We start from the raw sequence: 72,089 nt of genomic DNA on the forward strand, positions 1-72,089 counted from the left end.
ATTAATTGCCTTTCTTGTTCTGTTCCATCTATTATATGTTGATAATAGATAGGACAGAGCACTAAAAACCTCAAACAAAGCACTAAAAACTTAAGCTGTTTGCTGTGTAGTCTGAGAATGAGCTGTTTGATTTGCACCCTCTTCCTCTTCACTGTCCTCCATAAAAACCAGCTATCCAGGTCCATGTTGTTCTAGAAAGTTTGTATGTTGCTGCCTCAATTAACATCTCTGCTATACATTTAAAACATGGCTATATCTAAAATAATTTATCTTTTTGATTTTTGTTATCTTGTACATTTTTGTTAACAATACAAAGAGCAATGTGTATTTTCCAATAATATAGTTTGTAATGGCTTTTTTGTCATAGATTTTAATCATATATTTTTTGGATTTGTTATTTATCTTTATAATGAAGTTGTCTGTATTAAGTAGATTGTGTTTAACACACACAAGAGTGATTTATTAGTTCAACACATAGTTATAGAAATTCTACTTTATCTAAAAAAAACCCTGCACTTTATACACACACACACACACACACACATACATGTAAATAAAAATACCAAAAAAAAACATCAAATGTGTTTTTAGTCAGAGTATTATTTTATAAAGAAACAAATATTTGTAATTCAGATAAGAATGAAGTTAGTGTTTTAAAATCTTAAGGAAAACAAATATATTGAAATATAGCACATGAATTTTTAATTCATTCAACTTCAATTACAAATACAATCTTACTTTTATTTAAAGCAATCTATACATTTAAAAGATGGGGGTTATATGCCTATTTTGTCATTTAAAAATATTGTTATGCAAAATTGTTATGCAAAAAGACAAGGACTTAGAGACAAGGACTTGTAGGAAAAATCACAGCCAGCCACACACACACACATAAACACAGACAACAGCCCTCCCCTCCCCACACAGACTCACACACCCACACACACACACACACAGAGAGAGAGAGAGAGAGAGAGAGAGAGAGAGAGAGAATCGCAGGGGAAATAAATCCATTCAAACTACAATATCTGACTTTCTGTTGCTCAGAGCGAATGACTTTAAATTGGAAAGTTGATCGGCTTGACGAGAACAATATACGTGGTAAGTTTTGTAACTGTAGGTAAATTGAGCAAAGTTATAACACACTTTATGTGTCCTTTTTTAGTCATAAAATTCATTTCCTCGCCACGGCCAGACCGTTCGAGATATCAAAAATCCGTCCGGAATTGAGCATCCTCAATGTCTTGACTTCATGCACACCGAGTTTGGTTGTGATTGGTAAACACATGCATTGTGATTTGATGTATTTCTCCTAGGACAATTATTCAAACAACCCATAATTCATAATTCATAAATAACTTCCATTTGAACTGTCATAAAACTTAGAGCACGAAAGTTGTTTGGCCTGATGTGATCTATAATTGTACCGAGTTTCATATTAATTCATGCAAGTGTGTTTGATTTATGGACAAATGTTCGAATCCCAGTCCAGGGGGCGCTGTCGAGCCGCCCTGCCACGCCCGGTTACCAGCTTCAGCCCGGCCCTGATGGCCATGGGTTCTGACCAGTGTGCAAAGTTTCAAGAGTTTTCGAGGATGTTAAGGCCCCCGAAAATGCCAGAGAAGTCGCACACAGCAAATAAAGGGTTAAAATTAACCTGACAGGCGCCCCTCCTCTCACTCACACAGAGGGACACTGAGACACTGGCAAAATTCTGAGATTTTCTCTACATTCAAACAAACATATCTGACTTTCTGTGGGTCCTAGCTAATGAGTGTCAATTAGAAAGTTGTCCGGCTCGAGGAGTACAATATACATACCGATTTTTGTAACTGTAGATAAAACTAACAACCCCACTTTTGTCAAAAGGTGGCGCTACTGAGCCCTCACCACGCCGGTTTCTGAAACTTTGCACATGTCTACTGGCTAATAAATGTGATGTGTCTGTCGAGTTTCATGCGATTTGAAGCATGCTAAGGGTCTCAAAAGCATCCTATAAGAATGGTAAAGTTTGATGCGTTGCCACGGCAACAGTTTAAAAGATATCAAGAATCCATTCACAGGTCTACATCTATCGTATGTTTACATTATTCAGATGAAGTTTGAAGCAAATCGGGTAAAAATAAAAGGGTGATTTCAAAGCATTTTGAAAGTGACACACTTCCTGCTGCCAGTTGGTGGCACTATAACTTTGACTCACAATAGTCACATCCATGTGATCGTCCTCTTACAGCGAACAGACTGCTGAAGTTTCATCAAGATCAGTTAATGTATGCTGAAGTTATAACACACTTCCTGTTTCACGTTTCTCGCCATAGTTTCGTTTCCTCGCCACGGACAAACCGTTCGAGATATCAAAAATCCCCTCGCAAACTTTCATCCTCAATGTCTTGACTTCACGCTGACTGAGTTTCGTCGAACTTGGATCAAAGCTCTAGGAGGAGTATTTAACATTCCATTGCGAGCTTTTTACAAACAAACCTCAATAGCCGACTTCCTGTTGGGCTGGGGTAAAAAGTAAGAGTGTGAGGTATAGATGAAACGATGAGAGCAACATGTGTACCGAGTTTCATATTATTACATACAAGCGTGTTTGAGTTATGGACCAAGTGTTCGGACCCCGTTCCAGGGGGCGCTGACGAGCCGCCCTGCCACGCCCAGGTACCAGCTTCAGCCCGGCTCTGATGGCCGCGGGTTCTGACCCGTGTGCAAAGTTTCAAGAGTTTTCGAGCATGTTAAGGGCCCCAAAAGTGCCCGAATAGTCGTTAGAAAAATAAAAGAAAAAAAAAAAATAATCGGAAGGAAAACAATAGGGCCTTCGCCCTTTCAGGGCTTGGGCCCTAATAATCGTTAGGAAAACAATAGGGCCTTCGCCCTTTCAGGGCTTGGGCCCTAATAATAATAGAGAAGAAAAATAATCGCAAGGAAAACAATAGGGCCTTCGCCCTTTCAGGGCTTGGGCCCTAATAATCCTTAGGAAAACAATAGGGCCTTCGCCCTTTCAGGGCTTGGGCCCTAATAATCCTAAGGAAAACAATAGGGCCTTCACCCTTTCAGGGCTTGGGCCCTAAAAATCTATGCTGCATCCTCTTTTTGGTTTTGGTATTTTATGCTAAAGCTCTGATCACTACAGTTTTTCTCAATCGATTTGGTACATTTCTCCAAACTCAGGTCACTGCTCTCAAAACATTTAACACAGTGATCTGTACACTTCATAATGGTCCTAAACAGATAGTAAATTCTCCTTCATTTCATACAAATTACAAATCAAAAGCATAATTTTCTCAAAACACTGTGCACAAAATTCCCTAATGTTATCACAGCAGTTCATACACCCAACCGAATCTTTAATATATCAGGAAAAACTTTTGCAACTTTTTCATTGGTCTTCACAAAGATCACAAACATTTTTGTACCATTTTCAAAACTCAACAAACAAAACTCTATGAATTGTAAAATAGTCAGTTGCACACCTTATGTCCTCAATTAACCCCGAATTGAAATCTGACGAGTTAATAATCCCCTCAACACAGAAAAAGCCAATTTCCCAATTGTTCACACAGCTGTCTTAATTATAACAACTACAAAAGGGGAAGAGAAGAAGAACAAACATGAATGAGGAGAAAATACAATAAAAAGAAGGGAATGAGCAGTGGAAAAGGAAGAGGTGTAAGAGTGAGAGGTGGTGGACAAGGTAGAGGGAAAAGAAGAGGAAGAGGAGATGGAGAAGGAGCTGAGGATGTAGGAGAAAGAAAAAGAAGAGCTGAGGATGTCGGAGAAAGAGAAAGAAGGGCTGAGGATGTAGGAAGAGGAGAAGAGGGAGAAATGTGATCGGCCATCATGCTACAGTCAATGTCCCTGGACAACGAGGAGGCAACATCACTCTTTGTGCCACAATTTCTACAACTGGTGTTATGGCACACAATGCTCTCTTTTGACTATTCAACACAGCAAGGCTCCTACATTTTTAAAATCTCCTCAATGAAATCCTCTTTCCGCAGGGTGATCAGGAGCAAATGGTGTGGTGTGAATCAAATTGAGGAAATCTTACCAACAAGAATACAACTAAGTCTTCTTCAAGGGATGGAAGAGGCCTGTGGAGATATTGGGGCACAAACGTGTCTAGGATGGCTACTGCATTCAAGGCATTTTTTCCTGCGATGCATGACTCGCAGGAAAAAAAAACATTTGCTGTGATGTTGATGAAATTCTCTGGCCAAATGTAATTGAGAGGCATGATAAATAAATTGATTCAATGAATGCATTTTTTTAAACCTATGTATTTATTTGCATAATTTATTTTATTTATTTATTTATTTATTTTGTGGGGTGACAACTCATTGTAATACACATGGACTCATCATTAAAGAACTTAATGAAAAACATGTATTTCCATTTATTTCTTTGTGTATCTTCAGCTGAATTTGTTATCAAATCAACAGAGAACACACTTTTAGTTTTGATGTTAATATTGATTTTTAATAAATGCATTACTAGAATAGAATGCTGTGTTTCATTGTGCAGCGAATACTTAGCTGTTTCGCCAACATAAGAGTGTGTTTAGTTTGCTGTGCTAACTGTTTTGAGAGCAGTTGCCTGAGTTTGGAGAAATGTACCAAATCGATTGAGAAAAACTGTAATTGTAAAACTGTGTGACGGGTGTTTGCCCATGTGACGAGTCAGTGTGAATATTTGAATGGTAGTGTGTTCCTCATGAAAACAAGAGATTTTCTGCATGAAAACTGTGCCAAATGCAGAGAACTTGTGTGTAGTGTTTTGAAAAAAGTGTGTTTTAGAACTGCAATTTGAGTGTAAAGCAGGAATTGTGCTTGTAGTTCAGTAGAATTGGCTCAGGGGGTTGGTGAATGAGTTACATGTTGTGGTCATTGTGTCTCAAGTACCAGAAAATGTGTGTAAACAATCGAGAAAAACTGTAAGAAAAAAATAAGCTGAATCACCTACTAAAATATACATTTCACAACACATTTCTAGCTCCGCCCACTTTGAGTCGACCAATCCAGTGTGAGATCATTTCCTGTCTGAAGAGCTAGTGTAATAAAGAGAGAGAGAGAGAGAGAGAGAGAGAGAGAGAGAGAGAGAGAGAGAGAGAGTGAGAGAGAGAGTGTGTGTGTTCCATCCAGTGTTTGATTTCACTTTCACTTTTCAGAGCTGACTCACCCGGGCGTGAAACACACGGACAAACACACACAAATATACACCGAATTTAAAAACAACACTTGATTCAAACACACAAAAACATACAGCAAATTTAAAAACAACTCTTGAACCAAACACACATACACACACCAGCATGGCTTTCCATTACCCTGAAGCACGGAGGGATGAGAGTCAGGTCAGTGCTGATTTACACATGTTCTCCTTTAATCATTCATTCTCTTCCTCCTTCAGACTGACCGAACACATGAGGCATGAGTGTGTGTGTGTGGTTCAGATTGTGTGAGCCCATACGCGATGATTAGTGTGTGTTTGGTTCAACTACTTGGAAACCTAAAGTGTCTCTTTTCTCGGCTACTTTGATTGACAGGTGGAGGATTATCATGGAGTGAAGATTCGGGACCCGTACCACTGGCTGGAGGACCCCGACTCTGAGGAGACTAAGGTGACACACACACACACACACACACACCAGCACACTGACACACACACACACACACACACACACACTTACTAAACTTTCACAACCTGCAAAATGTGTGCAAAATAACAGCCCTTCAATGATAAATCTCATATACATATATATATATATATATATATATAGCTTACAGTAGACACCTTTTGAAGTGGATCAAAAAAGTTTTGAAGTCTTTTAAGAGTTTTAAATGTTAACTACTGACTCCGGGCAGTCTATGGCACTGGTTCTGTTAGACCTCAGTTATGCCTTTGATCTAATCAACCACGATATTCTTATTTCACGTCTTGAAACATGTGTTGGACTTCGTGGCACAGTATTACAGTGGTTTCGGGTCATATCTTTCTGACAGGAGGTACGTTGTCAACATTGGACACCATTCATCTTCTGAAGTACCTTTAAATTCTGGTGTTCCCCAGAGTTCAATTCTTGGTCCTGTTTTGTTTTCCCTTTATATGCTTCCACTAGGGTCTATTTTCAACAAGTATGGGGTCTCTTTTCATTTGTACGCAGATGACACCCAAATTTATATCCCTATGAAGTGGGATGACAAGCAGGCCTTAAAGCCCATCTTGGACTGTTTGGAAGAACTAAAACACTGGCTTGCAACTAACTTCATGAGTCTTAATTAGAGTAAAACTGAACTTATTGTGTTTGGTTCAAATGAGCACTATGTACATGACCTTGAACTTGCATCTTTATCACCGTATACTACCACATGTGTCAGAAACTTTTCTGGCTCGATAATAATCTGAAATTTGATAAGCAGATAAATACTGTGGTTAAGTCGTGTTTTTACCATCTTCGTCTCCTGTCAAAGCCGGTGAGGCCATTTCTTTCTCTAAAGAAATTTGAAATAGTCATGTAACATCTCGACTGGACTACTGTAATTCTGTGTATATCGGCGCCCCTCAGGCTTGTGTTTCAAGTCTACAATTAGTTCAGAATGCAGCGGCTCGGCTTCTCTACGGGAAACGTAAATATGATTCTGTCACGCCCGTATTGATCTCACTACATTGGCTGCCGATCAATACAGAATTGATTTTAAAATTCGATTGTTTGTTTTTAAATCCATTCGAAATGGGACACCACAGTATTTAAACAGATTTGCTACACCCCTATGTTCAGTCAAGGTCACTTACTGTAGATCCATAAACTCTGGACTATTGCAAGTCCTCAGGACAAGATAAAAAAAATCGAGGTGATCGTGCCTTTTCTGTCATCGGCCCCAAATTATGGACCACTCTTCCGGTTCATATTAGAACTGCCACAACTTTATCTATTTTTAAGTCCTCCCTCAAGACGTATTTATTTTCTTTGGCGTTTTAATTTATACTTTGATTTGCTGTTTCAGGATTTTATTTTACATGTCTTACATCTATTTTACAGCTTGTGTTTGTTTTTTTATTACATCTATTTTACAGCTTGTGTTTGTTTTATCTTCTTTTGTACAGCACTTTGGTCAACCTCGGTTGTTTTTAAATGTGCTGTATAAATAAACCTTCTATTCTATTCTATTCTAAAGTTCATCAGAGTCAAGAACAGGTATTGCTCAAAATTCTTGTATAACTTTGATAAAGGGTTTCTATCCACTAATATAACATAATATAATAATATACTGTCTTCAGTTTCACACTTACATTCTGACTTGGAGCAAATAATCTCTCACACAATGTAACACTGTCCATCAATAAAAGGATGAAAGAAATACTGATGAGGTCCTGATATTAAGGCAATCTTGCTAGTGCGTGCTTGGCAATCAAGTGGTGTTTCAGACTGGACGTGCTGCGATGATGATAGCTCAGTTCACAATGACAGAACACACAGATCGCTTTGGTCTTGTCAATTAAACCATTTGGCAACTTTTTAGTAAAGTAAACTTTCCATTTAGAATCTTATTGGCATCCATTTCAGCGTCTCGCTCTTTCTCGTCTTTCACTCAAAACGTAACGTTTACCAACTATTTGGCCGACTCGCACACCCAACAAGAGTGTGCGGCGTTGCTTTTTTTTTTCTGGTCAACTAGATTCACTTGCGCTTTGGTCGTCAAAGCAACAAAACGTCCTCACGCAAGCCATTGAAATGAATGGGCATCAGAGTAACTGTGCCGATTGTCTGAAGCCCATATAGAATCACGCAACCCATTGGCTGATGGCGTGGGCGCCGCCTTGACGCTCTTACATCGTCATGTTATATTAGCGTGCGCATCATCTGCTCCTCAGATTTTTCTGCCGTAAAAGGAAGCTTGTCGGCAGCGTGAGGAGTTTGTCAATGAACGCAGCGTCTCGTTCCCTATTCAGAGAACATGGGTTACACCAGTAACAGGAGACATTCTCTTTCATTGGTTTACTCAAAGCTGCGTAGCTAAGACACAGTGGGAACGAAATACCAAACTCGCCAAGCTAAGCGCTGTGCAACTAGTACAACAACCAGATAACTCACATGACTGGTTCAAGCAGACAAAACATGGTGGGAACCTGTAACCATGGTGATATTAGATTAACCTGACTGGTAGTAATCTCTATTAATCTCCAGGATTATTACATTGATACAATATTGTTTTATTTGATGTTATATAGGCTAAATGTGAATTTTTATTTCATATTGGTTTATTCATTATTACCATATGTTACTTGTATGAATATTTAAAGATTTAAGTTAAATTGTGCTCTGATTTAATTTTGGCTCTGTAAATAAAAGGGTATTATTTTTTGACAAAGTGCATGTGGTTTCGTTTTCTTAAGTACTGTTTCAAGAACCGTTTAAAAAAAATAGAAAGTAGGAACTGGTCTCAGATAAAACCCAACCGATACCCAACCCTATAGTCTTCACGGCACTGACGGCAGTTAGTTTAATCATTATTTACTAGTTTCACCGGCTTTTTAACATTACACATTATAACAGCGGGGGTTCATGAGCTGAAGCAATGATTCATCAAATCATAAAAATGCCAAATTAAAATAAATAAGTTATTTGAAATAATGTGACAGTAAACGTCTCAGGTTACGCATGTACAACGCATTCTCACCCCAAGGCGTCACCTTTGACCATGCTTTAATATTTGACGTTTTAGGCGTCCTTTAGCGTCACTCACATGACGCGATCCTACGGCGTCATCTTACTGGCGCTAAAGGGCGCCTAAAGCGTCAGATATTGAAGCATGTCCAAATGCTTCCCAAGGCGTCAGTTAAGTGACGCCTTGGGGGTGAGAATGGGCTGGCATGTAACCCTGGTTCCCTGAGAGAGAACGAGACACTGCGTATAACGCTTCGGGAACGCCCCTGCGTGACTGCGTCATAAGGCACTCGTGAAATCAGTCCAATGGCGTAACGAGACGTCCTATGGCGGGTGACGTCATTGACCAGGAACCTATAAAGCACCCCTGAACCGGCAAACACTAGCTTCTGATAGGTCAAACACGTCGGTCACAGTGATGCCGGGAGAATGGCAAAACAATGCAGGGAACCAGGGTTACATACGTAACCTGAGACGTTCCCTTTCAAGGGAACTCAACGCTGCGTATAGCACTTTGGGAACTGAATACCCACGTCGCCATAGTCCAAGTCCCTGTATAAGTGAAATCGTAACACACATTATACAAGAAACACCTCGAGAACCCGGAGTGGAGGCTAGTGATGCGTGGGTCGACTCGTGGGTTGGGTTGGGGCGGGTAAAGAAATTGTCACTTTATTTGCGGGGCAGGTTGGGGCGGGTCATTAATTAATTTTTTTTTTTTATCCATGTATCCCTCTTGGCGCCACGGTTGAGTTTACTCGACAAGATGCGTCACTGAATAAAACGGGCATGGCAGACATGTCATACTTCATCCCCGACTCAAAAAACATAATGTTTCTATACAAAAGGTTCGAGTTACAGCGCATTGAATCAGTGCAATCAAAAGCGGAGTTAGTGTGAGAGTGAGTCATTTTATCAGAGCCTCTCCGCGATCGCAGCGACAGTATTGTGGTGGAGATTTTGTCTATTATCACTGGGTATGTTAGACGAGGTCGACGTATTCATAGTAGCTACAGTTAGGGGCCAATGTGAAGGCAGGTTGGGGAGTCACAATGGGCTATATGCACGCATAAGTTCCGAATTTGACGCAAGGACGCATATAGCCCATACTACGCATACTTGGTGCGCACGAGGCAGATCTGGCCGCGCTCGCGCTGCTCGTATCATCACTTATGATCTGTGCTTTGCCGTAACGAGTGATCTTTGAACTAAACAGGTCTTGTCTACTTGTGTTTGGGTATCATATGAATTATATCTGCCCCATACATGGAATCAGAGTGCCTGTGTAGTAAATGGAAAATCTCCACAGCAAAAGGCCAACCACATGCATACGGTTTGTTCTATCATTTATTAGTAATGATTGTTTATTACTTACTATATTCCTGAGCATTCAGTATTGTGCAGTATAGCATACAGAAGGTGATGGACAGAAATGCTGCATTTTATCATTTAAACGTGACTTTTCATGAAAATTAAATAATCCAAGATTGCTGCCACCATATGACGTGATAATATGCAAATTAGATGGGGAAATTGAATCCCTACATAAACTTTGGGTCATCCTTATATTTCTCTAATTTACAGAAAGTATCTATCTTGTTTTACTTTTAAGATATAGTCTTTTGAAATTAAGATGTCAAAATCGAACGTTTTAGGAAAAAAAACTCTGGCGCCTATTTCCAGCCTATACACATTTGGGAATATCTATTTTCATATTTTATAAGGTTATTTGATAAGGTTACAATACGATTACCGTAGCAACGTAACTTGAGTGAGGTGAGGTTCCCAAACCTTTGGTGCCACGTGACACGTCACGAAAGCGACGCGCCAAGCAGCTCCCGCCGCCAGCCGGGACAACAACAACAACAACAACGGAGAAATATAAGTGAAGATGGAAGACGAGGTGCGGGAGACTCGTCGGGACTCGGGAATATACATGATCAAAAGAAAAAAAGGTCAGGCAGCTAAATCTAATGTTTGGGAGCGGTTCTCATAAGTAGTTGCAGCAGGAGACAACAGTAGTCTCGGCTACCTCAAGTGCAACTCGTGTGAAAAATATACAGTAGCGCCACAAAACGGCCACTTCCAGCATGTCAAGACATATTTGTGGGGGGTCTAAGAAATAAAAAATGGTTTAGCATTAGATGAATATAAATGCTGCTAAATGTTGAAAATGTTTATTAATATGACCTGATTTATGGTTAATATTCATAATCGTCTGTTATTGTTGCCAGGTTACAGGGCGATGTTTCCAAGCATTTTTAGGCTGAAATAAAGGCTGTTTTCATTTGCATTACAATGCCTAGTAGCTAGCTACTATGTCTATTTAACGGTCGCGGGTGCGGTGCGGGGCGGGGCGGGTTGTAAAAATAGAGACAGTGGTGCGGTGCGGTGCGGGCTGGGGCGGGCAAAATAATTTCATAAAAGCGGGACCCGCGGGTTGGAAAAAAAAGCCGACCCGCGCATGACTAGTGGAGGCCACATCCAGGTTATAAAATCTTACGAAGGTGTGCGGAGAGGACCATCCTGCCGCATCACAAACCTCCTGAAGCGAGACCCCAGACAATAGGGCCATAGATGCACCCATACTCCTAGTCAAGTGGGCTCGGACCTTTAGTGGTGACGGGTGACCGGCCGACTCATACGTAAGTGAAATAGCCTCAACTATTCACTTACTCAAAGTCTGCTTGGATGCGGGCTTCCCCTTACTCGGGGACCCAAAACACACAAACAGTTGATCAGGTTTTCGCCACAGGGCAGCTCTGTGGACATATGCATCCAAAGCCCTAACTGGGCAAAGCAGATTTAACTTCTCTTGGTCCTGGTTCTGGAATGGAGGCAGAGAATAGGCCTGCAGCATTATGGGACCCAGGGGCAGACTGGGACCAAAAAGTGGACTTTCTGGTCCACAGCAGCCCACCGTGCGGTGGCCGAGAGAGCTCAACGTGCTGCAACTTAAACCAAATAAGTGACGAACCCGGCTGGGACGTGCGCTTCCCCATGCCTTACTCCCTTCGAAGGGCAGATGGAAGAGCCCTTAAAGTGGGACTTTGGAGTGAGCAGGGCACCAGTGTGCCATTATGTAGCCGTGAGGAAGGCAGCACGTTGTCCATCAGCTGAATTGCTGTTCTTATGACAGAAATATAATGCCGTTAACATAACGGTTGCAAATACATTTTTATTTTTATATTTACTTTACAAAAAAAGCTTTTAAAATATGTGTGACGCCCCTGACAGGACTTCTTCGCCGAGGCCTTCCTAGAGACAATAACAGTCCTCAGATCTGCTCTACCTCGGGAAGACCTCGGCTGAGGACGCCGTCCCAACCCCCAGTCTCTCTGTGGGGGGGCACCAACAGCCACGCTCATCTTATGCGAGGAGGATATACTCGGCTGGGGCTGCTCCCGCCCAGCAGCCCCAGAGGCATGGACTTTGCGAGGAAGAAATCTTTGGAAAGCAGCTGCCTGCTTCTTTGCTTCCTGAAATCTCTCGACGACCGAATTTACTGAATCGCCGAAAAGACCAGTAGGAGAGACAGGAGCATGTAGCAAAAATTTATTATCTTTTTCCTTGATGTCAGATAAGTTTAACCAAAGATGCCTCTCCGTGGCCGCTTCTCTGGTGGCCCGAAGAGACAGATCAGCTGCCTTCCTGATCTATCATCTCTCTTCCCACTTGCTCACATTCGTCAAATAAATCAGCCTGGTATGCTTGGAGGACCGCCATAGTATGTAAACTGGCGGCCGCCTGACCTGCTGCCGAGTATGCCCTACCCAATAACGTAGTAGTTCTAACAGGTTTAGTGGGCAGCTGCGGGGCTTTCAGTGATGATGCAGACTCGGGGGAGAGATAGCCCGCGAGTGTCTCTTCCACCTGAGGCATCGCCGCACAACCATGTTTCTTTAACCCTACTATGTTTGAATACTCAGTTGTTGCTGGGTTAAACACTCTAAATGATGCTGGTCTAATCCATGACTTCGATACCTCGGTATGAACGTCGGGAAAGAACGGTAAGCCCCGCTTTGGAGGTTGTAACCTCCAAAAGCTCCTCTTGTGTGTGTGTAACTGTGTGTGGTGTAAACTCTTCATCCCCCAAGCTCACAACATCCACTTCCTCAGAACTGGAGCGTTGCCGCGCTTGTGCTTCAGCGCGAGCACAAAAAACCACAGTGCTTGCTACTGACTCGTGTTGTGGCAAAAACAGTTTAACTAACAAACAGCATCATAGTAAGAGACATTAGAATCAAAGAATAAACATCAAAAGATGTTTATTCTTTTAAAGGAGGCTTGTTCACAAAAAATACCGCGACAGCTACCTCGCGATAGGAACACAGACCTAAATGACATATAGAACAGACAGCTTTTATACACCTCTCCCATCCGGGAGAATGCGAGCCGAAGCACCCTCCTCAAAGAGTGCTCGGCGGGACCGGAGAGTTCTCATTGCCAGCTTCTCACAATGCTCACAGCCAGCCCCCTCGAGGGCTGACTGGGCATGGTCCAATCCCAAACACATCACACACAGCTCGTGTGTATCCCCACCCGTGATAAAACGAGGACAGGGAGTAACACACTTTTTAAACTGTTCCATTTTTCTTACATAGAGAGACAAACACACACCAAATGACAGAAACGATTTCACATAGAGCGCTTGTGAAGACACAGAAGCTAGTGTTTGCCGGTTCAGGGGTGCTTTATAGGTTCCTGCTATAGGACGTCTCGTTACGCCATTGGACTGATTTCATGAGTGCTTCCATAGACTGTAAAAAAAAGATGGACGACGCCCCTTCGCTCTTTTCCATCAGAGTGAACTGAAGCCGCCAGTGTCTCGATATGACGCTGACATCTTGGACTTGAGTCTGCGCACTTGCGTGTTTCGGGACTAGTCATGCGCAGTCGTGAGCAGGAAGTAAAGCCGCGAAATCAAGGCCGCGCCCTCATTCTCGCTGAATCAAACGCAAGCACACGCCCTCACTTTCATTAAGTGTCTGTCTGCTTCGTTCTTCTCCAATGATGTCTGCTGATTGCAGAACCTCGTTAAAATAAGGTAAATACAACTACTAACCACATAATCACCATTATAAAAAAAAGTCTGCTGGTGCTTCAGTGACTACCTCGCACAGAGAACCAGTCAATCACAGCTGTCAATCATGATGTCAGAGCACCGTTATTTTATCATCACATAACTAACTAAAAACAAACTTATTTTAAAAACGAACACTTGAAATTACATCAACGTGATAGAAACTACAGTAAATGACAGAAACTATCTTTGGAAAAAGGATATGTGAAGTGTAATTTAATTGTTTAGTTGGTCTCGCGTCCCATTGAATAACATGAGGAGGTGGGGGTTATGAGCTATACTAGGTCCGGTCACAGGGGGGCGATCGAGACGTTTTGGCTTCACTTTTGAGGGCTTGTGCGGCACACTTGAGTACTTCATGACGCAATCACGCAAGGGCGTTCCCGAAGCGCTATACGCAGCGTTGAGTTCCCTTGAAAGGGAACTGACATTACACACCCAAAGGTTTTGTTACGTTTTTGACATATATCTTAGGGGAAGTTCAAGAAAATATTTAGGACTAACAAGAAAGTTCCTTGAAAAATTGCATTACTCCTCTGATATTAACCAGTGCTATTTTAGTATCACTGAGATACTATTATTGTTTTTATCAATATTTTGAATTAGTTCTTTTTTTTACCAGTTTCATTCAACTTCATTTAAAGTTTTTAGTAATTATGTTATTATGTGTATTTTTTTTTTTTTTTAACTATGTATTCATACTTTTTGGATTTTTATTTCCATTTTAGTTTTAGTCCATCAATTAAAAAAAAGCAAATCTAGCCTTGGAAAATAGCTGAAATAAAATAAGTTTGAGTTTATTTCCGTTAATGTTCAGGATTGTTTAAGTAACAGCTGTTTTTAATGCTTTTGCTGTTATGTAACGATAATACTCCTTATATTAACATGCAGACTGACAGTTTAGCTTTCATGAACCGTAACAACTTTTTCTTTCGTGTCGGATCCGGTAACGACCCGTTCCATAAGTTACGTGTTTATTTTCATGCTCACCAGTGTAATTTTCTGCTTCCCACCCGCGGCCCACATCACCGGAACAAAGAAATCTGCAGAACAATTTTCATATAAACAAGATGTGTGTGTGTGTTCATGTTTATATTACATTGTGTGGACCAAATGTCACCTACATTGTGGGGACCAGCCAGCGGTCCCCATGAGGAAAACAGCATATAAATCATACTAAGTAATGTTTTTTGAAAATGTAAAAATGCAGAATGTTTCCTGTGATGGGTAGGTTTAGGGATACGGGCAGGGTAAGGGGATATATTATACAGTTTGTACAGTATAAAAACCATTACGTCTATGGAGAGTCCCCACAAAGATGTGTGAGCCTGTTTGTACGACCTTCCCTGCAGATGTTTGTGGAGGCGCAGAATAAGCTGACGATGCCGTTCCTGAACTCGTGTGCTGTCAAAGAATGCTTTCATCAGCGGCTCACCGAACTCTACAACTACCCCAAATACAGTTGTCCTTACAAGAGAGGCCAGAGGTCAGAGACACACACACTCTACAGTTCTGAACCAGCTTACATGAATCTCTACTTTACACACTCTACTGACTATAAGCAACTCTACAACTATGTGAGTGTGAGTGAGTGAGAGTGTGTGTGGGTGTTTGTGTGTGAGCATGCTGGTGAATACCAATATAACATATTCTGTATTATATTTATACGTTGTTCAATGCATCAATGCATTGTTAAAAATAGCAAAAAATAAAATGTGAACTTGTGCAATGCATATCTGTATGTGATATGAAATACACGTTCAATATTGTATTGCAGATATTTCTATTCTTATAACGAGGGTTTGCAGAACCAGAATGTCCTGTACGTGCAGAACTCTTTAGACAGTCCAGCAACGGTGTTCTTCGACCCAAACACACTCTCAGACGACGGGACTGTGGCTCTCAAAAGTGAGTCTTGAACACACACACACACACACACACACTCAGACGACGGTACTGTGGCTGTCAAGAGTGAATTGTGAATGCACACACACACACAAACATACACACACACACAGACACTCTTCTGCACAGCCACTGCTTCTTCAGTCTTTGCTTGCGTGTCCCGACAGGTTTCATTCCTGTTTAAACACACACACAATCCACGCTCAAACAACAATAAACATACATGCATACGGGGGTTAATAAAGTACATAAAAACACAATTATACTCAAGAAAATATAAGCATTTTTAAATTATGCAAATAAAAAAAGATTATTAAATAATTGAGTTTATAAAAAAATACTAATTAAAATGAAAGAATATTGAAACATTACATAAATAATAGTGAAATTTGGTTTCTATGAATATACTCATGTTCAACAGTTTGGGGTCGGCTGAGAAACCCTGCATTTATTTGATCATAAATACAGTAAAACAGTGAAGTATTACTCCAGTGTAAATCAACTGTTTTCTATGTTAATATACAGTAAAGTGTAATTTATTCCTGTGATCAAAGCTGAATTTATCATCATTACTCCAGTCTTCAGTGTCACATGTTCCTTCACAATTATGAGGATCTGATGATCATAAACATTTATGATTATTATCAGTGTTGAACACAGTTCAGATTTCAGTGGAAACTGTCATACATTTTAGTTTTCAGGATTCCTTGATGAATAGAAACTTCAAAAGTTTTTTTTTCTCTGACATTATAAATGTCTTTACTGTAAGTATAGACCTTATGCACCAGAGAAACGTGGGCGCCGTCATCTTTAGAATATTGTCTTTGAACTTCCGGTTTCGCGGTCACTCTGTATATTTCTATGGCATCGCTGTCGAGGAGTAATTAGTTGGTGAAGTGGATTTACTTATTGTAGAGTTAACAAAAGTTATCATGAGCATTGTAATGTTTATCATAAGCATTGTAAAGCAGATGTCTTAAAGGAGAACTCCGGCGAACAATGAACCTTTGGTCTAATAAAACATCGGTACATAGTCAACCGTTCTCTGAGATTTGTTTTCATGATAATCGAATGTAAAGAGTTTTATCTCTAAAAACTGTTTAGCGTATAATGCTAGTAATGGGGGCATTGACTAAGTAAAAAGAAATCGCTACCCAGATAGCAAACTGACATTGAATCAACGTGGAAATATGACATCGAAACAACGTTGATCTGACATTGTTTTGCTCATCGAATTAACGTTGAACCAACGTCAGACGCGTCATTCTTTCAAAACTAACGGAAAATCAACTTGAAATCAACGCGTTGTTTCAACGTTATGAAAGCAAACCAATTTTCAATTTTCATTTAGCTTTGAAAAATGCCGCGTCTGACGTTGGTTCAACGTTAATTCGATGAGCAAAATCAACGTTGTTTCAATGTCATGAGAGACATCGTTTCCACGTTGATTCAATGTCACTTTGCTGTCTGGGTAGTTTATACCACTAACAAGGCTCAAAATAGCCCCACACTAACACAGGAACATAATGAGGCTCCATACATGCAAAACGAAGCATTGATAACTTTGTAAGTGTACAGACCGTTTAATAAGAAGATACTTTATGAAGACAGTTCACTTCGTGTATACAGACAGGAGCCATCTTAGGAAATAGTCTCGATAAGTCAAACCATGAACGTCGTGCTGAGTGATCTGAACTGTATGAAGTTCATCAAACTTCTGAACTGTATGAACGGCGTTCAGGGATCGACTTATCGAGGTTCATTGTTCGCCGGAGTTCTCCTTTAACAAATGTCGACCGGGAATTTTTTTTACGAGCAGTTCATTCATACCTATGTAAGATTGCTGTCAAAATACAGACCGGAAGCTAAAAGACAATGGCCCTCATTTATCATTGTTGCGTAGAAACGGGCCTATATTTTGGTGTAATATTATGCTTACGCTCCTCTCACCGCCTGATTTATGAAGCTGTGCGTACCTTTGAAATCCAGGTGTACGCAATGCTTACCCTTGATAAATCCCGCGGCCGAAAACAATCGTCATTAGAATAACACGCCCCCAAATATTCAAGTCTCCGCTCCCCCCACGCCCTCATTTTACGCCATGGACATACGGAAGACGGCAAAGAAGAGAAACTTCTCCGACGTGGAGCCGAAATGACCTATCACAATGCATTATTTTACAGCACGTCTTTTGAAATTAGCATTCAATTTCGAATCACGTCACAAATTGTAGTGATGATGATGGTGATGAGTACCATTCATTCACATTAATAATTGCATGACAATTTGTAATAGTATTCTTCTTATTATTATGATTTGTATTAATGATGCTTATTGTTATTTAGAAGAAGGATGTCGTTATTATTATTTGTATCATTATTATCATTTAAAAGAAGAAGAACGTATTTTTTATTATTTTGTCAGTCTGGATTATTTTTTGGTCATTGAAAGCCTTTCATTAGGCTACTGAACCCAGTCCGTGCGCACCTGCCGGGGATAATCCTGAAACGTCAGGGTAAAGCGGGCTCACAACTGAAATATGCTTACAAATCAAATGCTTTGGTAAAGTCACACAAATTAAGTCCACACACATTAACACATTGAAGTCCGCGTTATGCAAAAATAAACACTGAAGTTTATAATAACTATGTTGTTTTTTTGTTTGTTTGTTTTACAGTGTGTCATAATATATCTTTTAGTTTGTCAGTGCGTTTTGTGGTGTTAGGAATTTTTCTGCGCATTTCCTCACTAACTCAAAACGTGCGTACACCACCTCCTGAGCTGGTGTAGGATTTGAGCGTGCCGTACGCCCACGTCCATATTGATAAATCTCAAACTCACCGTGGTTTTGAGTGTACGCAAGGTGTACGCTGGAAATTTGGTGTACGCACTTTTGATAAATGAGGGCCAATAAGCGCAGCACTGAAAAGGGGCGGGGCTACATAAGGTATATAAGTTTCTTTAAAACAAAAAGAATAAATAAAAAACACTGACCCCAAAGTATGTAAATACATACTTCATACATAAACATTAATAAATGAATGGACTATGCATTATGCAAAACACAATTATACTAATTAAAATAAAATAAAATACTGACTATTCTATAGACATTCCTGGTGTTTTTCTGAGATGCACTGAATTATGCAAATCACAGACTGACTGTATATCTCTTCATTTATGCATGTCCTTCCTTTCTATTTCAATACGGTAGTTATCTGGCCATCTAATCCTGTGCACAAACACATTAAAGCAGGTTATTTGCATAAATGGGAAAAGCGACTGCTTTCCCTTGCGGGTATTTCCTGCAGTCTCAGTTGTAGAAGTGTGTTTTTGAGGAACCGGTTCTGAGGCCTGAGGGATCTTAAACACAACGCTGGAATGTTTGCACTGCTTTAAGGCACATTCATTCACGGATGTACACATTTATTTATACATGTTATACAGGTTTATTTTATAGCAACGTAGCTTTAATCAAACCATTAAAACTTACAGTTTTGCTCTTAAATGTGACCACAAAACCAGTCACATGGGTAATTTTTTTTTTACATTGATATTTATACATAATCTTAAAGCTGAATTAAGCTTTCCATTGATGAATGGTCTGTTAGGATACAAAAATATTTGGAAACTTTGAGAAAATCTCCTTTAAATTTGTGCATTCACGATTGTGCGGCATCCACATGTATTATATTATATATTTACTTATATATTTATATATTTACAGTAGGAAATTTACATTATATCTTCATGGAACATGATCTTTACTTAATATCCTAATTTTTTGTTTTTGGCATAAAATAATTGACCCTACAATGTATTGTTGGCTGTTGTCACAGATACACCCGTGGAACTCAAGACTGGTTTTGTGATCCAGGGTCACATATAATCTGGATTTGATCTGAGCTTGTTGAACAACTTTGCTTTTAAATGTTGTTTTTTTTCTCTACTCCTTGTCTCTTTATTTTATTTCTATTGATCTATTTAATTGTATTGTAAAGAATTTTGGAACTATGGTTGTTAAAATTCTGCTCTATAAATAAGACTTGACTTGATGAGACTTGAGGCTTGACGAGATTTGAGACTATTGACTTGACGAGACTTAAGACTTGATTCTTAAAACTTTTGACTTGACGAGACTTAAGACTTGACTTGAGACTTTTGACTTGACGAGACTTCAGACTTGATGAGACTTAAGACTTAATGAGACTTGAGACTTTTGACTTAACGAGTTACGAGACTTAAGACTTGACGAGACTTGTGACTTTTGACTTGACTTGACTTAAATGATCAAATCTGGATTTGATCTGAGCTTGTTGCTCATTGCATGTGTTCTCTCGGGTTTTGTGTTTGCAGTGGGTCGCCTGTCCGAGGAATGTGAGTATTTTGCATACGGTCTGAGCAGCGCCGGCTCAGACTGGGTGACGATCCGGTTCATGAGAGCCGATGACCAGGTCGATCTGCCCGATGTTCTGGAGAGAGTGAAGTTCAGTTGCCTGGCCTGGACACACGACGCCAAGGGAATCTTCTACAACTGCTACCCTCGACAGGACGGCAAAGCTGACGGTACGAAACAATGATCAGGCAATATATACAACAAGCTTAAAGAGCAACATGCAGGTTGGACACCCCTACATAGCATAGTGTATGTTAAAAAAAAAACTAGATTTTCTGAACTGGAGTAAAAAAAATAACAATTAACAATATTTTGAGAAAAAAGTGATAAAATAACTTTCGCGTCTATGAAGCACTAACCGGAAGTGACAATAGGCGAGGGAGTCTGTTCAAGTTCAAGCTCAGGTTACAATGGATGCGATTGAAGAAACCGAGTTCTCCGATGTTGACGAACATGCCTATGATGGCCCACAGGCCTATAATTATGAGCCTCCTATTTGAGATAGAAGTCAGGGGGAGATCGGGGGAGGAACAATGGGCAGAGGAGAGAAGTAACATTAGAGTTGTGGTGTCAAGAAAACCAGTGGCAAATAGGGCAAGTGACTTGGTGAGTTAATGTAAGTTGTTAGCACCGTGGCTAACGCTGATTCAACTACTGTATGGCTAGTACCTAGTAGTAGTACCTAGTTGTAGTTTTGTAATAAATCTGCTTTAACAAACATACGTTCAACTTTGTTTTTGATTAAACATCCATTTAGATTGTCTTAATTTAAACCAGCAACATTTTGTCTTCTCATATTCTACGCTGACAGTGATTATGCAGTCCATCCAAGCTGGTTAGCACTATCTACATTGGCTAATAACCATGCCATAACAACAAATAAACAATGACAATACCTAAGCTACAATAACAACAGTCTAATGGCGCTTTTCCACTGCATGGCACGACTCGGTCGGTACGGTTCGGCTCGCTTCACGTTTCCACTGCGTGGTATGACTCGGCTTGGCAAGGCTCGGCTCGCTTTTCAACTGCAGTTAGTGATACTATTTAAAGGGAGTGAAATGTGCACAGGGATGGCCAGTATTTCCGATACATGTATTTAAAATACGTATTTGAAATGCAAAATACTATTTTGTATTTTAAAGCTTTTGGAAAAAATCAAATGCAATTTGTATTTAAATACATTTAAGATTAGTATTTCTGTATTTTCAAAATACTTTGAACCAGAATCCTAGAAGATCAGAGGAAAGATTTGGACAACTTGAACCAGTATCCACTTATTAGACATCCGTTTGTGAGGTTCAACACAATCATTCCCTCTTCAGGTCCTGTAGAGCACTTGTTTTCCTTTGCGGGTTTAATCAATAGGCCACACAGACGACGCCAAACTTTTTGAAAAGCTGGTGGTGATAAAGAGTATAGAATAGATGGATGTCTGGAGTACACTATCAGTTATTTAAAATATTGACTTTGTGTTATTAAGTTCTTGTTACTGAGTGTGAGGTAATGATGGTGATAACGATAATAAAAGATTTTTGAAATTAGTTTTTTGTAGTTTTGTATTTCCCAGGGCTGGGGAAGGGAAGAGGTATATAAAATGAAAACAAAAGTTTCTAAGTAGTTGCACACATCTAAATAATTTATTGGCATTCAGAATAGGTCCACATAGATTTCAGTCTAATAGTGTTATGAACTGCTCCGAGACACAGAGTTGAAGAGTCAAATGCAGAATCAGCAGACAGGACAATGGAGAATACACAGTGGGAATCCAAGAAACAGGCAGAGGTCAGGGCAGGCAGCAATAATCAGAGTCCAAGAACAATCCAAAGTCAAAAACAGACAACAAACACGGGAAACCGCTCAGAAATGCAGACACACAGTACAACAAGACTTTGCAATGAGTGAATGATAACACAAGATATTTATAGTGTTAAAGGAACAAGACAATGAGAACCAGGTGAATGAGATGAGTGCTGATGAGTCCAGGCAGTGAGTTCTGGGAAATGTAATTGTGAGGGAAACATGAACATCTGGTGTGGAGTGCCCTCTGGTGACTCTCAGGGGACTCCACCTGGTGACCGTTACATAGCCCCACCCCAAAGAACGGCTTCCAGATGCCCAAAAAACAGTCCAGGAGGGAGGTGGAGCGGAGGCAGATCCGGGGGAGGGATGGTGGGCCAGGTCTGTGGAGCGGAAAAGTCAAGTCAAGTCAAGTCACATTTATTTATATAGCGCTTTTCACAATACAGATTGTATCAAAGCAGCTTCACAGTGATAACATGTAAGTAGCACAACACAGATCAACAACATTGCTAAACACTAAATAAATAACCCCAACTGAGCAAGCTCAAAGCAAGCCAAAAGCAAGGCGACAGTGGCAAGGAACCAAACTCCATCAGATTGGATGGAGAAAAAACCTTGGGAGAACCCAGGCTCAGTCGGGGGCCAGTTCTCCTCTGGCTTACATTCATATTGTTTAAATATAAATATTAAATATAAATATTGTTTATGAATCAAACGGCGCCATAACATATCGCAGGCGTTGAGTCGTCTCATCACAGGCGTTGAGTCGTCTCATCACAGGCGTTGGGGCATCCGAAATCCCCGTGAGAGGCTGGACACAAAACTGGACCTGACGAACGCCATTTTTCTCGGGACAAGCGTCCCGAGATAACAGCAGAAAGGCAGATGGGAAATAATTAGCATAGCTGATGTTCATAATGATTTCCGTTATAACTCACAAACTCTCCGTAACCTGAACTCTCCGCAACCCAACCATACGCGCCGACCCGTTTGTCTAAAAGGCTGTCGAGCCCCACTGGTGCGTTAAGCAGTTTCAGTGGCAAACGGTTCCGTATGGCATAACAGAGGAATAAAAGGTAAGCATTATGTGAATGCTTGACTAAAGAGAAGCGTCTTTAATCTAGTTTTGAACTGTGTCAGCGAGTCAGAGGCTCGGACCGTATCAGGAAGGCCATTCCAGAGTTTTGGAGCTAAATGCGAGAACGCCCTCCCTCCTTTACTGGACTTCGATATCCTAGGAATGACCAGAAGCCTTGAATTTAGTGATCTTAAGGAACGCGGTGGATTGTAGGGCGAAAGAAGGTCCGTTAAGTACATAGGTGCTAAACCATTTAGGGCTTTATAGGTCAGTAGCAGTACTTTGTAGTTGATGCGGAACTTAATAGGTAACCAGTGTAGAGATGATAAAATCGGTGTTATATGATCATATTTTCTTGACCTAGTAAGAACTCTAGCAGCTGCATTTTGTACTAACTGTAGCTTGTTTATTGAGGATGCAGGACAACCAGCTAATAAAGCATTACAGTAATCTAGTCTCGAGGTCATGAATGCGTGAACTAATTTTTCTGCATCAGAAATAGATAGCATGTTACGTAGCTTAGCAATGTTTCTAAGGTGGAAAAAGGCTGTTCTTGTAACATATGAAATATGATCTTCGAAAGACAAGTTGCGGTCTAGTATAACACCCAGGTCTTTTACTGTTGTGGATAAAGTAACAGGACATCCGTCTATATTAAAGTTGTATTGTGAGAGGTTTTGTGAGTAGTTTTTTGGACCAATAAGTAATACCTCCGTTTTATCTGAATTTAATAGCAGGAAATTACGCGTCATCCAGCATTTTATATCTTTGAGACACTCTGTCATTTTAGATGAGTTAGTGTTTTCATCTGGTCGTGATGAAATATATAATTGAGTGTCGTCAGCGTAACAGTGGAAATTAATTCCATGTTTTCTTATAATATTACCAAGTGGCAGCATATATATTGAGAATAGCAGAGGGCCTAAAACTGATCCTTGCGGTACTCCATAGTCTACTGACGTTATCTTTGATTTTTTCCCATTTAAACAGACAAAATGAGAACGGTCCGATAAGTACGATCTAAACCAGCTTAATGCCTGTCCCTGAACACCGGTGAAGTTTTGTAGTCGATCCAAGAGTATTTTATGATCTATAGTGTCGAACGCAGCGCTAAGATCAAGTAGGACTAGTATTGAGATACAGCCTTGGTCAGAAGCTAAAAGTAAATCATTTGTAATTTTAACTAGCGCAGTTTCTGTACTATGATGCGGTCTGAATCCTGACTGGAATTTTTCATAGATATCATTTTCTTGCAAAAAAGAGCACAATTGAGCGGACACTACTTTTTCAAGTATTTTGGACATAAATGGAAGATTTGAAATGGGTCTGTAATTTGCCAAGTTATTTGGATCTAATTGCGGTTTCTTAATGAGCGGTTTTATTACAGCCAGCTTGTATATTTTTGGGACATGACCTAAAGATAAAGACGAGTTAATAATATTGAGGAGAGGCTCTTCCACTACAGGTAATAGTTCTTTCAGTAGTTTAGTGGGTATTGGATCTAATAAACAAGTTGTTGGTTTAGATGCAATGATAAGTTTATTTAGCTCCTCCTGTCCTATCGTTGTAAAGCGGTTTAGTTGTTCTAGAGGGTCCATAATTGAAGCTGAATCATAAGACACCATAGCGGATTGTACATTTATAATTTTGTTTCGGATGCTTTCTATTTTCGCGTTGAAGTAATTCATAAAATCATTACTACTAAACTGTAAAGGTATATTTTGCTCTGGTGATGTCTGTTTATTTGTTAGTCTAGCCACGGTGTTAAATAAAAACCTTGGATTATTTTGGTTATTTTCGATTAGTTTGCGGAGATGCTCAGCCCTGGCTGTTTTTAGTGTCTTTTTATAACGTGACATACTGTCTTTCCACGCGATTCTAAAGACCTCTAAATTAGTTTGTTTCCATTTACGCTCTAAGTTGCGAGTTTCTCTCTTGATAGCATGCGTAGCACTGTTGTACCATGGTGCTTTAATTTTCTCTCGAACCTTTTTTAATCTAATTGGCGCAACAATATCTAATGTACTAGTAAGAATGGTGCTTAAACTGCTAGTCATTTCCTCTAATTCATCTGTTTGTTTGGGTTCACTGAGCAGCTTAGATAGATCAGGTAAGCTATTTGAGAATCCATCTATAGTGGTTGGAAGAATTGTTCTGCCTGGTCTATAACGTGGCGCAACATGACATATTTCAGCAGTACGTATTATACAAGTCACCATGTAATGATCAGTGACATCATCGCTTTGCGGTATAATATCTATATCAGTTGGACCGGTTCCATATGATATAATTAAATCTAGTGTATGATTTAGACGATGAGTGGGACCACTGACGTTTTGTTTGACCACAAAGGAGTTTAATAAATCTGTAAACGCAGCCCCTAAAGCATCATTTGTATTATCTACGTGTATGTTAAAATCTCCAGCAATTATTGCTTTATCGACATTTACCAATAGATCCGAGAGAAAGTCTGCGAACTCTTTTAGGAATTCAGCATATGGCCCTGGAGGTCTATATACAGTAGCCAGGGCTAGAGATAATATAGATTTCCTTCTTACATCTAAGAGCGTAACATTTAGCACAAGTACTTCAAATGAATTAAACCTGTGACCTGTTTTCTGAGTAATATTAAAAATATCTTTATAGATTGTTGCAACACCGCCGCCACGACCGATCAGACGAGGCTCATGTTTATAACAGTATCCTGGCGGAGTAGATTCGTTTAGACCGAAATACTCATTTGGTTTAAGCCAGGTTTCAGTAAGGCATAGAACATCGAAGTTATTGTCTGTGACCATTTCATTTACGATAACCGCCTTAGGTGTGAGCGATCTAATGTTTAGGAGACCTAGCTTTAGAAATTGTTTTTGTTGACTGATATTTAGATTTTCTGGTTTAATTACAATAAGATTTTTGCTAGATCCTACACTAGATTTATTGTTTGGCTTCACTAAACGAGGAATAGACACAGTTTCTATATAATGTTCCACACTATGCATATTAGTTAAGTTTGGACCGCAAAGGCTGCAATTTGGACTTTGATTCATTAGTCATCTGGTGCGTAATGTCTTGGAAATGTTGTCCGACAGCACAGCCGCTCCGATTCGGCTGGGATGGAGACCATCTGTGCTGTACAGCCTCGGTCTTTCCCAAAACAGATGCCAGTTATTTACAAAGTGCAGCCTCTGTTCATTACACAATGACATTAACCATTCATTTAATGCAAAAAGTCTACTGAACCTTTCCTGTCCTTGTCTGTACGTGGGAAGCGGTCCAGACACGATGATCGCTGCTTTAGGCGCTGTGCTGCGTACCGTCTCGATCAGGCTCCTATAGTCCTTCTTCAGAACCTCCGTCTGCCGCAGCCTAATGTCGTTCGCTCCCGCGTGCAGCACAACAGCTCCGACGCGCTCGTCCCCGTTCAGGATCTCGGGAACCTGTGCAGCAACATCAAGAACACGAGCACCAGGAAAGCAGTGAGTGCGCACTTTACCTTTATCCGAATTAGCGCGGACATGGCGGACTATGGATGTGCCGATGATCACGGCGTCATCGCGTTCCGGCTCGCGAAGAGGGGAGAAGCGGTTCCGGGTGGAGATCTCGAAGACCGGGAGGGGCGGAGAGGCAGCTCTGGTCCTGGCTCGTGTCTTCCGCTGTGTGATCCATGGTCCATGTTGTTTCGGTGCCGGAGTGAATGAAGCCTTAGATGATCGCATCTTCCTCGGCAGAGTAACGTACGGCGTAGATGAACTCGGAGTCAAAGAGTGATTTGATTTGTTAGCGTCGGCGCGTGAAGCGTTGAGCGCCGATCCAGCAGCTCGGCTTGCTTCACCAGCAGACCGCGGATCTGTTTCTCGACGTATTCCAGCTCCTGCTTCACCGTGAAGAGCTCGAATGTGTCTTCATCTGCACTCAAAGGTAATGTTAGACACGCATCTGATATGTTCGCCATTATAACGGATGATCAGTAAATTAGTAGTGATACTACAACTATCACTACTAATTTAGGATTGAAATGTCGGAAATAACCAGGATTCAGTGAAACGGGTGTAAAATGAGACGATCAATAGGCGAGAGGGCACGCGTGGAATGCTAGCGGGCTAAAGGCTAGTAGCCAGGATTTAGGGAGGTTGGATATAAGTAGCGAAAAAAAAAAAAAAAAAAAAAAAAAAAAAAAAAAGGACCTGCAGACTGCGGCAGAATGGTTGGCCAGGGCGGAAACTACCCCTCAGGGGAGCAGGGTGCAGCAGGCTGTGCGGTTGAACGGGGTGGAGCAGGCTGTGCGGGCGACCAGGGTGCAGCAGGCTGAGCGGTCGAACAAGGCGGAGCAGGATGAGCGGGCGGCCACAGCGGTGAAGACCCCTCGGGCCTCCAAGGGGGTGAAGACCCCTCGGGCGGCCACGGCGGTGAAGACCCCTCGGGCGGCCACGGCGGTGAAGACCGCTCGGGCGGCCACGGCGGTCACGGCGGTGAAGACCAGGATCAGACACCGACTCGGGACCAGACACCGGCTCAGGAACAGACACTAGAACAGAAATGGTCACAAGGATAGACACAAACACAGAAACAAACACTGGCTCAGGAGCAGACACTGGATCGGCCATCTTGTACGGAGACACTGGATCGGCCATCTTGTACGGAGACACTGGATTGGCCATCTTGTACGGAGACACTGGCTCGGCCATCATGTCCGGAGACACTGGCTCGGAGGCGGCCATCTTGTCTGGAAACACTGGCTCGGAGGCAGCCATCTTGTCTTTAGACACTGGCTCGGAGGCGATGACGTGAACAGTCTCTGGATTGGCAGAAGTAACGTGAAAAGTCTCTGAATCAGCCATCTTGTCCATAGCCACTGGCTCGGAAGTGGCCATCTTGTCTTTAGACACTGGCTCAGAGGCAACCATCTTGTCCTTAGACACTGGCTTGGAGGCAGTGACGTGAACAGTCTCTGGATTGGCAGAAGTAACGTGAACAGTCTCTGAATCGGCCATCTTGTCCGTAGACACTGTCTCAGAGGCGGCCATCTTTTCTCTAGTCACTGGCTCGGAGGCGGTAATGTGAACAGTCTCTGAATCGGTCATCTTGTCCATAGACACTGGCTCGGCAGAAGTGACGTGAAGCGTCGCTGGCTCGGCAGGGCTGACGTGAAGCGTCTCTGGCTCGGCAGGGCTGACGTGGAGCTCAGGCTCTGGATCAGGAGACTTGACAGGAACGGTTTCCGGAAAGGCCCCCTCAGTAGTAGAGGGTTCGGGAAATTCTGCTAAGATGTAACGAGAGTCCGGGGAATCAGTTTAGGTGTAGCAGAACTCTGCTTCAACGGGTGTTATAAATTCATGGGAACCCTCATCCACAGGGCCCACAGAAAAGGATGATCCGCTTATCCTCAGGGCGAATTCAATATATTGACGTAAAGTCCATTGAGGGGTGTTGTCAGGCATGAGATAACTTAACATGTCTTTAAGTCCATATTGGAAAGCATCCTTTAAGACTGCATCATCCAAGTCTACGCCATGGCAGAGCTCACAAAATTCCTCAACATATTCCTCTATAGAATGATTACCTTGGCTGAGGCGGAAGAGACTGATAAGTGGGTCCATGGTGGATCTCGGTTCTTTAACGGCTGCTGGATCTGAAGCAGCGAAGTCTTCTGTTATGAACTGCTCTGAGACATAGAGTTGAAGATCCAAATGCAGCTTTAATTGAGTTGTACAGGCTGGGTCAAGAATCAGCAGACAGGACAATGGAGAATACACACAGTGGGAATCCAAGAAACAGGCAGAGGTCATGACAGGGCAGGCAGCAATAATCAGAGTCCAAGAACTAGTGATGTGACGTTTGAACCGAGGCCTCGGAGCTTGTGTCGAGAAAAAATGGGCATGCCAGATGAAGCCGCGATTCGAGGCTTGTGTTGTTACCGTGAAAATCACGTGACTGATGACAAACGAGGCCTCGGTTTGTGTAAAAACGTCATCGGTTCGGTCTGCGGTTCGGCTCGCGCCACCCTGTGGCTGTTTCATGAGCAGAATAAGCAGTTGTAGTATCGTCAGAGTCAGAGAAATCTCATTATCGTTATTGTGTCATATATGTGCTAGGGCTGTATATTACTACACTAGTCTATATCAGGTTAGAATAGTTATTGGGGGATTCTCCAACTAGGAGCACTTTTGGCACTGTAAGTTTTTGGAAAATTCACTTTCTTAAAACACACTTAAAACAATCTTCCTAGCTTAATTAATTTGTCTTCTAACACAATATAATAGTGGGCAGTTTTAGAATTCCATGGAATATTATTATTTTTAACAGTTTTTCTGAAGAGCGATTTCAAAGATGTCATTTCCACCACTTTTCAATTTATGTATTTTATTACAATATAATATTGTAAAACTGATTATATAAGATTATGTATCAGTCAACAACATCAGTGGCTTCCTAATCATGTTACAAAATAAATCTTAATACTTCATGAATTTAATACATTTCCATTTAAAGTTGTTAAATGCCACGAGTTGCCACGAGTTGGGATTTTTTTGCCTACAGCATTTCATTTTTGCTCAGGTCTATGATTATTTTTTAAAGTCACTCACACATTTATTGTAAGTAATGAACTATTAATACTTGATTTAAAATACATTTAGATCCACATAATTTGTTATTCTTATGTTTTTACTTAAAAACTGTGTAGTGGTGGAAAGTGGTGGAAATGACGGTTAATGATGGAAAGATTGTTTCTGTTAATTTTTACATAATTTGCCAGTCCAAAATATTTTTAACCTTGTATTTTATTATTTAACAGGTATAAATTGAAATAATAATTAATATTTGTCATTATCAATTATAGTAACTATATTATAGTCTTGTTATATTAATTAGACAAGATTATTTGGATTGCTTTGGATTTTTGGTTCTGGACTGGACTGAACTGCTTTTTGATTTGGATTGCCCTTTTGGATTTGTTTTTTTTTTTTTTTTTTTTTATGACATCTTCCTTTTTCATGGTAATGGAGCCAACAAGAAAGAGGAAATCCAACCCTGTCTGGGCTAAGCATCAGCATCTTCATTTTTACCCGCTGACACACTGACGTCCTCTGTTCCTTGTGAAATGATATTTTTCCAAGGGTGGAGAGGTTTTGTCCAAGAAGAGGAATTGTCTAAACCCCAACACAGTTAAAATAATTCATTTTCTCAAAAAAAAAAAAAAAAAAAAAAACTGTAACCCTTTCCTTCATCCACTCCAAACTGCAGTGTTTACTGCAGTTTGCTTACTTTATTACACTCCCCCGAGTCACTCCACCATAAGCACTGCACTCAACACCTGTCACTTTTTTTGTTCATACTGTCACTCCATTTAAAAAAAAAATAATAATAATTGTGTGTGTGACACTTACAGTCTATGGTGTGACAGTTGTCTCTGTACAAAATGCAGACAGAGAAAGATACACGTTTTATTTAATATCCAGGCAATGGACAAAAGTTTGCACAGATCTCTTTATTATTGCAAATGAAAGGTTACAGAGACATTAACAGTGAGAAGAAGATAAATAAAACAAAGCGGGAGGGGGGCGGGTCATGGGTTCAGAATGATTTAATTTGTCTGCTATTTCTTTGCACGGTAGCTAGGTGTCACTAGTGAGCAATGATGAATGAAGCTTCGAGTAATGAACCTTTGGGTGAAGCAATGGGCTGCGAGGTCTCAGTGTTTCAGGAAGCCTCATTTTGCCATCACTACCAAGAACAATCCAAAGTCAAAAACAGACCCCAAACACGGGAAACCGCTCAGAAATGCAGACACACAGTACAACAAGACTTCTCAATGAGTGAATGAGAAAACAAGGTATTTATTCTGTGAACTGAACAAGACAATGAGAACCAGGTGAATGAGATGAGTGCTGATGAGTCCGGGCAGTGAGTTTTGGGAAATGTAGTTGTGAGTGAAACATGAACATCTGGTGTGGAGTGCCCTCTGGTGACTCTCAGGGGCACTCCACCTGGTGACCATTACAAATAGGCATGCCTGCACTAAATCACCAATTTCACATGTATTTTCTGTATTTCCAAAATACAAAATAGAGTATTTGTATTTAAATACATTTTTCCACACAGTATTTTGTATTTGTATTTAAATACATTTTTCCACACAGTATTTTGTATTTGTATTTAAATACATTTCCATGTATTTATGCCCATCCCTTATGTGCGCCACAAACGACAGAGTGTGTGGTAACCTATGGTGGTAACAGACGCGGCAGTGAAGTCTGCTCTCTTCACCTGCACAAAATGCACCCAAGACTGAAAAGCCTTGTTTTTCCTAGAAGGAAAATGATGGACACCATATCCTGACAGGGTGGAATTCGTGCAACCAGTACAAACACAAAAATTTACCATTATGGCTTCTCTAAAACTCTCTGTCTCTCACTACTGCTCTAAATACATCAACACCCAACAATGAGAATGCGGACCGCAAGCTCTTTTATTTGTTAAGTTTTCTTTAAAAAGCCTAACCAGAAAGTTTGAAGAAGTTTTAAAAGCATGAAGTTTGAATGTTTTCAATATGAATGACAGTTTTGGTTAAGTAAAACAGACAGACAGACAGACAGACAGACAGACAGACAGACAGACAGACAGACAGACAGATAGATAGATAGATAGATAGATAGATAGATAGATAGATAGATAGATAGATAGATAGATAGATAGATAGATAGATAGATAGATAGATAGATAGATTGTTAACTATTGAAACCTTAGTGTTACCATTCAATATAAATGCAGTATGCAATTGTATGCATTAATGTTCTGATTTAGGTCTTAATTTATAGGGTTCAATAATATTATTGAACTAATTTAATGGTTTTTTTTTTCTTCTGTGTTGTCAAGATTGATCAAGAAACAGGGAGCCTAGGGTTGTCAGGTCAGAAAGAGGATGACACTCAAAAAAAAAGAAACTTCACAGGTGAAAAGTAATAGACTGGCTTTTAAAAAAAGCTTGAATCATGCAGCGTTGTTCTTGTAACATGTGTACATGATGTTTACCATATAATAAGGTAACACTTTACAATTAGATTAAAATTTTTTGTAGACAAACGTTAAGTTTTCTTTAAAAAGCCTAACCAGAAAGTTTGAAGAAGTTTTAAAAGCATGAAGTTTGAATGTTTTCAATATGAAAGACAGTTTTGGTTACTGTAAGTAAAACAGATAGATAGATAGATAGATAGATAGATAGATAGATAGATAGATAGATAGATAGATAGATAGATAGATAGATAGATAGATAGATAGATAGATAGATAGATAGATAGATAGATAGATAGATAGATCGACCGATCGATCGATCGATAGATCGATAGCTCGAGACACTTTCGGCAGTTTCAAGTAGCTTAAAATGCTGAGACATATATTAATGTTAACTCTGTATAAATAATCTGCTGCTTTTGAAAAAAAAAGCCTAAAATGAGAAGCATAAATGTGAATGAACACTTAACTGTTTATTGTATCGTATTGTTCTACTAGTTTAAGATTTCCTTACATGTGTCATTTCAGTTCAATACATATCTGCAAATGTGTGGTTTGAGTGACTTTTATTTCCTTCCTGAAATGTGGACTAGAACAATGTAGAGTGTGAATGTGAAAGTATCCATGTGTGCCATTCACATACAAAACAATGTACACAAAAAATATTTTTTAAAATATGTAAACAATATAGTAAAATATACAATACCATGTGCAATATAGATTACAGAACATCTGTATTCCTTTTTTTCTTTCTGTTTTATCGCTTTACACATGAACAGCATATTAAGCCAATTAAGCAATAACTGGTCTACAAAGGTCTGAAAAAAAAAAAAAGTATAATGCTTGACATTCTGTCCCCCTCACTTTTGAAATGATTGCTACGCCCCTGATCCCTGTTTATCTGCTATAGTTTATAAAATGGTAATAAAATATGATAAGAACTCACTGGTGTTGTCACTCGTTTACATTCATGAGCTATAGTGTCCTGCACACACTAGAAGAATATATAAAAATTATACTGTCTGAATAATTTTTGGTTTGACTCTATACACTGCAAAGATATGAATGTCTTCCTCATTGTTTCTGTCTTGTTTTCCAGCACAAATATCTGAACATTCTTAAATCAGGATACATTTACTGGAGAAGCAACATGACTGAAGATATTAAGTCTTGTTTTCTGAAAGAAGATCATGAAAATGAAGTGAGTTAAAACAAAACAAGATCAAATATCTGTCAGTGGAGTCAGAATAATAATCTTAATTCGAAGGGGAACAAAAGATTGTTACCTTGTCAGCAGAGATTTTTTCTTGTTTTAAGCAAAATCTCACTTCCTTTTTGGTATCAAATTGTATTATCTTGTGTCATTTTGCTTTTTTCTTGATTTAAGAATGTTCAGGTATTTGTACTGCAAAACAAGACATAAACACTGGTCTGGTTCCAGTGTGGTACAGTATATGCATCACCCAGCTTTCACAATCCAGACACTTTGTTTTCCAATATGCAATTAAAATCAGCCCTTCATGTTGACTGTGATTTTGTCTTATGTCCATCCTATAGGCACTGAAACCACAACAAACCTAAACCAGAAACTGTACTACCACGTCATCGGCACGAGCCAATCAGAAGACATCCTGGTGGCAGAATTTCCTGAGAACCCAAAATGGCACAGTAGCCTTACCGTAAGTGGACCACTAATTACACAAAACCCCCTATTCAGGAAGATGTTTCACGTAACACAGCATTTGAAGAAATTAACTCTAAATGACCTGTTCTGTTGTTTGGTGTGGATCTCTTTTCTCCTGTTGCTGCTGTTAAGGTCTCTGATGATGGTCAGTTTGCAGTGCTGTCCATCACTGAAGGCTGTGAGCCGGTCAACCGTCTGTGGTACTGTGACCTCAACAAGCTTCCCAACGGGATCACAGGTCAGAATACTTTTAAAGAATGACTTTTTTACAGCTTTTATAAGAAGCTGATGTTAGACGGCTACTTGTCTATCACTCTCTATTCCTCAGTACAAACAAATTTAATAACATGTTCTTGTTAATACTCTGGAAAAAATACAATTTACTATTAATAAAACTGTAAACATTTTGTCAACACTGGGATCACAGGTCAGAATACTGGCATCACAGGTCAGAATACTGGGGTCACAGGTTAGAATACTGGGATTACAGGTCAGAGTACTGGAATCATAGGTCAGAATCCTGGGATCACAGGTAAGAATACTGGGATGGGATCATTGGTCAGAATACTGGGGTCATAGGTCAGAATACTGGGATCACAGGTCAGAATACTGGGGTCACAGGTCAGAAAACTGGGGTCACAGGTCAGAATACTGGGAGCCGGCGGTGCCAGTGTGGGTGATTACTGGGAGCAGAGAAAAGCTCTTTTCATGCAATTGAAAAAAATTCCTTCATTTATGACTCAATGCTTTCTTGCCATGTATGCATGTACTGTGTGTAATGTATTTATGCATGTACAGTGGGGCCAAAAAGTATTTAGTCAGCCTCTGATTGTGCATGTTCTCCTACATAGAATAATGAGAGAGGTCTGTAATTTTCATCATATGTACACTTCAACTATGAGAGACAAAATGAGAAAAAAAAAATCAAGGAAATCACATTGTAGGATTTTTAAAGAATTCATTTGTAAATTAGGGTGAATAATAAGTATTTGGTCACCCACAAACCAGCAAGATTTCTGGCTCTCACAGACCTGTAACAACTTCTTTAAGAAGCTCTTCTGTCCTCTACTCGTTACCTTTTGGGCACCTGTTTGAACCCGTTATCTGTATAAAAGACACCTGTCCACAGCCTCAAACAGTCACACTCCAAACTCAACCATGGCCAAGACCAAGAGCTGTCGAAGGACACCAGGAAGAAAATTGTAGACCTGCGCCAGGCTGGGAAGAGTGAATCTACAATAGGCAAGCAACTTGGTGTGAAAAAAATCAACTGTGGGAGCAACTGTAGGCTCAGCAGCACCTGTACTTCCTGCGCAAACTCAGACGGGCAAGTGCTCCACCATCCATCATGAGCACTTTCTAGAGGCACCATTGAGAGCATTCTTTCCAGCTGCATTACTGTGTGGGGTGGGAGCTGCTCTGAATATAACAGAAAAGCTCTTCAGCGCATAATAAACACAGCCGGAAAGATCATTGGTGCACCACTCCCATCCCTGAAAGACATATATAATTCCCGTCTCATCTGCAAAGCGGCCTCAATTGCGAGCGATGAAAGTCATCCAGCTCACAATTTGTTCAACCTCCTGCCATCTGGGAAAAGGTACAGAAGCCTCCACTCCCGCACTATAACAGCTTCTTCCACCAGGCTGTCAGGATGCTGAACTCTCTCCCCTCAGCCACCAGGCCGTCAAGAAGATGACAACAAGTGAAAAATTGACAATAAAGCTGACTGATGACTACTAATGACTAACTGTAAGAAAATAGAAGACATACAAGACCACTGATAATCTCCCTTGATCTGGGGCTCCACGCAAGATATTATCCCGTGGGGTCAAAATGATCATGAGAACGGTGAGCAAAAATCCCAGAACTACACAGAGGGACCTGCAGAGTGTTACGCTGAAGGCTGAAGCAGATGCAGAAGCAAAATCCAAGTGCAGCATAATTTAAAGAAACTCAAACGGTAACAAACTCAGATAAAGTAACAAACTCCGACAAAAACCCGGGAACAGCCAACATCAAGAACTCACAAAGACTGAAATAAGACACAGGGCTTAAATACACAGACAGACAAGCTAAACAAGATAACAAGGGGGCGTGGTAAATAAGAAACACCTGGGATGACTAATCAGCATAACAGGGAACTGCTAAACATAGGCTGAGATAGTGGAACACAGACATGAATCGTGACTTAGCCCTCCCCCAAAGAGCGGCTTCCAGATGCTCCAAAAAAAAAACAAAAACAAAGAAAAAGAACAAAACTGTCCAGGTGGGAGGTGAAGCGGAGGCGGATCTGGGGGCGGGATGGAGGGCCAGGTCTGTGGAGCAGAAGAGGAACAGAAGACCACGGTGGAGCAGGGTACCAGGGCGGATCAGGCTGTGCAGGAGACCAGGGCAGAGCAGACCCCTCGGGCAGCCAGGGCGGTGATGCCCTCTCAGGACCAGACACCGGCTCGGGACCAGACACCGGTTTAGGAACAAACACCAGCTCGGATGCGGCCATCTTGTCCGTAGACACTGGCTCGGAGGCGGCTTTCTTGTCCTTATACACTAGCTTGGAGGCGATGACGTGAAAAGTCTCTGGATTGGCAGAAGTAATGTGAACTGGCTCGAAAGTGGCCATCTTGTCCTTAGACACTGGCTTGGAGGCGGCCATCTTGTCCTTAGACACTGGCTCGGAGGCGGCCATCTTGTCCTTAGACTCTGGCTCGGCAGAAGTGACGTGAAGCGTCTCTGGCTCGGCAGAAGTGACGTGACGTGTCTCAGAAGTGACTTGAAGCGTCTCTGGCTCGGCAGAAGTGACGTGAACAATCTCTGGTTTGGCTGGACTGACGTGATGTGCAGGCTCGGCATAAAGCTCAGGCATGTCGTGGTGAAGCTCTGGCTGGACGTGGCTGACGTGAAACTCTGGCTGGACGTGGCTGACGTGAAGCTCTGGCTTAGGTGATATGGTGGGCTCAACAGAAGGGCCAGGTCAATATACTGCACTAAAGTTCCATGAGGATTATGCATGGGCATGAATGAACTGCGGTTCAAATAGTCCTTCCCTGAAAAAAGATCATAAGGCATACCTCTTCTATGCAGGTCATGTGAGCCAGCTCCAAAAAGTCAACAACATAATTCTCAATGGATTGATCTCCTTGACGGAGACACATAAGCTTGACTGCTGGATTCATGATGGTGATCGCTGCTGGATCTTTGTGTGGTGAGTTCTTCTGTTACGCCTAAGCAGATGCAGAAGCAAAATCCAAGTGCAGCATAATTTATTAAAGAAACTCAAACGGTAACAAACTCAGATAAAGTAACAAACTCAGACAAAACCTCAGAACCGGGAACAGCCAACATACAACGTCAAGAACTCACAAAGACTGAAATAAGACACAGGGCTTAAATACACAGACAGACAAGCTAAACAAGATAACAAGGGGACGTGGTAAAAAAGAAACACCTGGGATGACTAATCAACATAACAGGGAACTGCTAAACATAAGCCGTTTCTCAATATGCGTACTTGTCTGTACTTGTGTTCTTGTGGACTTGTGAAACGTCATCAGTCGCTGCCCAAGTACTGTTCCAATTCAAAGTTCACATCTAGCCAAGTCCACTTCAAATCCCCGGATGTGTTCTTGATCCGCCCCGTTTACCGAGGATGCATCGAGAGGTGACTTGTGTGGAGTTGAGATAGCCAGGTAACCCAGAATGCACCTCGCACCAACCAGCAAGCTTCAATAGGAGAGAAGAAAATCCACGAAATATCAAAATACTACTGTTATTGAGTCATGAAATGTAATTTTGAGAGTGTTTCAGGCGAGAATGTGGTTGTTTAAATCTCAAATCTGTAGTTTATTTATAAAGATAGCGCCTATCTGGAAAATGCATCTGACGTTTTTGGAGTTCTGCCATCCAAGCGTTCAGCGGACACTCAGCGAGATCAACCCCGACTGGAACAGCTAATCCTCGACTAGTGCTTCTGACGTTTGCCGCCGGCTCTGATCTCTCTAGTCTAGTGGATAAACCTTGACGTATAATAATTTGTCTTGTGTATAAGTCTATCTTTGGTCTCATTAAACTATGGTTTGTTCCATGGCAAAAAAAAAAAAAAATAGTTTTTGAGGTTTCATAACTTTATGGCTATCTAACTTTAACAACATTTTTTTATATTATCTTCACTATATGAACAATAAAATAAAATTATAACCCTGTTTCTGTTTGATAAATGTCAATAAAAATCAATGTTTCATATTTTTAAAATGAAAACAAAAAGATCATGTTCATTTTGTTATAAATATATGCATATTTTTATATTTTTATTTTTTTTTTTGTCAGAGTGGTGTTATATAACATATTTCGTTTTATTGTTGACGAAAAGATGCAAAGTTGTAGCAAATTTCGTTTTATTGTTGCCTAAAATATAGGCTATATAAAGAGATGACCGGAGTAGCCAGAGCGTGCTCAGTGACGCGATCAAGAACGATTTGTTCCATTTGCAGAAGAACCGGACTTGCGTCCTCGCATCCTCGGGAGTTCGTTCTCCTGAGTCGAACTTGGCAAGTCTGAACTACCAAGGACGCAAGTCCGAAGTCTGCGTACTTGGTATTGAGAAACGGCTATAGGCTGAGATAGTGGAACACAGACATGAATCGTGACACAGAGAGCTAGGACCAAAGTAACAAAGGCTACCATAAGTAACACACTACACCGAGAGGGACTCAAAACTTGCAGTGCCAGGCGTGTCCCCATGGTTAAGCCAGTACATGTCCAGGCCTGTCTGAAGTTTTCCAGAGAGCCTATGGATGATCCAGAAGAGGATTGGGAGAATATCATGTGGTCAAAATAGAACTTTTTGGTAAACACTCAACTCTTCGTGTTTGAAGGAAGAAAAATGCAGAGTTGCATCCCAAGAACACCATACCTACTGTGAAGCATGGGGATCATGCTTTGGGGCTGTTTTTCTGCAAAGGGGACAGGAAAACTGATCCGTGTTGAGAGAAGAATGAATGGGGCCATGTATCGTGAGATTTTAAGCCAAAACCTCCTTCCATCAGTGAGAGCCTTGAAGATAAAACGTGGCTGGATCGGTAACACTTTAGAATACGGTTCCTTCGTTAATGAATAACTACACAAGAACTAATGAGTAACACAATATTAACAATCTAGTAACTATTATTAACTAACAAGAAACTCTGATTAACGAACTAGTAAGTAATAGCGCACAGACGAAAGTGGTAGTTCACTATTAAGTAATCAATAACTTCTATTTTTTTTAATACTTCCCAGAGAACTACTGAAAAAGTTTATTAACAATCTAGTAACTACTATTACCTAAAATAAACTCTTATTAACGAATTAGTAAGTAATAGCTCACAGATGAAAGTGTTACTAGATACTTCTGTGGGAATTACTAATTATTTGGACTTGTATTATAAAGTGAAGATCATTGGAACTAACTAGTAATTACTCAAGTGTTACTAAAGACATTTTCTAAAAGTTACTAAAGTTCACCAAAAAATCTCAGACATTTGCACAAATCATGACTAGATCATGTAGTAACACTTGAGTCATTACTAGTTAATTCCATTGATCTTCACTTTATAATACGGATCCAAATAATTAGTAATTCCCACAGAAGTATCTAGTAACACTTTCATCTGTGAGCTATTACTTACTAATTATTTGGATCTGTGTTATAAAGTGAAGATCATTGGAACTAACTAGTAATTACTCAAGTGTTACTAAAGACATTTTCTAAAAGTTACTAAAGTTCACCAAAAATCTCAAACATTTGCACAAATCATGACTAGATCATGTAGTAACACTTGAGTAATTACTAGTTAGTTCCAATGATCTTCACTTTATAATACGGATCCAAATAATTAGTAATTCCAACAGAAGTATCTAGTAACACTTTCATCTGTGAGCTATTACTAACTAATTCGTTAATAAGAGTTTCTATTAGTTAATATTAGTTACTAGATTATTAATAAACTTTTTCAGTAGTTTTCTGGGAAGTATTAAAAAATAGTAGTTATTGATTACTTAATAGTGAACTACCACTTTTGTCTGTGCGCTATTACTTACTAGTTCGTTAATCAGAGTTTCTTGGTAGTTAATAATAGTTACTATATTGTTAATATTGTGTTACTCATTAGTTCTTGTGTAGTTATCCATTAACAAATTCATTAACCGTATTCTAAAGTGTTACCGCTGGATCTTCAAGCATGAAAATGATCCCAAACACACCGCCCAGGCAACGAAGGAGTGGTTCCGTAAAAAGCATTTCAAGGTCCTGAAGTGGCCTAGCCAGTCTCCAGACCTCAACCCCATAGAAAATTTGTGGAGGGAGTTGAAAGTTCGTGTGTCCCAGCGACAGCCCCGAAACATCACTGCTCTAGAGGAGATCTACATGGAGGAATGGGCCAAAATACCTTCTACAGAGTGTGCAAACCTGGTGAAGACTTACAAGAAACCTTTGGCCTTGTCATTGCCAACAAAGGTTATGTTACAAAGTATTGAGTTGAACTTTTGTTATTGACCAAATACTTATTTTCCACCATAATTTACAAATAAATTCTTTAAAAATCCTACAATGTGATTTCCTGGATTTTTTTTTCTCATTTTGTCTCTCATAGTTGAAGTGTACCTATGATGAAAATTACAGACCTCTCTCATCATTCTAAGTAGGAGATCTTGCACAATCATTGGCTAACTAAATACTTTTTGGCCCCACCTTTTTGTAAAGTGTTACCAAACATTCACAGTGGTGTGTGATACATGTATGATGTGGAAAATCTTTTCCTCTTCTTTTCTTTTTGGCGAGGCCAGTTGTATTGTATGTATGCATGTGTGCGTTTATGTTGGTATTTATGCATGTATGTATGTTTGTATGCATGTACTGTATGTTATGTACTGTATGTATGTTTGTATGTATGCATGTACGTATGCATGCGTGTTCGTATGTATGTATGTATGTATGTATGTATGTATGTTATGTACTCTATGTAATGTATATATGCATGTATGTATGTATGTATGCATGTATGTTATGTACTGTATGTATGTACTATATGTAATGTATTTATGCATGCATGCATGTATGTATTTATTTATTTATTTATGCATGTACTGTATGTATGTATGTTTGTATGTATGTGTGTACCGGTATGCATGTATGTGTATACACACACTCACACCAATATACAGTATATTTATAAGATATATATTACGCTGTTATTGAAGGTTTGCTACCGTGGGTGAAGTTAGTGGACACGTTTGAAGCACAGTACACGTACATCACCAACGAGGGCACTGTCTTCACTCTACGCACCAACCTGGAGGCTCCTCGTTACCGTCTCATTACCATAGACCTGCAGAAACCAGAGCAGAAGCACTGGAACACACTCATTCCCCAGCACGAGAAGGACGTCCTGGGTAAGAGAAAAATCCAGAAAAAAAAAAGAATAAAGGTAGTGTCATGATCAGTGTTGGGTGTAACTAATTACTAAGTAATTAGTTACTGTAATTTAATTACTTTTCCCTTGAAAATGTAAAGTAAGGGATTACTCTTCATTTATCTGTAATTTAATTACAGTTACTTCTGATGTAATTGAGGTAAATACTGTGTTTAGATCAATCCGATCTCACAGCGATTCGTATGCATTTTGTGAGGTGTCTAAATTGTACGACCGCACTCGTACAAATTCGTATGAATTATTGTAAAATATGTATGAAAAAAAGTGTGACATGTCATGAGATCAGACAAAACAATAGTGGGTTTAACATCAAAAATGTATTGTCTGATGTTAAAAAGTATGTTTTTTATAATGTAACTTTCTCCACCTTGGTCAGTTTAAGGATAATTCATGCAATTTTATAGTATTTATTTGAAAGAATTAAAACAGATTCATGTCTATCCTTGTATCATTCAGCTGGTTGAGATTGATATGGGATTTTGAAAGTAATTAGTAATTAAAAGTAATTAAATACTTTTTAGAGAGAGTAATTAGTACAGTAATCTAATTACACTGTTGAAGAGGTAATTAGTAACTAGTAATTAATTACTTTTTTAGAGTAACTTTATGGCTCTTTCAGACTGCACGATTTTCAAAGTAGTCAGGTCGCTGCTCTTTTCACACAGCATGACTATCTTGGCCAGCATTCAGTCGCTGCTGTGTTCACACTGGACGATGGATCGGCGACAGAAGGTTTCACACTGCATGACTTTAGAAAAATCGCCGACAGACTCTGTCTAGCACGCTGCACGCAAACTACATTTCACAACAAACACGCGTGAGATTTGAAAAGGAAACAATGCGCGACACCACACGTGCAAGACCGGAGTTCTCACGTGAGACTTTTTTTTCGACCCGGTTGTGGTACAGCTGGTGAAACAGACACGAGTGCTCCTGCCAAATTTCTACTAATTTTTCTTCCATTTATTGTGTCCAAATAGACCGAGAAGAAGCTTTTTTTGTTGAAACAATGCCATATCATGTTGATATGTGATCTATAACTCCTCCCCGAACTCCCTGCTGCTCTGTATCTTGCTCTCTCACTGGCTGCCGGTGATCGCCGGTGTAGTTTTCAGTCAAAACACTTTTCACACAGCAGGATTTTGAATCGCCGACAGGTCCAGATATTTAGCATGCCAAATATCTCACGGGCGTCGGCGACTCGTCGGTGATTCTCTCAGTTCGCGTCTTTGTTCATTCACACTGCGTGATTGTCACTCGCGTGAACGAGCGCCGATTTGCCTGTGATTTCGGGCATTTGTCGGCGATTTCTCAAAACCTGTCGGCGAGCCAAAATCGTGGCTAAAATCATGCAGTCTGAACTCGGCACCCAACTCTGGTCATGATCCTGGTTCCTTCTCTCTTTCTGTTCTCTGTCTCCATCTGCTGGACACACACACATCCACACACTCTGACTCTCATCCATCATTGCGCTCTCATCTGTTTCAGCTGTTCCTCGTTCTTTCATCTCCTCACCTGCTCTCCATCTCTGATCATTAGTCTCTCTATTTCTAGCTTTCTCTTTCATCCCTTCTCTGTCAGATTATTGCTATCGTCTTGCCGTACTTGTGTTTCATCCACTGATCAAGAGTCCAGTCGTGTCTTGTCCTGTCTAGCACTGCTTATTATTTTGGGTGTTATGTTACCTGATTTGTCCTGTGTCCAGTGCTGAGCCACGGGTTACCGCTCAGGGTGCAACGTCTCACCTGTCTTCCTGCTCTAACTCCCGAGGCTTTGGGACCTTCCGCTCTGGCTTCACTCTGCTTCTCAAGAATTTAAGGAGAACTTTTCTCTGTTAAAAGGGCCTAAGCGGCTTTGCTCTATTGAACTTTTCGTTGATATACGGCCGTTGCGGCTTTGCCTAATTTGTCATTAAAGACTAAGTTACCCACCAGACGCTTTCTGAGGTTTCTTCTCCAGTATCCCGTGACAGGTAGTCGAAATATGAGGTTGATGTTAGACAGCTGCAAACATTCAGTAACACTTTACAATATGGTTCATTGGTTAACACTAACAATGAGCAATACATTTGTTACAGTATTTAATAATCTTATATATTAATGTTAGTAACGTACAACCCAGAAGCGCTGCGCTGTTACACTACGAGAACTCACAGTTGAATAAAGTCGTTATTATTTTATTTTTTTGCACACAAAAATATCTTCATTTGTGTTCCGAAGATGAACGAAAGTCTTACGGGGTTGAACAACATGAGGGAGAGTAATTACTGACAGAGTTTACATTTTGGGGTAAACTATGGAAAAAATACAATTCACAAATTTATTAAACAGTAAACATTGTTTTTAAGAATTATTCTGGCCAACATAAATTTGAATTAATAAATTGTATTGAATTAAGACAAACACACACACACACACACACACTTCCACTTCACCCACACTATCATTAACTCATTTCCAATAAAATCAAAAGATCTGCAGAACTACAGTGTACAGTGTAACAGTTTGTGTATCGGGTGCGCAGGGTTTGTGGAGTGTGTGAACCAGCGCTTCCTGCTGGTGAATTATGTGCATGACGTGAAGGACATCCTACAGCTGTATGAACTTCAGTCGGGGAAACTGATCCGAGACCTGCCGTTAGAAGTGGGAACTGTAACCGGTCTGAGCTGCAAGAAAAAACACGCTGACTTCTTCTACAAGTTCACCTCATTCACTACACCGGGTGAGTGCAGTAAAACAATCAAAATATATACAAAATATACAAAGTATGAAGAAACTACTACAGCAGTAAAAACTAGGGATGCACGATATATCTGCTGATATATGGTCCTTTTTAATGTTATCGTTATCGGTTATCGGCCCGACATTATAAATAATCTATTTTTCCTTCAGCTGAGATGCCTCCGATGCGCACTGTTCAACATGATGGGTTTTAATTGCTGGAAATATGATTGGAATCACTTCAAAAAGGAAAATTACTGTTAAGTGTAATATGTGCAGTTCAAGTTTGTCATATAGGCTATACATTTTAATAATAAAAACATTGTCATTGTGTGTTTGGCACATGAATTTTAATGGTGAGTTTTTTTTTTTTTAGTATTTAGATTTATTTTGTAGGCTTTCAAATATAAAGAATTATCGGTATCTGCCAAAATGTTTAAATCAGTGTATTCCTATAGTAAAAACAGAAGTAAGTCCACATGCATTTCCGGTGTGAGAAAAGTGTTTTTATTGTATATATGTAATCACTCAGGTATAATCTACCACTGTGACCTGAGTCGGGCCGACCCCGAGCCCACAGTCTTCCGGCAGGTAGAGGTGAAGGGAATCCAGGCCAGCGATTACCACACCACTCAGGTCTGTCCCCAAACTAACACACCACTCAGGTCTGTCCCCGAATAACACACCACTCAGGCCTGACCCCGAATAACACTGTTACTGTTTACACCGAACAACACACCACTCAGGGTCTGACCTCGAATAACACACTCAGGTCTGACCCCCAATAACACACCACTCAGGTCGGACCCCGAATAACACACCACTCAGGTCTGACCCCCAATAACACACCACTCAGGTCTGACCCAAATAACACACCACTCAGGTCTGACCCGAATAACACACTACTCAGGTCTGACCCAAATAACACACCACTCAGGTCTGTCCTCGAATAACACAGCACTCAGGTCTGACCCGAATAACACACTACTCAGGTCTGACACCGAATAACACACTACTCAGGTCTGACCCGAATAACACACTACTCAGGTCTGACACCGAATAACACACTACTCAGGTCTGACCCGAATAACACACTACTCAGGTCTGACCCGAATAACACACCACTCAGGTCTGTCCTCGAATAACACAGCACTCAGGTCTGACCCGAATAACACACTACTCAGGTCTGACACCGAATAACACACTACTCAGGTCTGACCCGAATAACACACTACTCAGGTCTGACCCAAATAACACACCACTCAGGTCTGTCCTCGAATAACAGCACTCAGGTCTGACCCGAATAACACACTACTCAGGTCTGACACCGAATAACACACTACTCAGGTCTGACCCGAATAACACACTACTCAGGTCTGACACCGAATAACACACTACTCAGGTCTGACCCGAATAACACACTACTCAGGTCTGACACCGAATAACTCACCACTCAGGTCTGACCCGAATAACACACTACTCAGGTCTGACCCAAATAACACACCACTCAGGTCTGTCCTCGAATAACACAGCACTCAGGTCTGACCCGAATAACACACTACTCAGGTCTGACACCGAATAACACACTACTCAGGTCTGACCCGAATAACACACTACTCAGGTCTGACACCGAATAACACACTACTCAGGTCTGACCCGAATAACACACTACTCAGGTCTGACCCCGAATAACACACCACTCAGGTCTGACCTCGAATAACACACCACTCAGGTCGGACCCCTAATAACACACCTCTCAGGTCTGTCCCCGAATAACACACCACTCAGGTCGGACCCCGAATAACACACCACTCAGGTCTGACCCCGAATAACACACCACTCAGGTCTGTCCCCGAATAACACACCACTCAGGTCGGACCCCGAATAACACACCACTCAGGTCTGACCCCGAATAACACACCACTCAGGTCGGACCCCTAATAACACACCTCTCAGGTCTGTCCCCGAATAACACACTACTCAGGTCTGACCCCGAATAACACACCACTCAGGTCGGACCCCTAATAACACACCACTCAGGTCTAACCCAAATAACACACCACTCAGGTCTGACCCGAATAACACACCACTCAGGTCTGACCCCGAATAACACACCTCTCAGGTCTGTCCCCGAATAACACACCACTCAGGTCGGACCCTTAATAACACACCTCTCAGGTCTGACCCTGAATAACACACCACTCAGTTCGGACCCCTAATAACACACCACTCAGGTCTGACCCCGAATAACACACCACTCAGGTCTGACCCAAATAACACACCACTCAGGTCGGACCCCTAATAACACACCTCTCAGGTCTGACCCTGAATAACACACCACTCAGGTCTGACCCAGAATAACACACCACTCAGGTCGGACCCCGAATAACACACCACTCAGGTCGGACCCCTAATAACACACCTCTCAGGTCTGACCCCGAATAACACACCACTCAGGTCGGACCCTTAATAACACACCTCTCAGGTCTGACCCTGAATAACACACCACTCAGGTCTAACCCAAATATCACACCACTCAGGTCTGACCCGAATAACACACCACTCAGGTCTGACCCCGAATAACACACTACTCAGGTCTGACCCCGAATAACACACCTCTCAGGTCTGACCCTGAATAACACACCACTCAGTTCGGACCCCTAATAACACACCTCTCAGGTCTGTCCCCGAATAACACACCACTCAGGTCTGACCCAGAATAACACACCACTCAGGTCGGACCCCGAATAACACACCACTCAGGTCGGACCCCTAATAACACACCTCTCAGGTCTGACCCCGAATAACACACCACTCAGGTCGGACCCTTAATAACACACCTCTCAGGTCTGACCCTGAATAACACACCACTCAGTTAGGACCCCTAATAACACACCTCTCAGGTCTGTCCCCGAATAACACACCACTCAGGTCTGACCCCGAATAACACACCACTCAGGTCTGACCCAAATAACACACCACTCAGGTCGGACCCCTAATAGTCTCGCGTAGCCAGACCTTCAGACTGACGGCTGAAGGTCTGGAATTCATAGCAGCTTTCTTTGGCCAAGGCCCGCCCATAAGGCCGTTTGACCGACATGTCAAACAACCAATTACAATTCGTTTCATTCAGCGTCACGTTTCGGGGCGTGGAAATGTCCCCATAACAACAGACCGGTGTGCAACAAGTCAGTCAGCAGTCACCGGAGGCGCTCGTTAACAACGCTCCGCGTTATTAAATTCACCCACGAACTCGCGCTCATCTCCATCTTATGCCCGCTTTGTCACACGGCCAGTTCAACCTCGTATAAATCAGGTTTTGTGTGTAAATCACGTGCCCGCTCACGAGCGATTATTCTTAACAGACACACTGTCCCCGGCGCTGCTTGTGCGTCACAGTTATGTTCATAAAGCGCTCCCCGTTCGCGGTAACCGGCTCGTCTCATTCAAAACAGCCAGCTGTAGCGTTAGCTGTCAGCGAGCCGCCGCACATTGAATACTCGCGTGAGTCAGGCAGCGAATTTAAGTTACGTCCCTGCCCCAGCGCGCTCACGCCTCACCTCCGGCGCCGCGCACTCGCTACATTCCCTTTAGCCTTTAGTTTAGCACATCTAGTGGATGCATAACGCAAACCCAGTCAAACGTTTGACTCTGCAGTATCTTATGTGCCTTATAATCCAGTGTGCGCCGTATATATGAATACTGAATCGGCCAGCTGCGATGTCAGCGTCTGTTGTTTCATGTTTGCCCACAAACTTAACTTGATCTTCCATTATAGATGGAGGGGACATACAACTATGTTTAGCTGATCTTGATTAATGCTCATTGTCACTCATATAAACACAACAGGTTTTCTTCCGCAATCACACGTCTGCACTTTGTTTCCCGGCGGACCGAAAATAAACGCGACACTGACGCCCCCCGGAAATCCGATAAAATTCAACCAATCAGATGACGACTTCGACATTCCTGAAGTGTTTCCAGTTAAGTGTACCATATGCATCAGACGTTTAGCCAACGTTCCGTGGGCGTGACGTCTGAGGCTGAGACTAGACCTAATAACACACCTCTCAGGTCTGACCCCGAATAACACACCACTCATGTCTGTCCCCGACTAACATGATTTTCATTTGAACCTTTCTGGATCCGCCATCAAATTGATGAGTTTAATTATATCGAGTGCTGTCAGAAAAGGCTATAAATCTCCTCCAGCATCCTCACACTCACAGCCGACCTGCCGAGACTCTTCTTTGTGTGTACAGATGTGTGTGTGTAAAGATGTGTGTGTGTGTACAGATGCTCGACATGCAGACATGCTCGAGTCTGCCACGGAAATCCACCAGTACCGAAAGAAAATGTATCATGGCATATCATGTATTTGTGTGTGTGTATTCTCTAATTATTCGGAACGTTTGAGAGGTAGTGTAATAATACACAGCTGATTGTGTGTGTGTGTGTGTGTGTGTTTCAGGTGTTTTACCCCAGTAAAGATGGCACACAGATCCCGATGTTCCTGGTCCACGCGTCTGGCATCGAGAGAGACGGATCTCATCCGGTGTTCCTGTACGGATACGGAGGATTCGAGAACTCTATCCAGCCGCACTACAAGTCAGTGTGAAGATCTCTGTGTGTGTGTGACTAAAGTAGACTAATATACAAAAATAGCACAATATTTGTGTATGTGTGTGCAGTTCTGCATACCTGGTGTTTATAAGACACCTGGGTGGGATCCTGGCTGTAGCGAACATCCGAGGAGGAGGAGAGTACGGCCAGACCTGGCACAAAGGTATCAGCATCTAGTAAACATGTAATAATAAAAAATAAATATATTTATAAATTAAAAATAAACATTATTAAATAAATAAATACAAATAAACATATATAAATAATAAATTAAATACATAAATTTTTTTTATGAATATGAACGAATAATAAATCATATATAAATAATTAATTAACAAATAAAAGTGAAATTACAGCTGTAATTAGTTCAACACTAGGTTCTTGAGTTGCTCAGAGATGTGAAACTCTCCGGTTTCTGACGACTGCATGAAAGTGAAACTTAATACCAGCTTTGAGAGTTTGTGGAGTGTTTTTTTTGAGTCACTTATCGGACAATCTGTTCCTCTAGAGGACTGAGATACAAAATGACTGTTGAAACCAAAATGTCAGAACTATGAACTATTCATGCTCGATGTTTTTAACATTACAATAACAACTAATTATTTTAAAAAAGAATAGAAGTAGTGAACTGCATCTTAACATACAATAATTATAGCATCTTAAAAGTTTAGACACTCGATTGTTTTCAAATGACCATTTATTTAATAAAAAAAACATATTCATCTTTTAACTAAAACATTTAAATGTGGTAATATTAAAGACTTATTACTTTTTATGTACATCAAGATTTTATTGACTGTAATTATTTTTGTTTGTATATTTTTCAAATCCACTACAATCAAACTTATTTTCCTCCTCAGTATATTTGTCTTGTTATCAAGATATAATCTAATTACAACCTATATTGCCATATTTAAAGAAAAAAGTTGTGCTTAAAACAAGAATAAATATCTGTCAGTGGAGTCAGAATAATCATCTAGTTTGTAGTTAGTTAATATCTTCAGTCATGTAGTTTCTTCTCCAATGTATCTTGATTTAAGAATGTTTAGATGTTTTTACTGGAAAACAAGACAGAAACACTGAGGAAGAACATAATTTTTGCAGTGTGTATTTTTGATTTTGTATTTAAACATGAAATATTTTGAATATAATAAAAATGTATTTATGTCCACATATTTCCATATTTTTTAATTTTTTTTTTTGAGAAATTATATTTACACACTTCAACTCACAGTTTATATGGGACATTTTAAATACTGTAAAGTTATTCTTATCTAATATGACCTCATGAGAAGAGCTTTAGTAGAAGTGGCCCAGTGTACCCCGCTCCCCTGTTCAGCTTTAACTCCAGACGGCTTTAAAGAAAGGCTTCTGATTTCAGCGGGCACTCTTGGGAACAAGCAGAACTGTTTCGACGACTTTCAGTGTGCAGCCGAGTACCTGATCCGAGAGGGCTTCACCCGAGCCGACCGCATCGCCATCAACGGAGCCTCCAATGGCGGTCTTCTCGTGGGTGAGTGTGTGGAAGCGCTCTATGGAAACAGTTTACACACACAGGGTTACAAATAAACACGCTAAATGCAGATACAAATCAGCAAATGGTCGAATCACGAGCCAGTTTGGCGTTACTTATAATGTTTACTCACTTTACAAATCTGCAGATTTAGCACAAAATCTCATGAGGCATGATACATAAAAGGGATAGTTCACTTTGAAATTAATTTTTGATATGTTTTAGCTTACCTCAAGGGCATCCAAGATGCAGGTGTCTTTGTTTCCACAGTATTTTCAATTTTGACATTTATCGGTCAAACCGGTGTTGTGTGTCAGACATATAATGCAGTTTTAGGGGGTCCACCTCAAAGAGCATGCACAGAGAAGTCAAAATTAAATATGATTTAATGACTCGTAAATGTAAGTACTAAGTACACATTGATGGCCTAAGACACGAAACGAGTGGTTTGTGTGAGAAAAACGAACAGTGTTTATATAGTTTTTACCTCTTGTTAACAACCGTCGAGCTGTTCTGAATCAGATATACAACTGAACCGAACTGAACCGTCTCCAGACGTTACGCCGGAAGTGATCTCTCGCGAGTCTACGTCACGCATTGTTTACACTGAGATTTCGTAGTTTTACCTTTCACTAAACATATTTAAATCGCAATGGAAGACGATTTCGATATATCTAAATATGTTTAGTGAAAGGTAAAACTTCCGAATTCATAAATTGAATTCATAAATGAATTCAAATGTGGATTCACAAGTGGTTGTTCCTGAAGGAGGGCTCAGTAACTTACTTACCCAGTGTATATGGATCAGCTTCCTCCTATGAATCACAACCCAGATAGCAAACTGACATTCAACGTAGATCAACGTAGAAACATGACATCGAAACAACGTTGATCTGACATTGTTTTGCTTATCGAATTAACGTTGAACCAACGTAAGACGCGTCATTCTTTCAAAACTAACGGAAAATCAACTTGAAATCAACGCGTTGTTTCAACGTTATGAAAGCAAACCAATTTTCGATTTTCATTTAGCTTTGAAGAATGCCGCGTCTGACGTTGGTTCAACGTTAATTCGATGAGCAAAATCAACGTTGTTTCAATGTCATGAGAGACGTCGTTTCCACGTTGATTCAATGTCAGTTTGCTGTCTGGGAACCTGTAAGTATTATTAATAATTGTTGCTTTTATGGGTTTTGAACGGTTTTGTAGCGTCGGGCACGAGGAGGGAAGGCGCAATAAGTATGTGTGTGCGCGTGTGTGTGTGTAATTTACGCTCAGCGCTGCTTCTAGGCCTCCAATGTCAATTTTTTTTTTTTAAATATGTGAAATGTTTGTCGCTATTATTGGACTTGTCATAAAGAATAGAGCGTCTTGTTGTACTGAAGTGCTTTATCGTTGTTTGAGTTGTTGTACGAATCATTTGGGAGTCGGTGAGCAAATCAGTTAAAAATAAATGCATATTATAAGACAAATAAAGTGTTTTTTATCCTTGCATGCATGTTAAACTGTTTTGGGGAACTCCTAAAACAAAAATAGGAACATTTCAAATGCTATGATAGGGGCTCTTTAAATGCATTGAAGCAACTACCATGTGATTGGTTGATTAGATTATTGCATTAATGAGAAATTGAACAGGTGTTCCTAATAATCCTTTAGATGAGTGTATTTAAATAAACTGTTGCTGCGTCCCAATTCGCTTACCTATAGTACGCCCTAAAAGTATGTACTCTTTTTGTGAGGAAAAAGTACATACTTTTGAGTGTGTAGCAAAAAGTAGGCAACCTTTGGGACGTACTATCATGTCATCTTTAACGGACAGCTCTGTCGCGTGCTGCGTGCATCCTGTCACCGTAAACTGCCCTGTCAATCATCTTGTCACAGTTAAAATCCTCCATTCTATCTAATTTTATTTCCTTCCGTTTCGGAGAGCACGTTCATCTGTCAGTTGTGGGTCTCTCCTCATGTTTGCAATTTGAATATGATGATGCATTTAAAACATAATCGCTAAACGTGTCTTTACAAAAGTTCACAATGTTGCTGCAAATGCAATATAATGTGGACAGCATTGAATAAATTCATTTTCGTCAGGTTATATACTGATAATTAATCAGTCAAAGCTCTTTATCTAAACCTCTCTACACAACCGCGGGGACTCGCGCGTCCTCCGTATCGACTACGGGTCTGTATTTTTTTAACACTTTTTACTCGTGTTTGTAGTTCTAACCGAATCCTCGTCCAACGCGCAATGGTTTGTGGGCAATATCAGCTGTTAGAGTGTGCATCGATCTACACTTCGGATTCTGACCGGAAAAAGTAGACCATCCGGGTATCTTTGAAACACTAATTTCAACATACTACGATTTGGGACGTACTAATTCTATTTTCGAATACTATTTAGGACGGATAGTATGCGAATTGGGACGCAGCATGTGACTTAGTTAATCTAGTTTATTTCTCTCTTTTTTTCTTTCTTATTTTTGGCTAGTAGAAGTTCTGAATGGCTGGTAAGATTTATTAACCAAAACGGCTGGTGAGTGAGAAAGTTGGACACAATAATCTCCAGCGAATGAAAAAGTGATCACTCGACAGCTCACACACTCACACACTCGTCTTCTTTGCACATGGTTAAATCAGAGTCAGCCTGTAATGGAAACGTATGGCTGTGCAGCTATGAGGATCTAATGGTGTGTGTGTGTGTGTTGTGTGTCTTTACTCACAGCGAGCTCTTCTGTTGAGTAAACATGACATTGACACTTAGAGCTGCTCACTCTTCACTCTCATTACACAGCAGATTTAGCAGGACAAATACTGTTTCAATCTCTGTCATATTCACTGTAGAGAGAGAGAGAGTGAGTAAGTGTGTGTGTGTGTGTGTGTGTGTGTGTGTGTGCGCCGATCCAGATGTTTAGTCACAGTGTAGATTCATGGCCTTTAAAAATGTGAGGTCTGTCAAATCGGGAAGTTCTATCTGAGTAATCCACACATGTGAAGCCCAGTCATTTAAGGCGCAGGTATGTGAGTCAGTGTGTCTGGTAAACACGGAGTGTGTCTGGCCATTTCATACAGTGGAGAAGAGTGAGTGATCTGTGTTTTTATAAGGCCAGACAAGTAATTCGTGGAGATCAATTTGTAAAGACATATTCAAACACGCATATCTATAGACTAAACACGTAATCCTCATGTGCACGCCGAGTTTCACAGATTCGTGTTTCTGAGGCGCGCTATATAAACGGAGGTGACTTGACTTGTTTTCCTGTGTGTTTTTGTTCAGGCGCGTGTGTGAACCAGCGGCCCGATCTCTTCGGTTGTGCCGTCGCTGAGGTCGGGGTCATGGACATGCTCAAGTTTCACAGATTTACCATCGGTCACGCCTGGACCACCGACTATGGCTGTGCGGACGATCCGGAGCAGTTTCAGTGGCTCATCAAGTACAGCTTCTGTCTCCTCACAAACCTAGAACTGTATATGAAGAGTTCAGATGCAAAAGCCGCTAAAAGCCATTTGAAATTTTCTTCTTTAATGATGATTTTTTATCAAACTTGTATATTTAAGTTCAGTAATTTCACTTAAATAACAATTAATAGGTAATTATCATTGCCATTTAAGTGAAATCACTGAACTTATACAAGCTTGATAAAAATGATCATTCTAGAAGAAAATTTCAAATGGCACTTAGAGGCTTTTGCATCTGAACTCTTCATATATAAACCTATACTGTATATATGCTATACAAACCTATACTGTATACATAAACCTATGCAGAATATGCTATACATAAACCTATAACTGTATAAGTTAAAGGATTAGTTCACTTTTGAAAAAACTTTTATAATTTACTCACCCCCATGTCATCCAAGATGTCCATGTCTTTCTTTCCTCAGTCGAAAAGAAATTTAGGTTTTTGATGAAAACATTCCAGGATTTTTCTCCATATAATGGACTTCAATGGGAACCGGATGGTTCAGGTCCAAAAGACAGTTAATAACTGTTTCAGATGCAGCTTCAAATGTCTTTAAACGACACCAGATGATGAATAAGGGTCTTATCATGCGAAACGATCGGTTATTTCAAAGCTTATTCCAAAAATGTAACTTTTCTAAGGACAAATGCTAGCCTTTCTCCATTCTGTGAGGCGCATTTGTAACGTTATGTAGTACGTAATTACGTTCAAAAGGTCACGGGCGACGTAGCCAGAAGTACAGAGTCAGAGTGTTTACAAGTTAAACGCATAGGTTGAACGTGAAAACTAACTCAAACGCCGTTTACAAAAAAGGAATTAAAAGGTAAAACAACGATGTCGGACGATTTTGATTCTGTACTTCCGGCTACGTCGCCCGTGACCTTTTGAACGTAAATACGTATTACGTGACGTTACAAACGCGCCTCACAGAATAGAGCAAGGCATTTGTCCTTAGAAAAGTTACATTTTTGGAATAAGCTTTGAAATAACCGATCGTTTCGCATGATAAGACCCTTATTCATCGTCTGATATCGTTTAAAGACATTTGAAGCTGCATCTGAAACTGTTATTAACTGTCGTTTGGACCTTGAACCATCCGGTTCCCATTGAAGTCCATTATATGGAGAAAAATCCTGGAATGTTTTCATCAAAAACCTAAATTTCTTTTCGACTGAGGAAAGAAAAACATGGACATCTTGGATGACTGACATGGGGGTGAGTAAATTATCAGCAAATGTTTTTTCAAAAGTGAACTAATCCTTTAACTTAACCCTAACATATAAGAAGGCCCTCCTGTCACGTACTGTACCAACATTTTTTACCATTCCAATACAATTCCATATTAGAATAACAATGTTTGCTCTTTCACAGTCATATTGTCAGGAACTGCTCCAAGACACAAAGGTTGAGAATCCAAATGCAGTTTTTAAAGGGAAAATCCAGTTAAACCGGATAACAGGCAGTGGCGAAAACACAGGGAAATCAGTCCAAACAATGACTAACAAATCCAGAGAGTGAGACGGGTATGGGGAAACCCGGACACACACCAGGAACAGGGAAACGTGCAAGAGTGTGTAACACTTCGTAGGACTTCGTAGGAACGAATGTGAAAACCAGGCTATGGGCTCTATGCACGGCGGTATTTCCGGTGTAAGGATGCTCGATAACTTCCGCCGATCGTAGAGTCCAATGCAATACCGAGAATTGATATACTCCATGGTCATACTAAAGAAACGTTATTCACAAAAACAGATAAAACAGACACCCCTCGTTGTGTTTATGCTTCTTTTTAAAATTATATTAAATAAACATAACTATTTATAAAATCACATCTAAACGTATGTAAGTTTCGTTTCAAAGACGGGAGGACAGTAAATTTTGAAGACTCTGCCATAATCCCTTTAATAATCCATAATCCTCTGCCTTTAATCTCCACAACTGGAAATGGACGAGCATCCTTGCGTCAAATGCGGAATATAGCCCATATAGGGCGATAAAACAAGGCAATGAGGGATGACGAGTCCAGGCAGAGACTTCTGGGAAATATAGTTTCATTAGGGAATGACAGTAGTCTGGAGTGAAGCGCCCTCTGGTGGTGATGATGGGCACTCTCACATATGATGGACACAGATCTTAAAAATAACATTTCTTCAACACCAACAAGTAGTTGTAAGATAAAGAAATAATAGTCAAGTCTCCATCTATACGGCGCTTTAACAGTACAAATGTTTCACAGCAGCTAAACAGGATACTAAACATAAGTTTGATGTTTCTCTGCATAACCAAGAAGTAGTTGTAAAATAAAACTAACATTTTACAATAAGGTTAATTAATTAATGTATGAACTAACAATGAGCAATACATTTGATACAGTATTTATTAATCTTTGTTAATGTTAGTTAATAATACTCCAGCTGTTCAGTTGTTTGTTCATGTTAATTCACAGTGCTTCTTTAACTAACAAACACAACTTTTAATTTTAATAACGTTAGTAAATGTTGAAATTAAAATAAACTAATTTATAAATGCTGGAAAATATTGTTAATTCTTACTTCATGCTAACTAATGTTATTATACGGCACTGTGGAACGCTTGATTCTGATTGGTCAATCGCACATCCAGCGGTGTATCATTCCCCAATAATAACAGCAGAAACACACTCATCTGGGTCACTGAAGACATCAGCGCTACACACTCGCTAGGAATGGCTTTTCCGCATGGAAGTTTTGCGTTTGTCGAGCTAATGAAATATTTAAACTCAGTTACTCAATATTTTGTGTACAGTTATTTAATTATGCCATCCAGTATCACAGACTCTCTCGTTTCACACAAATAAATCGAATAAATGTAGCTTTGATAAGCTGAAGAGACTCTTTATATGATAAGCTTGTGGCTGGTCAGCCCGTTCTCATCCCAAGGCGTCATATACGACCCTTTTGCCAAAGCAAAGACATCCAACGTACATGGCACCCTTTAGCGTCAATATGAGACGCAGTATGAATGGTCCAGAAAGGCGCCTCCTAGTGGTCTGACCCTAACCCTACCCCAGACCTAAACCTACCCATAACCGAAGCGTGTTATATTGACGCTAAAGGTTTCATGTGCGTTGGATCTCTATGCTTTAGGAAAAGGGTCGTATATGACGCCGTGGGATGAGAATGCGTTGGGCTGGTCATGTAACTGTTGCTGGTGTTTCACTTACTCCAGCTGAGGCCCAGTGTGTGTCTATTGTTTTGTTCACTGTTGAATTATGAAAAATTACAAACATGTACGATTGTAAAACAGTTTAATCTGAAATCAATATCTCATATCTCCATAATTATTAATGTGTTGAAATGCTGTGTAATAAGTGTTATGACCGTATCTCTTAAATGTTAGTTTGATATCGCCGCTGAAACGGGTCTCTCCGCGCAAGCTTTGCGTTTAAAGAGATAATAAAATATTTCAACTCAGATCAATATTTCGTGTCTAATTATTTACTTTAGTATCTGTGTAATAAGCAGATAATCTACATCCAGCTGGCTGTTATCTCAGAATAAACACCTTCAGGTGTGTGTGTGTGTGTGTTCAGGCTGATGGAGACCTGATCCTGATCACCCAGTTGGGATTATTCTGAGATACCAACCGGCTCGATGTACATCCATATTTAACTAATGAACCTTAAAGTGTAAGCAACAGTAAACACAAGTGTGTGTGTGTCCCGCACAGGTACTCTCCTCTGCACAACCTCCCTGAGGCCCCTGGAGCCGGGCCCCCGTACCCCGCAATGCTGTTGCTGACGGCGGATCACGATGACCGCGTGGTTCCTCTACACACACTGAAGTACGCAGCCGCTCTGCAGCACGGTGTGGGCCGAAGCCCGGCTCAGACGCGGCCGCTGATGGTGCGAGTCGACACGCGGAGCGGACATGGGTCCGGCAAGCCCACCGCTAAAGCCATCCTGGAGGACACGCACGTCTTCTCCTTCATCGCACACACGCTGGGCCTCAGCTGGAGAGAGTGAGACACCAGCAACAGTTACATGACCAGCCCAACGCATTCTCATCCCAAGGCGTCATATACGACCCTTTTGCCAAAGCACAGAGATCCAACGCACATGAAACCTTTAGTGTCAATATAACACGCTTCAGTTATGGGTAGGTTTAGGTCTGGGGTAGGGTTAGGGTCAGACCACTAGGAGGCGCCTTCTGGACCATTCATACTGCGTCTCATATTGACGCTAAAGGGTGCCATGTGCGTTGGATGTCTTTGCTTTGACAAAAGGGTCGTGTATGACACTTTGGGATGAGAACGGGCTGACCAGCCACAAGCTTATCATGTAAAGAGTCTCTTCTGCTCACCAAAGCTACATTTATTTGATCATAAATACAGTAAAATAGTGAAATATTACTCCAGTGTAAAGCATCTGTTTTCTATGTGAATATATAGTAAAGTGTAATTTATTCCTGTGATCAAAGCTAAATTTATCATCATTACTCCAGTCTTCAGTGTCACATGATCCTTCACAAATCACTCTAATATGAGGATCTGATGATCAATTAGTATCATTATTATTTACATGTTTATGTCAGGATTCCTTGATGAATAGAAAGTTGAAAATAACAGGATTTATCTGAAATAGAAGCTCTTGGAATGGGGGGGGGAGAAGAAAAATAAATGCTGTTCTTTTCAACTTTCTATTCATTAAAGGATGTTGTACACACACAAAAATGTACAGTTTTCTACATTGATATTAATAATGAATGATTTGATCATCAGATCCTCGTATTAGAGTGATTTGTGAAGGATCATGTGACACTGAAGACTGGAGTAATGATGATAAATTCAGCTTTGATCACAGGAATAAATTACACTTTACTATATATATTCACATAGAAAACAGATGATTTACACCATTTCTTTTTTGTATTTTAATCAAATAAAAGCAGCTTTGGTGAGCAGAAGAGTAAGATTTGACTGTGTGTGTGACACTCGTCTCGTGGCGTCTGGAGAGAGAGAGACGGAGAGGAAAAGGCATGTGAGAAAAAAGGTTCTTGACTCAATTTGAAAGAATTCTAATGCCAAATGACGCCATAATACTTTCATGTTTAACGTGTTTTTTTGTTTTTGTTTGTTTTTTCTTGTGATAAAGAATGCATATGAGCTGAATAATTCATTACAACAAAATCCATTATATGATCCATGCCAGAACGCTTTATGTTTCTTATGAAGACTTCATGACGCAAACTCCGAATCAACACGCACCGATACACACTTCTCTATATCATAATCATTTGTTAACAAACATACATTCATTACTTTATTGAGCTCATCATTTCTGCCTTAAATTGATAGCTTGTTTAAATTACAGTTTTTCTCGATTGTTTACACACATTTTCTGAAAGAATGCCTCATATTTTCAGAACTCTACACACAAATCTAAAAACACTCACACAATTTGCAAAACCCCTCAATTCTCCTGCAAAATGAAACTTTACATTCAAAACAATGTTATTTCTTCTCAAAATTGTATTTTGTTTTCAAATGACACACACAAACCATCAAATGAATAGACATTTAAAAGAACCAGTTGAACACTGATGTGCTCAATGTAAAACACTATGATCAATGGAAAACACTCCTTCTCCATTCATCATAATGACTTAGGCCTTTTTTTTTTGTTCAGTGTTACACTTACTACAGACATTACATACATAAGTGTGTTGTAAAATATTTGAGAATATTGTTTTTTATACCCAGAACACACAAATACACGGTAACAAATATATTTTATTTTTCCCACAAAATCAATGGGAGATAGATCGCACATTTTGTACACCCCAACCAACACAAAGTTGCACATACAGTGGTCTACATACAAAACTACAGAATTTTTTATGCTGTTACAGTAAAAAAAAGAAAAAAAATATCTATGCTGCATCTTCTCTTTGGCTTTGGTATTTTATGCTAAAGCTCTGATCACTAATTGTAAAACTTCGTGACGGGTGTTTGCCCATGTGACGAGTCAGTGTGAATATTTGAATGGCAGTGTGTTCCTCATGAAAACAAGAGATTTTCTGCATGAAAATTGTGCCAAATGCAGAGAATTGTGTGTAGTGTTTTGAAAAACGTGTGTTTTAGATCTGCAATTTGAGTGTAAAGCAGGAATTGTGCTTGTAGTTCAGCAGAATTGGTTCAGGGGGTTGGTGAATGAGTTGCATGTTGTGGTCGTTGTGTCTCAAGTACCAGAAAATGTGTGTAAACAATCGAAAAAAACTGTAATACATAATTAGCTAACTGTGTGATTTGTATTTGTACATTTCTGACATCCCTAAAACTTTGACACACCTCTGATTACAGTAGACATGCATTTTCTGTAAAGCTGCTTTACTGCTTTGAAACGATATTGTGAAAAGCGCAATACAAATAAATGTGTATTGAAGTGAATATAGCACATTTTCTGTGTAGTGAGTTAATGAAGGTCCAAAATATGGAAGACACTGAATTGATTGTTTTTTTCCCCAGAATATCAATGTCCATTAAAGTATGTTTTTTTGTAACAATAAACAATTTATTTGATCAATCGATGTAGGCGTATCCTTGAATCACAGCCGTCCAGTGTCTTGCAATCCCTCAAGCAAACACTAGAGGGCAGTAAAGGACTGCGAACCCGCCGTCCGGACCTGACCAGTTCTGCTGTCCCCTGGCCAGGCTGGAGGACCAGCTTAAAACCTGCTTAAACTAGTATAGTTTGGTTTAAGCAGTTTTTTGCAAAACTCTTCCATAAACCTGCGGTTAAACAGAATCTGTGAACTCAGTGGGGAATCATTTAATGAACTTGAGAATGATCAATTAGAAAAGATTACAAAAAATATCTCACTGAAGTGAGTTCAGATCTCTGTAAAGCTGACAGAGAAAGTTAAAGCTGACCTGAGATCAGTTCTGGATGAAGAACACAGAGTAATGCAGAAAATACTGATTATTATCTATTACAAATTGACATTACAATTACAAACAAATTTCAAATGTGATCGTATGTGTAATTATAGGCTGTTGCACAACATGATCACACACTGTTCTCTGCTTCTGTATCACACTGGAGAGACGTGAAGAGTGTGTGACGTGAATAGTGTGTGACCTACTTGAACAGTGTGTGACCTACGTGAATAGTGTGTGAGCTACTTGAAGAGTGTGTGATCTACGTGAAGAGTGTGTGACCTACAGTATGTGAATAGTGTGTGGAAGTGTAATCTGGAAGTATAACCTGGAAGTGTGATCTGGAAGGTTACACTTACACAGGTTTGGGTGTGTGCGCATGCGCGTGTGGTTTGTGTTTGTAGCTCCGTCGAATTGCTTCATTAATCTTTGATTTTCTTCTTTACCACTCATTAATAAACAAGCACTTTCTATTGAGTGCACTCAATGAGCATGATTCGATGAGCAAAACAATAGGCTCGTTTGAGATGAGCAAAATCTGCGCAATCGATCACCGGTGATCAGCGCGAGATGCATGCCGGTTAGAAATGTGTCCGAGAACGGTCCGCCTGGCTCTAGGCTATGTCATGCCGACGTATGTCAAAAAACTCTCGCGAGCGCAAGGCGGAAGGGTCGGTCTTAAGAGCTCTTAAAGGGTTAGTTCACCCAAAAATGAAAATTAAGTCATTAAATACTCACCCCCATGCTGTACCAACCCCGTAAGACCTTCGTTCGTCTTCGGAACACAAATGAAGATATTTTTGATTAAATTTGAGAGCTGTATAACTACCACATTGGCTCCTAAGGGACTGCCTCTTGAAGGCCCAGAAAGTCAATGAAGAAAATGTTTTTAAAATATCCCAAGTGACTACCGTGGCTCAACTATATGTTTATCAAGCGACGCGAATACTTTTTGTGCGAAAAAACAAACAAAAATAACGAGTTTATTCGACTATTTCTTTTCTTCCTTGTAGGCCAGAACGAGACTTCCTTAGATTTCCACGACGCATGTGCGAGAATTGCGATCTGAAGTAGTGTAAGCTGGTGTAAGCAGATCGCAATTCTCGCGCATGCGTCGTGGAAATCTAAGGAAGTCTCGTTCTGGCCTACAAGGAAGAAAAGAAATAGTGATCAAAAAATTCAGATCAAAAGCATGATGGGAAACGACTTGCTGACGACACAGCTTAATGCTCATTGGTTTAAACAACAGTGATGTAGGTAAATTCCATATTCATAAAGCTAAAAGGCTTGTTCGACTTCATGCAGCTCTGCGCAGACCGATCGGTAGCTGACTTGAAGCAGTGCACGCCGGTTAGAAATTTTGTCCGACTTGATGCAGCGCTGACTCCACGTGACTGTGACATATGCCATCAAAGTACCGCGAGAGCAATACGAGAGTAGCCGGAGGACTCAGCCAGCGCAGCTTCTCAAGAGCGGCTGCACGAGCTCTGATGATGTCACAGCTGTTCCACGATTCGCCGGATTCAACGCATGACAACGATCACGTGCGTTTCGTGTTTATTCTCATACATTTAGTTCCACTAAGGCTCACAAATCAGTTTTTTTTATAACAGTAAATAGTCTTTTCATGTATATCGCGATGTTATATTATATTGTATCATGTTTATCATATTATCAAAATAAAACTGATTAAAAAAACGTTGACTCCACGTCATTGAATTGGCTTATTTTGAACTTTATTCTTGTTCAAACAGATGCTGTATGAAGCAGTAACCTTTTGAATGAAAATGTGTCTGAAATATCTGTTTATTTGGCAAATGTTGCATTTATTTCACTTAAGCTGTGGTAAAGCATGAAAACGTCTCGGTTACGTATGTAACCCTCGTTCCCTGAGTAGGGAACGGAGACGTTACGTCAGAAGTGACGGAGATTGGGGGATTTCGCATAGAAAGCCAATCCTCTTCGAGTATTTAAACACGAGCCAATGGCATGCAATGCCTTGGGGCTGCGGAAATTTGCATAGCGTACTCCGCCCTACTCCGTGAGTATAAAAGGAGGAAGTGAACGCAACCGCAGTATGTCTTCGCTGAGGAGCCAAGACTGAACTCGGCCTCTACCCAGCGATACAGCAGAAGTGGCAGGGAGACGTAACGTCTCCGTTCCCTACTCAGGGAACGAGGGTTACATACGTAACCGAGACGTTCCCTTTCGTAGTCACTTCGAGTTACGTCAGAAGTGACGGAGATTGGGGGTCTGTGCCATCACGCCATCTTCAAGCTGTCTTCCAGTGCCCTGCGAAAGACTGAACCCCCGAGCCTTACCTCTTTTTTTTTTTTTTTTTTTGGGGGATCCGACTTTGACACAGGATTACCAAGGTACACTGGGAAACATATCCCGAAGGGGACATGCTACCAGCTGCCTACCGAAGGGAGGACTTATGAATACACATATGGCCACATAGGAACGCATATGGAACACTGGAGTACCAACCGCAGGTGGCTACTGATTTAAACTCCAGGGGTGGCAGATGGCTTGCCAAGGGAAGACACATGCTCAGAGAGGCTTACAGTGGATAATACACATGAGACGGTTACCATGGGGAACCGTGCGCATGGAGGCACCTAGCTAGCATCCAGAGCAACGCAGTGGTGCCCGCATCGTCGGTGCTGGAGGACTCGAGACTTCAATGGAAGAACTGAGGAAATATCGCACTTATCCAGTCCGGGGAGTGGAGTGGCGAGCAAGCGAAGACACCTGAGCGGATCCAGAACTGGCCGAAACGAGTACGTGAGAGGATACCGGCTCAATTCGCAGATTATAGAATCTGGCGAAGGTGTTGGGTGTCGCCCAGCCTGCAGCTCTGCAGATGTCTGTTAGCGAGGCGCCGTGCGCTAAAGCCCAAGAGGAGGCTACACTCTGAGTGGAATGGGCCGTCACACCAAGGGGGCACGGAAGGCCTTGCTGCTGGTAAGACAAAGCAATGGCATCCACTATCCAGTGGGACAGCCGTTGCTTTGAGAGAGCCCTTCCCTTCTGGCTCCCTCCATGACAGACAAAGAGCTGGTCTGAGGTCCTGAAACACTGCGTTCTGTCGACATAGGTGCGGAGAGCACGTACCGGACAGAGCAGTGCCAAGGCTGGGTCTGCCTCCTCCGGGGGCAGCGCTTGCAGGTTCACCACCTGGTCCCGGAAGGGAGTGGTGGGAACCTTGGGCACATATCCAGGCCGGGGTCTCAGGATCACGTGAGAGTAAGCCGGCCCGAACTCCAGGCACGCTTCGTCAACGGAGAATGCGTGCAGGTCCCCCACCCTCTTGATGGAGGCCAATGCAACCAGGAGTGCTGTCTTCATGGACAGAAACTTTAACTCTACCGATTGCAAAGGCTCAAAGGGATGCCTCTGCAGAGCACTTAAAACTACCGAGAGGTCCCAAGAGGGTACGAGGGGAGGACGAGGCGGATGCAGCCTCCTCGCTCCCCTCAGGAACCTGATGACCAGGTCGTGCTTCCCTAAGGACTTACCCTCCACTGCTTCATGAGAAGCGGCAATGGCCGCGACGTAAACCTTAAGGGTGGAGGGCGACAGCCTGCGCTCCAACCCTTCTTGCAGGAAGGAAAGCACGACACTGATCGAACATCTCCGGGGGTCTTCTCCGCGAGAAGAGCACCAATTGACGAAGAGGTTCCACTTCAACGCATAAAGGTGTCTCGTGGACGACGCTCTTGCGGAAGTGATGGTTGCCGCCACCGCAGGTGGCAGCGAACTCAAACCTGCCTCGTCCCATCCAGGAGCCACACGTGCAGCCTCCAAAGATCGGGACGAGGGTGCCACAGAGTGCCCCGTCTCTGAGAGAGTAGGTCTTGTCTCAGAGGAATAGGCCAAGGAGGTGCTGTCGCGAGGAGCATGAGATCGGAGAACCACGTCTTGGTGGGCCAGTAGGGGGCTACCAGCAAGACCTGCTCCTCGTCCTCCTTGATCTTGCACAACACCCGTGCAAGGAGGCTCACTGGGGGAAACGCATACTTGCGTGGGCCCCGTGGCCAGCTGTGCGCCAGCGCATCCGAACCGAGAGTGCCCCAGGTCAGAGAATAAAACTGGGCGCAGTGGGCTGAGTCCCGGGAGGCGAACAGATCTATCTGTGCCTCCCCGAACTCTTTCCAGATCAGCTGGACCGACTGGGGATGGAGTCGCCACTCGCCGGAGATAGGGCGGACCCGAGACAGCTCGTCGGCTGCCCAGTTCCGGTCTCCAGGAATGTGAACTGCACGAAGGGACCTCAGGTGCTTCTGACTCCATATCAAGAGGTGGCGGGCGAGCTGCGACAACCGGCGCGAGCGTAGACCCCCCTGGTGGTTGATGTACGCTACAGCCGTAGTGTTGTCCGAGCGGACAAGCACATGCTGGCCCTTGAGCAACGCTCTGAAGCGGTGCAGGGCGAGCCGTACTGCCAGCAGCTCGAGGCAATTGATGTGCATGAGACGCTGGGCCCCCGTCCAGGAGCCGGCGGCTGCATGCCCATTGCACATGGCACCCCAACCCGTGGTAGATGCATCCGTGGAGACGATGAGATGCCTGGAAACTCGCTGAATAGGGACGCCCGTCCGTAAAAAGCTGAGGTTCGACCACGGGAAGAAGGTTCGCCGGCATGCCGGAGTCACTGGGACTCGGAGCGAGCCGCGATGCCATGCCCACCTCGGGACTCGATCGCGAAGCCACAGCTGAAGCGGTCTCATATGAAGCAAACCGAGCGGCGTTGCCGCGGCCGCGGATGCCATATGCCCCAGGAGCCTCTGAAAAAGTTTCAGTGGAACCGCACTCTTGCCCTCGAACTGACGAAGACAAGTCAGCAGTGAGTGCGCGCGCTCGTTCGTGAGCTGCGCGGACATGGCGACCGAGTCTATCTCCACGCCGAGAAAAGAGATCCTCTGCACGGGGCAAAGTTTGCTCTTCTCTCGGTTGACCCGAAGGCCCAGACGGGCTAGGTGCCGGAGCACCAAGTCTCTGTGTTCGCAAAGCTGAGCTCGAGAGTGTGCTAGTATCAGCCAGTCGTCGAGATAATTCAGGATGCGAACCCCGTGTTCGCGAAGGGGAACAAGGGCTGCCTCGACGATCTTCGTGAAGACGCGAGGGGACAGAGCTAACCCGAATGGGAGAACGGCGTACTGATATGCCTGGCCCTCGAAGGCAAACCGAAGAAACGGTCTGTGTCGAGGTAAGATGGACACATGGAAGTACGCGTCCTTCAGGTCGATCGCTGCAAACCAATCCTGATACCGAACACATTCGAAAATGCGTTTGGCCGTGAGCATTTTGAACGGTAGTCGATGGAGAGAACGGTTCAAAATGCGCAGGTCCAGGATCGGTCGTAACCCACCGGTCTTCTTGGGGACAATGAAGTAGGGGCTGTAAAACCCGGACCTCACCTCGGCTGGAGGGACCGTCTCGATTGCACCCTTCGCCAGCAGGGTCGCAATCTCCGCTCTCAGGACTGGGGCATTGCCACCGACTATCGTGGAGCGAACTCCCCTGAAGCGGGGAGGAGACCGTGCGAACTGAATCACGTAGCCGAATCTGATCGTTCTGATGACCCAGCGGGATACCCCGGGAAGCGCTAGCCAGGCTTCCAGGAAGTGAGACAACGGGGTCATGAGAACCACAGACGTCCCCCCGGAGGGGCAGCGTGGCGGGTCGACTGGCACGCGTGCAGGAGTTACCCCGCTCGGATGCGTCGAAGCCCGCTCCCCGACAGAAGGGACCAGGGAAAGCGGAGCGTTCCACGGGGGTCCGTTCTGCCGGGGGTCTGGCGAGAGAGGGGGAAGGGATTGGTGTAGCCCGGGGACGACACACGCACCCTTCCGCGCCCTCCGAGACAGAGAGGAGTGAGTGGGCCGACACACTGGGGCATCGGGGGCACTCACTCCAGTCTGTGAGCTCAGTGAGGATGTCAAGTCTTTCATTAACCAGTTCAGGGTGCTGCCCACCCGTGTCGACTCGAGATCGACACTGAGCCGCCCGTGTCAGGATCTTCGCTTGGCCTGGCGTTTAGCGGGGCGAGCGGCCTGAGGGGGCTGTGACGCCGGCCTGCGGCCTCCTCGACGCCGGGGCCCGGGTGAAGGCTGCTGCTGGGGCCGGGCGGGAGGGAGGGGAGCCGCAGGGGGGCGTCCTCGGCGGCGAGCAGGGGGAGGCACCTGTGCCGACGACTGGGTGGAGGCAGCAGCTGGTCGTCGGGGCAGGATGTGTTTGATGGCCTCCGTCTGCTTCTGGGCGGTGGAGAACTGTTGGGCGAAGTCCTCGACCGCACCGCCGAAAAGGCCAACCTGGGATAGCGGAGCGTCGAGCAGACGAGTCCGCTCAGCGCTCCGCGTATCGGCCAGGTTGAGCCACAGATGACGCTCCTGAACCACGCTAGTGGCCATCACCTGACCAACGGCGCGAGCAGCCACTTTCGTTGCCCGGAGAGCAAGGTCAGTGGCGGACCGCAGTTCTTTGAATGCCGTCGGATCAGTCCCGCCCTCGTGCATGTCTCTGAGCAACTTCGCTTGGAAGACCTGCAAAGTGGTCATAGCATGCAGAGCGGAGGCCGCCTGTCCCGCCGCTCTGTAGGATCGCGCCGCCATAGCAGACGAGAACCCACAGGCTTTGGATGGGTGCTTAGGATGACCGCGGGTGGAAGCGCTCTGAGGACACAGTTGCATCGCAACAGAGCGCTCCACCGGAGGCATCCCAGTGTACCCACGGGCGGCCCCGCCGTCGAGGGGGGGAAAGGCGGGGGAGAGATCGCGCTCTCGAGTGGACAAAGGAGCCCCCCAAGAGCGCGATAACTCCGCATGCAGCTCGGGGAAAAAAGGAATTGGAGTCGGCCGTGGCTTTGCAGCGGCAGCCTTGTCCAAAAACCAATTATCCATCCGTGAGAGGTCGGGGCAGGATGGAGGTTTCCATTCTAGCCCGATACTCCCAGCGGCTCGAGACAGCATGGCCGTCATCTCGGGATCTGACGCGGACAACGCTGGGACTCCCGAAGGAGGCAACGCAGCCGGATCTTCCTCTCCCGAGGAATCAAGCCCGCCTAGTGATGCTGTAATAGACATCGCATCATCATCTGGGGTGCTGCTCGAAGCAGCCGGTGCCGCCGAAGAGACAACCGACCGAGTCGAACTAGCGCCCGCTGGCTCACGCACTGAGGCGGGAGGTGTGGCCCGAGGAATCGTCGGGGCTTTATCCCACACCGTCACCGTTAGATCGCCCGGTCCCCGGGTCGACGGGCCCCCTTTCGTGAAGGAAGCCGATCGAGTAGGGGGGACCGGGGCTCTCACTCTAGTGAGATCATTGAGCCGCGACCTCAGTGTGGAGATGGTCATGGTCCCACAGAAGGAACATGAGTCATCCACGAACGCTGCTGCTGCATGCTGAATGCCCAAGCAAACAAAGCAGCGTTCGTGACCATCAGATGACGATAGAAATCTACCACATCCAGAAGGGCACGGGCGAACCATCTTTAAAAAGACGTGCCGCGTGCAGCTCTTTTACAGAGAGGAGAGAAATTCACTCTTTCAGCGCTGAGGCTACCAGGGAGAAGCGCAAAGTCTGGCAAACCACTGCACAGATCGCAGGCAATGCAGAATCTCGCTGGGTACCGCCGTCACACCAACACTGAAGAGGACGCTCGTCTCGAAGAGTCTTGAATCAGCTTTGAGGAGTGAAGAGGTTCTCTTGGCTCCGAAGCGAAAACATACTGCGGTTGCGTTCACTTCCTCCTTTTATACTCACGGAGTAGGGCGGAGTACGCTATGCAAATTTCCGCAGCCCCAAGGCATTGCATGCCATTGGCTCGTGTTTAAATACTCGAAGAGGATTGGCTTTCTATGCGAAATCCCCCAATCTCCGTCACTTCTGACGTAACTCGAAGTGACTACGAAAGGGAACACCACGTGAGCGGTCACTACGGGAACCAGAAAGTGTCCGACTTCACGTCTCCGTTTGCAGCTCCTCCCCGCCTGCACGCGGCTAATCTCGCCGATCGGTTGCATCCAGCCGCAGCCGATGTCGAACACACCTAAATTCTCCAAATAAAGGCCATGTTTTATTTTTTTTTTCAAATTGAAACTGATATAAATTGAAACTGATATATATTGGTTAAAAATAAGAAAGCTCTGTCAGTAACTCAAATATACTTTAAAATTTTCAAGTGAAAATTAGGAAAATTTCTCTCATTTTATAGATGAAGTTTGTAAGTCTGTCTATTTAAACTAAGTTTATTTTTATTTATTTTTATTTTATTATTATTAATTTTATTCTGATTTTTATTTATTTGTCGCTGTATAATATTTGTTTCACAAATTGTAGTGCTTGTATGTTTGTCACTTGCATTCTAATAAAAAATAAAATAAATAATAAAAAAACAACAGTGATGAATTGTTCTCTTTTAAAATGTTTGATTTGAAAACTGATATCATGTTTTATGTGTATACATATGGGTGAATAAACTCTCTGACAGTGCCATATGGGTTATTATGTGATGTCATTCATCACACAAAATATATAAAACACGTCTGTATTAAATAAAAAATGATTGATAAACACATATTTGGAATGTAGCCTAATTAAATAGCAAGTACTTTGGGTGTCTTGTTCATTATATTTATTTTTATATAAAAGCAACCAAACTTAAATCACATCCAGTTTATTAGCAACACGTGCACGAGCGTGAATCCCGTGAATCCCGCGATATCAGACTTTGATCTCACAAGTGTCTGATTCACTGCGAGAACTGAGATTTGTCCGGCTTGAATGCGCTTTTTTCACTCCTCCTCTAACTGCAGCCGCCTACTCTCGACTACATTGCAGGCGAGGCGCATCTCAAACAAGCCTAATGTCAGATCAACGTTGTTTCGATGTCATATTTCCACGTTGATTCAATGTCAGTTTGCTATCTGGGACCCCAGCTGCCAGAATATTTCCGTTTTTTTTACGAGATGATTTTTTACTGATATTTGACGGTATTTTTCAGCTGCCAGAATATTTCAGTTTTTTAGGCTACGAGATGGTTTTTTACTGATATTTCACGGTATTTTGCTGGTGCCCCAGCTGCCAGAACATTTCTGTTTTTTCACTTTTTTTTCTAACAGTGTTGCAAAAATCTTATTGTAATGAAACCAGAAAATCAGTGAACAAAAACAATTTCTAAAGCTTGGTGTTCTAAACAGTTTGCAGAGTTTCTCTCAGATCTATTGGTGAATGTCGATAAAGCAATAATTGTTGGAGATTTTAACATACACGTAGATAATACAATGATACGTTAGGGGTTGCGTTTACAGATTTATTAAACTCCTTTGGGGTCAAGCAAAACGTCAGTGGTCCCACTCATCGTCTAATCATACACTAGATTTAATAATATCATATGGAACCAATCCAACTGATAAAGATATTATACCGCAAAGTGACAATCTTACTGATCATTACATAGCTTGCATAATACGTACTGCAGAAATTTGTCATGTTGTGCCACGTTATAGGCCAGGGAGCACAATCCTTCCAACCACTATAGATAGATTCTCAAATAGCTAACCTGATCTATCTAAGCTGCTCAGTGAACCCAAACAAACAGATGAATTAGAGGAAATGACTAGCAGTTTGAGCACCATTTTCACTAGTACATTAGATATTGTTGCACCAATTAGATTAAAAAAGGTTAGAAAACTAAAGCACCATGGTTCAACAGTGCTACGCATGCTTTCAAGAGAGAAACTCGCAACTTAGAGCGTAAATGTAAACAAACTAATTTAGAGGTCTTTAGAATCGCGTGGAAAGACAGTATGTCACGTTATAAAAAGGCTCTAAAAACAGCAAGGGCTGAGCATCTCCACAAACTAATAGAAAATAACCAAAATAATTCAAGGTTTTTATTTAACACCGTGGCTAGACTAACAAATAAACAGATATCACCAAAGCAAAATATTCTGTTACAGTATAGTAGTAATGATTTTATGAATTACTTCTATATATGATAAAATAGAAAGCATCCGAAACACAATTAGAAATGTACAATCCTCTATGGTGTCTCATGATTCAGCCTCAATTATGGCCCCTCTAGACAACTACACCGCTTTACATTTACATTTAGTCATTTAGCAGATGCTTTTATCCAAAGCGACTTACATCTGAGGACTGGACTAAATGAAACAAGTCATCGTGAGAGGCAACAACAACACAATAAGTGCTCAAAATATAAAGTTCAAACATAGCTCAGAGCAAGTAAGGATTTTTTTTATTATTATATTAAGTGCTCACGGAAGAGGTGAGTTTTCAGTTGTCTTTTAAATGCTGTCAGGATTTCTGCATTCCGGATGAGGCTGGGCAGATCATTCCACCAGCATGGAACCGTGAATGAGAATGTTCTAGAGAGTGATTTTGTGTCTCTTTGTGATGGTACAACAAGCCGTCGCTCATTGATCGATCGTAGGCTTCTGGTAGGGATGTAGACTCGTAGGAGCGAGTGAAAGTAAGGGGGAGCTGAGCCAGTGGTCGATCTGTAAGCAAGTGTCAACGCCTTGAACTTGATGCGAGCAGCGAGTGGCAGCCAGTGCAGAGAGATAAACAGAGGCGTGACATGGGCCCATTTGGGTTCGTTGAAGACCAGACAAGCTGCGGCATTCTGGATCATTTGGGTTTAGTTGCACATAATGGAAGTCCATCCAGAAGAGCATTGCACTAATCAAGCCTATAAATAACCAGGGCCTGGACAAGAAGCTGTGTCGCCTGCTCAGTTAGGCTCATTGCAAACCTGCATGATCGAGCTGTTTTTGTAATGTGGTCTGAGAAGGTCAGCTGGTCATCAAAGATTACTCCAAGATTTCTGACCGACCTTGATGGAGTCGTTGAGGAAGAATCTAGCTGGATATTGAAGTCATGCTGTAGAGACAAATTGGCAGGGAGGACGAGAAGCTCAGTCTTATCCAGGTTGAGCTGCAGGTGATGTTCCTTCATCCGAGATGTCCGCCAGACAGCTTGAGATACGTGCAGCTACTGTGGGATCATCTGGTTGAAATGAGAGGTAGATCTGGGTGTCATCAGCATAGCAATGGTAAGAGAAACCATGTGCCTGTATGATGAGACCCAGTGATGTGGTGTAAATGTGGTGTAAAAATGTAGCTGCTCTTTTTAAAGATGTTTATCAATGTAAGCAAATATCATTTGGGAATTACCCCTCTTTCGAATATCTGGGTATTGTGTTAAAAGGTGCTCCACGCATTTTACTTATCACTTATCTTATCACGAGCACTTCACTTCCTGCTCAGCTACTGTTCGGACGCTCCTGCTTACTGCTCCGCGCTTTGCTCTATCGCTTTAATATTTTTTAATATATTTTATCTCCTTTTCACCTAATTTTAACTTCAGCAAATCAGCACAGTGCTCAGACGCTGGGATTACTTAAAAAGTCACACTTTTATTCAACCAGCCTCTCACTGCTTACATTCCGGGGAAGAGAAAACACAACTCCCTACACTCATAAGGATAAGAAAATGCCTCTTCGGGAATTTACTTGCTGCTCTAACTGCCACAGACTTTTACAAAGGATTGCAGTTCTTGAAACAAAGTTAAATTCGGGACCGACAAACCAGACGGAAGGCACAACAGAGCTCCGTCGTGGACGCCCTCAGCGCACAGCCGGTGAGTCCCATGAATCTAGTGCTCCTCGACAAGCTATACTGACTGTAGAGAAACAAGCCGATCGACTTACAAATCGATGGCACAAACAGGGAGCGAGAC

The 72,089-nt window shown here is 41.9% G+C and overlaps 1 protein-coding gene across 1 annotated transcript; it reads left to right on the top strand.

Annotated features, from left to right (window-relative positions):
• The first annotated feature begins 5,109 nt into the window (after positions 1 to 5,109).
• LOC120464753 (prolyl endopeptidase) lies at positions 5,110 to 59,972 on the top strand. Its single transcript, XM_039654274.2, has 15 exons — positions 5,110 to 5,353; positions 5,546 to 5,620; positions 15,101 to 15,234; positions 15,526 to 15,656; positions 20,010 to 20,219; positions 33,497 to 33,618; positions 33,756 to 33,861; positions 40,860 to 41,051; positions 43,616 to 43,813; positions 44,345 to 44,448; positions 48,284 to 48,420; positions 48,504 to 48,598; positions 49,817 to 49,948; positions 53,220 to 53,376; positions 57,117 to 59,972. Exons 1-15 carry the CDS (start codon positions 5,312 to 5,314, stop codon positions 57,409 to 57,411), a joined length of 2,130 nt encoding a protein of 709 aa, XP_039510208.1. The 5' UTR covers positions 5,110 to 5,311; the 3' UTR covers positions 57,412 to 59,972.
• Positions 59,973 to 72,089: the final 12,117 nt, after the last annotated feature.

Source organism: Pimephales promelas, chromosome 18 (genome assembly GCF_988280905.1).
Source record: "Pimephales promelas chromosome 18, fPimPro1.hap1.1, whole genome shotgun sequence".
Lineage (NCBI taxonomy): Eukaryota > Metazoa > Chordata > Actinopteri > Cypriniformes > Leuciscidae > Pimephales > Pimephales promelas.

Excerpts from the sequence above, each read along its gene's own strand:
- LOC120464753 (XM_039654274.2), top strand. The coding sequence starts at position 5,312 with ATGGCTTTCCATTACCCTGAAGCACGGAGGGATGAGAGTCAG. Across the intron at positions 43,814-44,344 it reads CACCTCATTCACTACACCGG|GTATAATCTACCACTGTGAC; the intron begins GTGAGTGCAGTA and ends GTAATCACTCAG. Across the intron at positions 53,377-57,116 it reads CAGTTTCAGTGGCTCATCAA|GTACTCTCCTCTGCACAACC; the intron begins GTACAGCTTCTG and ends TGTCCCGCACAG.